Source organism: Brassica rapa, chromosome A02 (genome assembly GCF_000309985.2).
Source record: "Brassica rapa cultivar Chiifu-401-42 chromosome A02, CAAS_Brap_v3.01, whole genome shotgun sequence".
Lineage (NCBI taxonomy): Eukaryota > Viridiplantae > Streptophyta > Magnoliopsida > Brassicales > Brassicaceae > Brassica > Brassica rapa.
Window position 1 is genome coordinate 23190408 of NC_024796.2, and position 72089 is coordinate 23262496.

At 33.7% G+C, this 72089-nt stretch overlaps 4 protein-coding genes and 1 long non-coding RNA gene across 12 annotated transcripts; 2 read left to right on the forward strand and 3 right to left on the reverse strand.

Moving 5' to 3' along the window:
* Positions 1-2757: 2757 nt before the first annotated feature.
* LOC103853768 (E3 ubiquitin-protein ligase BOI) lies at positions 2758-4996 on the forward strand. 2 transcript variants are annotated; one of them, XM_033285549.1, is made up of 5 exons: positions 2791-3387; positions 3464-3531; positions 3608-3876; positions 3967-4210; positions 4568-4996. In XM_033285549.1, exons 1-5 carry the CDS (start codon positions 3338-3340, stop codon positions 4843-4845), a joined length of 909 nt encoding a protein of 302 aa, XP_033141440.1. In that variant the 5' UTR covers positions 2791-3337; the 3' UTR covers positions 4846-4996. The 2 variants fall into 2 exon arrangements, with proteins under 2 accessions (XP_033141439.1, XP_033141440.1); XM_033285548.1 differs by having other exon boundaries at positions 2758-3531; positions 3967-4201; positions 4559-4996.
* Positions 4997-12250: 7254 nt separating this feature from the next.
* On the reverse strand, positions 12251-12877 carry LOC103853769 (defensin-like protein 295). Its single transcript, XM_009130679.2, has 2 exons — positions 12721-12877; positions 12251-12603 (listed from the first exon to the last, which is right to left on the reverse strand). The coding sequence occupies exons 1-2, from the start codon at positions 12767-12769 to the stop codon at positions 12317-12319; spliced, it is 336 nt and encodes a 111-aa protein (XP_009128927.1). The 5' UTR covers positions 12770-12877; the 3' UTR covers positions 12251-12316.
* Positions 12878-15746: 2869 nt separating this feature from the next.
* Positions 15747-18872, reverse strand: LOC103853770 (putative cysteine-rich receptor-like protein kinase 39). 3 transcript variants are annotated; one of them, XM_009130680.3, is made up of 7 exons: positions 17986-18872; positions 17773-17898; positions 17429-17562; positions 16995-17205; positions 16672-16909; positions 16376-16514; positions 15758-16297 (listed from the first exon to the last, which is right to left on the reverse strand). In XM_009130680.3, the coding sequence occupies exons 1-7, from the start codon at positions 18818-18820 to the stop codon at positions 16016-16018; spliced, it is 1965 nt and encodes a 654-aa protein (XP_009128928.1). In that variant the 5' UTR covers positions 18821-18872; the 3' UTR covers positions 15758-16015. The 3 variants fall into 3 exon arrangements, with proteins under 3 accessions (XP_033141427.1, XP_009128928.1, XP_018511843.1); XM_018656327.2 differs by having other exon boundaries at positions 16058-16297; positions 16376-16431; XM_033285536.1 differs by having other exon boundaries at positions 15747-16514.
* Positions 18873-23790: 4918 nt separating this feature from the next.
* LOC117132070 lies at positions 23791-33738 on the forward strand. Its single transcript, XR_004455552.1, has 2 exons — positions 23791-24023; positions 24425-33738. It is a non-coding gene; the product is annotated as an uncharacterized LOC117132070 (long non-coding RNA).
* An 8828-nt stretch (positions 33739-42566) lies between these two features.
* LOC103853772 lies at positions 42567-55967 on the reverse strand. Of its 5 annotated transcripts, none has more exons than XR_004455532.1 (4): positions 55778-55967; positions 55637-55677; positions 55324-55496; positions 42567-42958 (listed from the first exon to the last, which is right to left on the reverse strand). XR_004455532.1 is itself a non-coding variant. In XM_033285537.1 (3 exons), the coding sequence occupies exon 3, from the start codon at positions 52432-52434 to the stop codon at positions 50410-50412; it is 2025 nt and encodes a 674-aa protein (XP_033141428.1). In that variant the 5' UTR covers positions 52435-52535; positions 52627-52761; positions 55308-55427; the 3' UTR covers positions 49521-50409. The 5 variants fall into 5 exon arrangements, 1 of the variants encoding a protein (XP_033141428.1); XR_004455530.1 differs by having other exon boundaries at positions 55308-55496; XR_004455529.1 differs by lacking the exon at positions 42567-42958 and adding an exon at positions 55058-55106 and having other exon boundaries at positions 55308-55496; positions 55778-55966.
* Between the last annotated feature and the right edge of the window lie 16122 nt (positions 55968-72089).

Genomic DNA, 72089 nt, shown 5'->3' on the forward strand with positions numbered 1-72089 from the left:
CTTCTCAATATAAAAGAAAAAAATAACTATCTCTATTTCTTAAAGAGAGATATGTTAGATTAATTTTGAATTTAATTATTGTAATAGAAACAGAAACAGCAATGAGATGTTCTAAGACTTATCCAAAAGTGAGGACAAAATGTTTGAGGAAGAGAAGAATTAAATGTTCAAGAAGTTTTGCCCAAAAATTCACAGTTTGGTGTGGTAGGCTTTTTTAAAGGGCAAAGAACAAAAGTGTGTTATGTCTCCATGACAATTATTGTATTTATAAAAAAATATTATTATTATTATTATTATTATTATTATTATTAATATTATTAATATTAATATTATTATTATTATTATTATTATTATTATTATTATTATTATTATTATTATTATTATTATTATTATTATCATCATCATCATCATCATCATCATCCATTTTTAGTTTTACAACAATCGCTATCAAGAAATAACAATACAATGGTCATCGTTCAATTAAGCTATATCAGAATGTGAGTTTATATTAATCAAATTCTTATTAGCATAAAAAAATTATATGGCATCTGTATATGTATATGTATATACATTCTTAAGATTAGTTCAAACTTGAACCAAGATTCCTCCTATCATGGTATATATGTTTCTTCATTGCCTAATGTTCAAAACTAGTTAGAAATATGAAAGTTTATTAGGTTAAACCAAGAGCAACAACCCACCAAATGTCTATACAATACTCTTTTTATAATCTATATAATACTGCATGCATGCTCATAACTTGCAGTTTATTTTTGTAAAGCATGTTGATTATCTTTGTTTAGTTAGATGTCTGTTCCATCATGAATTCATGATAATTTACTAAACCCAACAATTTATACAAATATATTGTGTGTGTTCGCGCGCATTATATATATATCATGTCTTTATCATGGACGAAGGTAGTTTACCTGTAACAACAGCAATACCATAATTTCTAAACTTCAGTCACAAGTAGCAGTAAATTTTATTTGAATCTACCTGTTTTACAGTTACCTGCAATACCATAATTTTTAAACTGCAGTCACATGTAACATAACAGTAAATAATTTGAATCTACCTGTTTTAGAATCACAAACAATACGAAGTATGAACAGTAATTTGTAGCAAGACAAAAATATGATATAATGACTAAATCAATTAATAATGCGATTGCGAACAGTGGATCATCAATCATGCATACATTTAAGAAATTTTCTAATTTCGAATGATTTCACAAGTTTTCCATTATACTGGGATTTAAACAAATTTAACATCGTAATTCGAAATAAATAATTTAAGGGAAAAGGGTCACAAGAAGCAGTGAGCAACACTACAGATAATTCAAGACTTCAAGAGAGAAAAAAAAAAGAAAACACCAAAAGGAATAAAAATTAAGAAGAGCATTTTTTACCACAGTATAATGGAAAACTTGTGAAATCATTCGAAATTATATAGCTATACGAATACTTTACTGAACAAACTTGAAAACAAGCTTAAACCTTTGAATTTAATTATATATTAGATTTCCACCCACACAACCGTGCGGGTATATATTTTCACATTTATATATAGATATTTATTTTACACAATTATTATATATTTTTAATGTTACTTCAATATTTAAATATTTTTATAATTATGCCAAATATAATAATTTTATAGTTTTCATGCTGTAAATTAAAATCATCACATATATATATATATATATATATATATATATATATATATTGCTTATTATATATTTGTCCTATTGAATTTGCGTTTGATTACTAAAATAAAGTTTTTAATGCATGAAACAACATATACGAAAACAATTTTGTATTTAATTTATTATAATCATGATTCGTAGTTCAAATCGCTAGATTTTTTTACTAATTTTTAATGTTTATTAATTTTATATAATAAATTACTGTATATTAAAAAGTTTAAGATAAATTAAATTTATATATATGTATTATATAGTTTACTAATATTAACCCGTTCTACCAACATATTATGTTTTTAGCATAAATATTTTATATTTATAAAAATAAAATATGTTAACTTATCAATTTAAAATAATTTTATCATATTTTGTTCAATATAACGTTTTTATTTTAAAATGATAGATATTATTATAAAATTGATAAAATAGGATATAATTTTTTTTTTAGTAACATTTCATTACTAATTACAAAATTAGTTGAAAATATTTATATTCAATTTATGACAATTAAGATCTTATTATAACCTTTTTCAAGAGATTTGTTTGAATTTTAATTTTTTTTAAAAAAATTAAAAGATATAAAATATATTATGATTAAAGTAGTTAAAAATATTATATATATATATATATTAGCATTAGTGATATACATTTAATAGAAAATTTAAATGATGGTCCAAATAAAAATATCACTCATCAAAAAATCATGATTTTTATTTTATTAGAATTTTTTTTGAAAAAATTAAAATAGAAATAAATATTTATTTCTAACAAAATCTTTAAAAATATTGGTAAATGTATTTTTGAAATTAATTAATTTTATTTTATTTAAATTTTCGTTTATAAACCAAAACTGTATTCAATTTTAATTTCTAATTATTTTATGATAATTTAAATTAAAACTAACAATTTTCGAAAGTAAATTTAAAAAAGATTCTAAGAAGATTTTAAAAAGATTTTGTTAGAACATTTTAAATATATTTATTTGTATTTCAAATAAAAAGATAAAGATATTAAAAAATATAATAATGAACTTATGTAAAATATGATATTTTCTAGGAATGGTTCAAACTAAAAAAATTCACATATGAAAATAAGTCATGACTTCTGTTTTAATATATAAGATATATATCTCTTTTCCAGCATATATATATATATATATTTAACATACATAATACAAAAATTTAAACTACGTGCAACTAGTTACCTTATTATCAGTAGAAACTTTTGTTTTAAAACTGCTAATATTGACGAATATATAGAAGTAATATAACAGACCTAAAAGAACGAATTATCCGTTTCTTTTGAAAAGAAAAGTAAATGTAGATGCGATTCAAGTATTCAATATTTGGTTCATAATAAATGAGAATCATGCTGACTATGTGCATATACAGAAGAGACTTTAAGGACTCCCCTTAAAAACTTCCATTCCATTACATTCCTCCTCTTCACCATTTATTTCTCCAATTCATTTTTGTAAATATCTCTTTAACAATACAAAGTCCGAATCTTCTCAACTTTCATCACCATGCCCGATACAACCGTAGACACATACATACATATCCTTTGTGTGATTTATACATATTAAAGCTTCTCAACTCTCTTTTTTTTTTTTTTTTTAATCTTTACTTGTTCATGGTGGTTCAAACTCATGACCATCTTTCCACTCTGCTCTTCCTCAACAGGTGCTGTCTCTCTACTCTCTCCCTCTCTCTATATATTTGTGTATGTATTCATATATTTGATCTTTCGATTTCTCAGAAACGGACAAGAAGGGAACGCTTTTTCGCCGGAGCTACAAAAATCTCAGTTTCCTTCCATCACCGCCGGTTTGACTTCTGTTTCCAAATCAATTGGTTACATTAAGAAAATAATCGGTTTAACTTTTGGTCGGACAAAAAACAGGGGTTGGTTCAAGAAAGCGAGCCAGAGAAGTATCCTCGGTGATTGATTTAGATATCACGGCGTCTCCGATGAATCCTACGCCGTCTACTCCGCCGCAGTTTATCGGCCGTGGTCAAACTCCTAATGTAGTATCCACCGGTCTTCGTTTGTCTCAGGGGCAGTGGCAGAATCGAGAACATAGGTTAACAACTTTTCCGATGATAACCAGATATATAGCCGGAGAAAACAAACGTGCAACTGATGAATTAGATATGTTACTACAGACCCAGGTGACCTACTTTTATTGAGAATATTTGAAGTTTAATTTGTTAGGATATTTTTTTACGAATCTGAATTTGAATTAAAAAAAAATTGTAAAGGAAGCGGAGCTGAGGCGCATGTTAGCGGAAAACAATGAGAGGCACTATCGTGAACTTCTGAGAACGACGGAAGAATCAGTTAGGCGGAGATTAAGAGAGAAAGAGGCGGAGATCGTGAAAGCCACGCGTCGTTATGCGGAGCTTGAAGCACGTGCAGCGCAGATGGAGACCGAGTCACGTGCCTGGCAGGTGAGAGCGGCAGCGAGAGAAGCCGAAGCGACGTCGTTACAAGTTCGACTGCAGCCAGGGGCGGTCCTGGAAAAAGTGGGGCTCTAAACAAATGAAAAAATGGGGGCCCTTCTAACATAACTGAAATTTTAAAATTCGTGAGCAAGAATTTTTTTTTTAAGCAAAACAGAAAAAAAAAACTAATTCTCAAACAAAAAGCTAAGAAAACTGTAAATGTGGGAAGAGAAAAGATTTATTTTATGTAAGTCCCACTAAATTCTGTTGTTCGATTTTATTATTAATACATATAAATATTTTTTTAATGTTTCAAAAAAAACAAAATATTTTTTTTTTAAAATAGGGGCCTTTTAATAATGGGGGCCCCAGGCCCATGTTTCAAATGGCTCTCCTCAGGGACGCCCCTGACTGCAGCAAGCGTTCGCCAACGGCGGGGGAGTCACGGCGACGGAACCAAAATCGGGAAGCGGTGACTGTGTGGATGAAGCTGAAGACGCCGAATCGGCTTACGTTGATCCTGACCGGTTCGAATTGATCGGCCCGAGTTGTAGGATTTGCCGACGGAGATCGGCGACAGTGCTGGCTTTGCCGTGTCGCCATTTGATACTCTGTAAAGGATGCGACGGTTCTGTTCGAGTTTGTCCGGTTTGCCTTAGCTCGAAGAATTCAAGTGTGGAGGTTTTCTTTTCGTGATGGGTTTATATAATGGGCCTACCAGGCCTTTCGTTAGCATTTCATAAAGTAAAACAAAATCTATGTATAATTAAATTCATCATATACGCTATTATTTATTTATTTTTTGCTAAAATGCAAATATCTTAGTAATGATAAAAAGGTTACATAAGTGAAAACCTATTAATCTCCTATATATTAATTGAGAATCTTTAAAAAATGTAATTTCAATTTTGTGCTAATTAAATTATAGACCTGCTGAAATAGCAATTCTTTGTCATTTTATAGCTGATGTGACATCATTAAAAAAAAGTTTAGACACATTTTTATCTATAATTATCGACTCCGAGAGAAATGCATACTGACCAAATAATGTAAGAGTAATGTTTTGCTTATAACAAAACACATACCATTGTATGTTTAGCAAAACTCACGTATTGCACAATTAAATGTGTTTTTTTGCAACAAATTACACTAGGTTAAGATCCGCGCCTTGCGCGGAATGAATATTATATATAAATTATTTTTAAGTATTATATATTTTTACATATTATGAAATAATTAATATATATTGAATAATTAAAAATTTAGTAAATATTACATATATAATTAAATTGGTACAAATACTAAAATAAGTTTTATTAATCCAGACAAACACTTTTTTCTATTTTATATGTTATAAAATTAAGTTTAAATGATATTAATATAGATATATAGTACATTTTTAATATTGACATCTGTTAAAAATATTTTATACTCATATTATTTTTGATCGTTTGTATTTCTTTATAACAAAAATTTTAAATCAATGATAACAATAAAAAATTGTGGGATGTTTAATAGTTTTAGTAATTTATAATTTTAAAAACATACAATGCAAAGTTTAAAATCTAAATATTAAGTTGTCAATAATTGATCAAAATGTTTATCCAAAATATTCAAAGCTAATTCGAAATTAAAATACTTATGTATTTTATATGGTATATAATTTATTTAAAAAATATATTAATATACATATATATAATATTTATTAAATGAGACTTCTTACTTATGTAATTTTGTAATTTATATCTTGTTACAACATAAATTTTTAACCATGGATCACAAAAGTTTCAATGTGAGATTTTTAACAACTTTAGTCATTTATATTTGTTTTTAAAAATTCAAACTTTAACATATACGAAAAAATCTAAATTTTTATTACATAGTTAATGTGGTTGTTTAATTTATTTTAATAAGTTAATTTTTTTAAAAAATGATAGAGAATAGACTAATTTTTATCAAATTTTTATTATTCAAAATCATTAATTGTCATATATACTTTAGACACATTAGGTAATTCCGTGATTTTTATTTAAGGAAACAATGAAGAATATTTATGATTAATTTATGGTTAGTTTAATAAAAAGCTTATTATATATTTATATAGAGCAACATATTTTTTTAAGGATTCTAAGAATGATTGTGGTGAGGATACATGGCTACAAAAATATTGTAATGATTCTCTTTTAATATATAAGGGAAGTGTTGTTCAATAAATGTTTTTTAGAACATGACGTTTGATAAAGGTTTACCAGTATAATCTTTACGCTAGGATACAAACATTAATATGGAGTCCAGTCAAATGGCAAAGTTAACTTTCAATTATGTTTAAACCTTTGAATATTCGTCATGACACATGTTTTGTCAGTACACGTTATTCTAATCCCTTATATACTAAAGCGCAACTCGCCTAGCAAATCAAATTCTGACATGTGGAAAATTAAAAAAAATAGAAAAAAACAAAACACGCTTTTTGTTCATCAAAATATATAGAAGTTTCAAAATTTCAAATAATCAATCTTTTCTAAATTCTTCATAAGTAATTAAACAAACCACTTTAACTTTTTTTTATCTCACTAAATCAACTATTCATGCTTTGTCTACATTATTATTTTCGATGTATATTAAAGAAACTTAAATAAATGTTTCTCCTCTACGTTCCAGGCTTTTTTAGATTCTTATCAACATTTTACTTTTTCTTTACATAAGAACTTTGTTTCTATGTCGGGTTTAGTGGCAGAAAACATGAAAACCTTCCTACTTTCCTCCTTGCATATCATGATCAATTTGGTAGCAGTCTACAAATCATCAGTCAAAGAGCATTTGAAGCGGTTGTTTACAAGAGCTATCCACACTTGTTAAATCTCAAGTTGGTTTTTCATTGGCTGCAACGGAACCTCCATCCAACAATGATCAAAGCCAGAGTAGCTTAAAAATTATTGATCGTAGTGTCTTTGAAGCGGCATGAAAAAAATTACCCAAAAATCTAAAGTTTCTGTAAGTTCTTCATGGGTACGCTCTATCTGTATCAGGGAAGGTGCTCATGGTGTTGTTTACTTAGTCATACGAAATGATTATGTGAATGGTGATGATGATTTGCCATCAAAAGTGCACATATATCATCTTCTTTCAGTCTTTGTGATGAAGAACAAATTTTGAAAGATCTTTCATCTCCTCATGTTATATCTTACTATGGTAGGACCCCTAGGGAGGGGCTACAACGTAATCCTTGAATATTGTTCTTGTTGGATTATTAAAGATTTTCTCAAGTTCAGAGGAACAAAGGATAGTGGAGTTCGATGTTCAGCTATTTGCTTTACACATTCTCAAAGGTATCAACTATGTACACTCAAAGAAAATCATCCACTCTGATATTAAACCAGCTAATATCTTGCTCAAACCAGTTAATAGCTCATATATAGTTGGTTGTTTAATGGCTAATGGTTTTGAGCCAAAGCTTGCTGATTTTGGTTGGATAGCTATGTCAACAAGAACTTGGTGAACCTAATCAAAAGTTAAGATCATGTTAGCGTAACAGAGATATAAGACAAAAGAGACATCTCTATACATGATTTATAAAATAATTAAAAAATACTAAGACTTAAATAACAAGATAATAGGATTAGAACCAGAGAAAACTTAACTAAACTCTCAGCAACAACCGGTAGAATTGAAATGTTAAAGTGAGACGAATGCAGTAAATTACTATAATTCAATACTTAACAAAACTTTGATAAGGAGCCAGAAGAATTGAAATGTGTTAAAGTGAGAAGAATGCAGTAAGTTACTGTAATTCAATAATACCACATGTACCTTCTCTTCATCTTCATCCTTCTTTTTCTCAAGTAACTACATATATCTTGCTGCACAAGGAACACAATAGTTAGATGGGTGGTACAGAACATAAGCACTAAACACATATACACCGATCAAGATAAAAGGGTAATTAGAGAATTGAAGAAAGATCACATGTTAGTATTACAATAACATACTGCAAAGATAAGCGTTTTAGTAAGTTCAAAGACTAAATAAGCAACAAATGAAAGTCACACGGCGTTTAAATAAACTTCTTTAGGAATTGCTACTGTTGTATTGTCGATACCTCCACTCCCCCATGTGCAGCCATTATCATTATCTAGGTGAGTTTTGTAAAAAATTTAAGTAACTTTAAAAAATGTTTATTTAATTTTCAAAAGTATTAAATAACTTCAAGAATATCAAGTAACATGGCTTAATGTGTCTTCTTAGATCATAAGATATACTTTTTAACTTTCAAGAAATTTGAAATTTCAATTTTCACTTTAAATTTTGAGTTCCTACTTAAATTTTAATTTTCCTTTTAAATTTGCCGCTTATATTTCAATTTCCCGCTTTAAATTTAAGTCTTCCGAGAATACTTCCCAGAAGACATCTAATAAAAGTGTTCTATCTTTGAATTTATGTAATGGTTTATCTTTTGTGAATTTGACTAAGTTTTCTTGAGAATTCTTCTCCCTTAGTTTTAATAAATTTGATTAATTTTTTTGTGTTATTGTGTTTTGATATTGAAGTTGTATTAATAACTTCAATTATGTCAGGTAATTTTGGCAAGATAATATTGTGGAATATGAACATATTTACTAATTTTTTTATTAATATCTCTTCAAATTTACAAAACAAATCACAACTAAAGGAGTACACATGCAAATCACAAAACAGACCACAAATAAAACTATTATAGATCATTTCTCTACAAAGGCAAGCTTGGCCTCCACTTGATATAGAAGAAGACTCCGCCAGAAGACTTCTTCTAGCACATTATATTTTAGAAGACTTCCTGGAAGTCTTCTAGCGCATTATATTTTAGAAGACTTCTGAGAAGACTTTCCATAAGTCTTCCAAAGTATGCTCCAGATCTGTAAAACATGTATATCACATCCAGATCTGAAAAACCTGCATATCAAAAAAACGTTTAAATGGCTTGAAAAACAGAGAAAATGAGTGGAATATTAAATAAATCTACCTTTATAGAACACACAAAAATACATATCTAAAATTAATAGATCTACCTTTAAATGAGTGGAAGATAAGAACCATGTGATGAAAAACCTGCAAAACAAGATAAACTAGTGAGAAAGAAATGAGACAAAAATAATAAATTCATATAAAGTTTGGTGTTTATAAGTTCAAAGAGATTAGAGAGAAGTTGGAGAGTTTTAGAATGAAGAACATAACATTTTTGTTGTAGCTATTTGAGAGAAGGAGAGAGATTGCGTAATTTTTTCTTTGTATATGGAAACAAAAATTCCAATAATCTCTATAATATTATTTGAGAAGTCAGTTTCCTACGTGTCGTGCTCACGTTAACTCTCACAGTATTTGATTACAATGATACCCTTAATGAATTGATTAATTATAATTATAATTGTCATTATTGATATTTTCTTTTTTTATATATAATTTTCTTAATTTCCTTGTTTTAAGTATTTTCCCTTTTTCCTTATTTGTTTTTGATTTTTCAATCTTAGTATTTTTTTATTTATTTTCAAAATGAAATATATAATAAAAACGAAATATTCAAAGAGTAAATAAAAAATATTTCACAAAAAAAGAAAGAACATAATTTAGGAAAATTTATACTATATATAATGTGATTTTATGAAAAAGGAAAGTTCAAAAAAAAAAACAATCTTGATATTATTAATGTGAAATAAACATCTCTTTTACCAATAATAAATTATTTTAATTTTATCAATAAATTTTCCTAGATTATTAAAAAAGTAATCTAAATAACATAACTAGGATATCTTTTATGAACTAAAATATTTTATAGATGCTACAATTGATATTTTTCTTCATTTTTGCATAATTGTTTTGTGTATTTTTTACTTTTCGTTTGCAATTTTTTTATACCAAAATACATTATAAATACAAATATACAAACTATAATCAAACATAATATACCACTAAAGTTTCTGTAAGGCTTAATATTTTTTTCCTTTTTATTGAAAAGTTTAATATATTTATACAACCTAATATACATTTGATAAGAATACATAAACCAATATGAACTGTCATAGTTAAGATTATTTAGAAGAATTTTTAATTTATCTTTTATACATTTAAAGTATACAGTTATTTAAAATTTACGAAAAGAAATTACTTTGTAGATATCTATCTGTTCATGAGGCTTTAAAATTTTATTAAAGTATAGTTAGATATTTATGATGAAGAACTGAAATACTGTGATAAATAAAATCCATCAAATTTTGTTAAACTTAAATCAAAAGTAGTTGTACTTAGATTTGAAGAACTATATGTAACTCAATATAACCTACAAAGTACGTAACTTAAACAATCCAAAATTTTATACCCAAAATCTTTAACCAAATTTTATCTATTTAGAACAATAAAAATAGTCAAATTACGTTATAATATAATCAAATAATAATCAAATCGATTAGATATTATAAATTAAAAGCACATATTTAATGAAAATAACCAAAATATTAATCAAAAATCATACATATAAATTACAAATTAATTAAAATAAAAAAGTTAAACATTAATTAATTTATAATATATTTATTTTTTAAATATTTTTATCTGTGCCGCGCACGGGAAAGTCACCTAGTGTTAAATATTTTTAATTCAGAAGACTTTCAAGTAAGTCTTCTAATAGAAGAATTCCTAGACGACTTACTGATAAGTCGTCCAGAAGACTTCAATATTTTTAGTGGGAAACTAAAATATTTTTAGCGGGAGTTAGAAGAATTTCAGAGAAGTCTTCTAATCGCCAGACGACTTACTTGTTAGTCGTCTAGACCCTAAACATAACTCATAAACTAAATTAACTAACTAAACACTTCATAAAATCAAATTAAACTTAAAAAGTTTTTACTATACACATAAATAAACACATATAGGTAAAATTTTAAATTTTTCAAAAAAAAAAGTTAAGTTTTCAAAATCTAACCCTAAGAATACATATATATATATATATATATATTTATGAAATTTCTTTTGACCATATGTATAATTATGAAAATAAACATCTCAAACTCAAAATAATAATATTTCAAATTTAAAAAAATATAAAAACCTATATGCTAAAATATAATTTTTGAAATGCAACACGGAAAAACAAATTATGTTGTAAAAGTCAAAGTATTTTAATAGTTATTTTAAATTAAAAATAAAAAAAAAAATCAAAAATTAATACCAAAATATAAAAATATCATATAATAATAGAATTTACTTAAATAATGTTATAGATGGTACTATGTATAAAATCTATTTAAATAATGAGGCTAAATCTATTTCCCACAAAAACGTGGTTTCCTGCCTAAATCGCAAAAACTTGTTTTTCACAAAAACCACAAAACGTGTTTTCCCGCCGAAACTGCAAAAACTCATTTTCCCGCAAAAATGCGTTTTCCGCCAAAACCACAAAAAACGTTTTCTCATTTCGATCAACTTGGTCTTAAATTAAAAATAATTCAATATAAACATGTTGAGTTGATGGGTCAACCATTAACCCATCTAACCTATTTAATTTAATGGGTCATGGATCATCCCAACCTATTTATTAAATGGGTTGGGTTGACCCATGACTCATTAACAGTAAACCCATTTGGGTTATGGGTTAGGTTGACCCATTTGACCCATTTTGACACCCCTAGTATTTACTAATAAAAATGGGTAATATTCCAAAATAATAGATGTAAAAGTATACTTTTATAAACACAACATGGAAATATTAATTATCATAAAAATATTCTTTCTATAGTATAAGTAAATAAAATTTTAAAATATATTGTAACCAAACTGTAGAAATTAAAAAAACATATTTTGAAAGAGATTCTATATTTGATTATTTATATCAAAATCATAAATATTTTAATATGTAATAACATATTTTTACTGAACTCAAAAATATATTACTATGTAATAACCTATTTTTGTACCAAACTCGAAAATATATTAGTTTGTTATAACAATTAATAAAAAAAGAATTGTATAAAGCAAATCATTACATAATAATAATATCGAATACAAAATCTAAACAATAAGATTATAAAGTAACAAAATATATAACACTAATATATAAATCGTATATTTAAAATGTTTTTGATAATATCAAAATTATATATTTATGCGGGTCAAACTCTAGTGTATATGAAAATAGGCATTAATGAGTACACGTACAGAAGCCATTGAAACACATATAAGATCCCGAAACACATGAAGGTTTCATACTAGGGTCACAATCACTCGTCACCTTGCACGTCTGAGCATAACTCGTCGTTTTAAAGCTGTCGATTTTAGCTTTACGAGTCAGCGAGCCGCTACATTGACACTGACTCTTTACGCACTGACCTGTCCCACTCGAGCAATGAAGGTATTCACAATCTTTAGCTGTTTTGCAAGGAAGAAAAACCTGAGCTTCCACTGTCGGAATGCTCACCATCGTTGCACCTAAATAAGCACATTGGTACCAAAAGAGGAATCAAAACAAACATTTCATTTTTTAAACTTCGAATCCATTAAACACGGCTAGTAGAAAGGCTTGTTAAAGAGATTAGAGAGACTTACAAGAGATAACGAGAGCAAGGAGAAAGAAGAATGTGATCTTTGATGCCATTCTTAATTATTATGGTGATATTCAATAGACCTCTAATACTTTAACAAAACCAATAGACTTCGTATTTATAGTCTCTTCAAAATTTCAGAATTTAATATAATCTCTTATTTAAGAATGTAATCTTTTTTTTAATATTGGTAAAATAGTCATTTATATCATTATATAGTTTCTAAAGAATGTAATCAAAACAAACATATTTTGTGCATATACAGAAAGATATTTTCTCTTTAATGATGATACATGTGTATCATATTGTTCCAGTAAATAATTTTAATACACATCAATATGTTTAAGCAGTATATAAAGGATCATTTTTAATATTCTATACCATAACTACAAAAATCAACATAAGCTAGTTAAAAATAATATAGTTATTAAATATGTTTTATCCACAATATATGTCATTTTATTTTAATATCTAGTTTTGAAAATATAACTATATATACATACTTTCTTACAAAATATGAAATAACATTTATCATATTATGTACCATAAAATTAAAATAAAATAAACATATTTAAAGATTTAATCTTATTTATAAAAAAAATCTATTTTTATCATAAGATTAAAGTTTTCTAAAGAAGAGATAGGTTTGATATATATATATATATATATATATATATATATATATATATATATATATATATACTTATGATAATTAAGTACATAATATATAGTTCAATAAAATATTATCGTATGTCAAAAATCATTTATTTCAAATATAATCATAAAATAGTAATATGAAGTTAATAATATACAGAGCCCAATTCTCATTTTTGACAGGCCCAAATCTAAGTTTACAGGGCATAAAATAATAGTAACTCAAGAAAAAAACAATGAAACTTTAGTGGGATACCATAGAATGGAGGGAAAATGGCAATGATGGAGGGAAGGAAATTGGTGGGAAATAGGGTATAGAGTGCAAATAGGGTAGATTTGATGTATAGGGAGTACAAATTCTCTTAACTTTATATATAAATTTATAATTCTCTTTAAAAAATATAATAACAATAATATAGATTTTTAATTGTATTAGTGCTTAAACTACAGTATAAAATATAGTAGGAGAAACTCATTTTCATTTTGAAATTGACAATCTGTATTGTAGAAACATTACAATAATAAAAAATATAATAACAATAATATAGATTTTTAATTGTATTAGTGCTTAAACTACAGTATAAAATATAGTAGGATAAACTCATTTTCATTTTGAAATTGACAATCTGTATTGTAGAAACATTACAATAATAAAAAAAATATAAGAAAAAATGCATATCAATTTAAGTATCTTTTATAATCTTTCCATTTCACAAAGATAGATTTTCTATTATTATTTTTTTGTTATCAACTATACATACTCATATTGACTCTGTATTAAGAAAACACATTAAATCACTATAGTAAATGTATTGTTTTCTACAATTTTCAATAAATTTTAACCAATAGTAACTCAATAAAATTAATTAATTTTCTTGAAATTTACAATTTTTCACGGAAAACACAAAATATCTATTTTGTGAAACAATTTGTGTTTTCTAAAACATATATCTTTTTGAAACGGAGGGAATATTCTTTTTTTTTTGACAATTATAACAAAATAAATTCTATGCTTTTAAAGCACAAGTCAAAATTTAGTTGTGTTTAATGCAGCAATTAATATCGACATTAACAAAAAAATGTTGTTCTTTAAACTGAAGTACAAATATGAATTTATTCTTAAAACAACTTTTAGTTACACTTAATGCCACAAAGAAATTATATATTCCTAACATTAAGCATTCAACATCTTTTTGTTAATTAAAGCAACCATAACACATACCTAAATTAATTTTCAAACTAAATAATTTAAAAAAATTCCAATAATTTCACAGCTTTAATAAACTTTCAAAATATTTGATATTTAGTTGTTACAAAGGAATATTCATTAAAAATATTACCCAACATCTAGAATACACAAATTAATATTTGCTAAATGGTAAAATAACAAAATAATTCCAAACTTGATACATATAAAAACCTCAACTCCATTACTCTAATCCCGAATCACAATAATGTAAACCCATAACATTATATAAAATTCTATTTCGCATTAAATAAATGTTACTTTCAGAGTTGTTCATTATTTGATTAATTTGGAGAAAAAAATGTTTCAAAGTTCTTTTATAACTTTCCATTAGCTATATGTTCCAAATTAAGCAATGGAGAGTATTGTTCAATAAAATAGTATTTATGGTATATTAATCTATTCACTATCAATACTATTAAAAGGGAAGGATTTTGAAAAAATCTACCTATGAAAGTTGTTTGGACTTATTACTTTTAAATTTTTTTGGATTTACCATGTATATTATAACAATAATTGACAATTTTTTTTACTCTATAGACCCCCCCCCCCCCCCCCCCCAATTATTACTCTAACCATGCGAATTGTATACATTATTATTTATACATAACCACTAAAACCGATTGCTAAACCACCCTACCCAAACAAAATACATTACATGAACCAAAATCAAAGCACAACCTATTATAACTGTTATCTTAACGAAATATTCATTTTCCTTACATACTACCATCGACTACAAAACACGTTACATGTAAGACACTTATAGAAGCTTTATACAAGATTTGGGTGTAAGATTATATGATTCAAACACTAAATTTCATTAGTGAAATAATCTTCAAGATTATATGATTCAAACACTAAATTTCATAATTATGAAAAGCAAAACAAAACCAAACCTGCGCTTTCAAACGCGGGTTAAAATCTAGTTATTTATTACTAATGCATAAAACTGTAGAAACCCATGTAAATAATCAGTTTGGTAAAATATATATTAAATACAATAGGCTTTTAAATATGTTATTTTTTGCATATTATTATAAAACTATTAGTCCAATGCAAATGCAATAAGAAAAATATATATAAGCAAACGACTAAATCAATTGACGGTTATGTACAACAAAATAAAATTACTGATATAAACTATCAACTTTTTTTTTGTATATAAATGTCATAGTACACAGAAATTTAATACAAGTAAATATATAAAATATATACTACCAAAACTATACAGAATATTGATATGGACATGTCAAATTCTAGTAAATCGTTATGATCCGAAGCAATTTGAATAGCCTAGAACTCCCATTTCATTTGACAGAATTTTTATGATAAAAAGCATCCCTCATAAATCTTTTCTCTTTTTTGTTAAAACAACATTTTGTTTCACCATTATAATTCAACGACAACTCAACTCCGTGGAGTCATTGCTTATTGACATTGTACCATCTTCAGATTGAGATTGACTTCCACTCATAGCAGGAGCTTTAGGTAAAGGAATGATGATAGTATCACTGCCAAACCAAACTATTACCAACCTCATAGTTGGTCTCTTTGCTGCATTCTCTTGAACACACAATAAACCAATCTGGATCAACTTCATGATCTCGTTTATCGGATCCTTCATCAGTAAAGGGTCAATTACAGCCTCAGCCTTTCCTTCAACCCATCTCTTCCATGCCTGCACGAAGAACATATACATTTTACACTCTGTACAGAGAGGTTTAAAGATAAAAGAAAATTCAGGACAAAAGCTTACAAAAGCCGCAAGTCCTTCTCCTTCAAAGCTATTGTTTCTTTCCCCACTTATCATCTCTAGAAGCATAACACCAAAGCTATATACATCAGATTTAGCTGAGATTTTCCCGTGATTAAGGTATTCAGGAGCCATATATCCACTACATATATGCAAATTAATTCATGAATTAATATTGATCCAGGATTACCTAAAAAGTTCATACTATTACGGAAATATATCATTATAGATAATGATTGTATTTCCTATTCTTATATTGATTGTGATAATGTCTTCAAGGTTGATTGATATATTCTTACCGGGTTCCAGCTATTCTTCTTGTTTCAGCTCGAGTCTCTTCAGCTTCGAACAACCTTGCGGTCCCAAAGTCTGCAACTTTAGGGTTCATCTCTGCATCTAACAGGATGTTGCTCGCCTTCAAGTCTCTGTGAATAATCTTCAGCTGAGAATCTTCATGAAGATAAAGAAGACCTCGAGCAATGCCTTCTATAATTCTGAATCTCAGCTCCCATGAAAGAAGTGAACGCCTCTCTTCATCTGCACAGTTCAAACAAAAATTGTTTGTCTAGATTTTCTAAAAAATAAAACTATTCAAAGTGGCAACTGTTTTTCGAAGGCTAACCGAAGATAAAGTGGTCAAGACTTGAATTATGGACAAGCTCGTAGACAAGAATCTCTTCATCTCCTTCACTACAGAAACCAAGAAGCTTAACGAGATTCCTATGTTGGAGTCTTGTCAAGAGTGAAACCTCATTCTTAAACTCTGTATCTCCCTGTCCTGAACCTTTTGATAATCTCTTCACCGCTATCTCTTGCCCGTTTGGTAATATCCCCTGAAACCGATTCTCAAGATTCCATTTTAATATAGAGTACTGAGTAAAGTCTTGTCTAATCTTACTGCATTTTAACTCCAGAATGTAGTTAAGAAATGAGTACTACACTAATTATTTTCATCACTCCATTATTTATCCTTTATTTGTAAATCCAAATGTATCAGAGATCCTCTAAAAATCAAGACCAATCAACCACTCATTATTACAAGACTGTTATTAATACCTTGTGGACAGTACCAAATCCACCTTGGCCAAGCTTATTTTCAGACGAGAAGTTATTGGTTGCTGTCAAGATCATACCAAGATTAAACCGTAGCATATGTTGACCATCAGACTCAGAGTGCTCTTCCCTATCAACTAAAAGAAAACAAAAATAAGTCTTACTCTGAATGTGTTTCAAAACAAAAAAAGTTCTTACTCTCTAGTCTCAGTATTATAAAAAAATTATTGGTTTCACTTTTTGTTTATAAATAAAAATTTAATCACAGATGTAAGTATATTCAGAATACTCAGTATATCATTAGAGTTTCTTAACCCATAGCAATGCCCTAGGTTGATTGAACTTACCATTGATTCCGTTGTTTGATTTTCTCCTCCGAGCAAAGAACTTTATGAGACTGATAGATACAAATACATTAATAAAAGTAAGAACCACAAATATCGCGATGGTTACCCAAGACCTTGTGCTTCTTCCTGAAAATCATTAAAATCTTTTTAGTCTGTAAACATATTAATATCATACTTACAAAGTTTGGGAGTGCTTAAACTCATTTGTAATACCTTTCTTGTCTGTTGCAGAGCTCCCCTTCTCCTGAGCCGGAGGTGAAGGAAGTCTAGTAACATTACCAAAAGCACCATGGAATGTATAAAAATCCCACCTGAAAAAGCAGCTCGGACGATTGACCTCGCCTCCTCGTCTGCCCCAGAACTGGTTTTTAAATAACGTCACACATGCTCTCAAACATCTATTGCAATCTTGAGAAGTTATGTCCGGTGTGCACTGCATCAGCATGTAGACATTTTCAAACTCGGTGAACTCGGCTTCTATGGCACCATGGTACTTAAGCACAGAGGAAGTTTCAGCACCAGTGGCGGCCTCGACAGTCCGGTTAACCATCCCATCCCACTCTTGTTCAAAAAGGGTCATGTTTTTAGATGGATCGATACCATCTGGACTTGGGTATCGAACAGCAGGTTCAAGCTCGAGGCTCCCAAAAGTTGAGTGGATTGAGGAACGTACAAGACAAGAAACATTGTCTTCAACGTCTTTGTCCCACGTGTACGAATTCATTCGGGTTGGACAATCCTTTTTTATACCCCGAGTCGCACTAAGGACACAGTTGAAACAATCTTGTTGCTCGTAGCCTCTTTGGCAGAGGACAAGAGCGTAAACTCTGTTGGGACTGTTGCCGAGTGAAGAGTTGTAGAATCCACCGTTGGCGATTACTTTATCAGGAAGAGTAGAGAATATATCGTCGCGATTCTGAACGTAAGTGCTGTTTTCGTTGTAAAAGCTTCCGGTACACCCGACGGCGTTAACGACTTCGAGGTTTTGAAGGACAAGAAGAAGAAGAAAAGATAAGAGAATGATCACCAAAGCAAAGGATTTCCCCATTTTTAAAATGATAAAAACTTTTTTTTTCCTTTTCTTACTTGTTAATTCGTTATGGTATAGTACTCGTTATATAGAGTGAGATGAGAAAACGAGTATTGGTTTACTTCCAAAGACTGAGAAAATATGTATTGGTTGATTTTCAATGATCGAAAATACCGAGAAGATTGCAGCTTCAAATTTGGAAGTATTTACAATTCAATTAAAAACATAAATGCTCTCTATAAAAAAATAATAATAGTGGAAGCTTCTTTATTCTAGTGGTTTGATTAAAGATTCATTAATGTTTTTACATTAAAAGGTTTGGGATTCAAATCCCAAAAAACCACAAATTATGTAGATTAGAGAGAAAAATGATTATATGAGGTCTTCAGCATGGTGCATGGCATACCATCGAATATGTATATCATAGGACGGTTCGGAGTAATACAGTCAGGCGTATTTTCATATGGTGGTAGAACTGTCGGCTGTAAAATCGTCTATGTAATATTTTTCAACGTTGTAATAGCATAATTAATCAAACGTTAAAAAAATAAAATAATAATTAAAAACATAAATATATTTCAAAAATCAGCAAATTCAATCGCTTTATCCGTTAGTTAAATAACCAGGGTTTTTTTTTCTGTAAACAAGATATGGTCTTCACAGAATTTTTTTTTTTTCGACCGTAAATTAAACGTTCATGTTATAGACATGGATTTGAATGCATACGATAATTAGGTGTTTGAATTTTTTTTGTAAAGAAAGTTGGGTGTCCGCGTCTAATGTCGTTGTGAGTCATAATTACGAGAAGACTTTCTGTCGAACATAATGGGTGATTGGTTCAAATTTACCTCGGTTCTTTATCCTTATTTATTTATTTTATCTTTTTTTATCGGCAATTTAAACATATTCATATAAATTTTGTAAATTAAAAAGTTAATTTCGTATTCATATAAACAACAAACGATAGTTGCTGTCCGCTTTTAAATTTTGCGTTTGTGGTATATGAATGAGATCTTAGCTATTGAATCTAGGGGTGGGCAAAAAAAGCGAACCGAACCGAGTCAAACTGAACCGAAACTGATTAAAACCGAATCCAATTCTATTTCAAACCATTCGGTTGAAGATTTTCCCAACCCGAATGGTTCGGTTTTAAATCGAACCGAACCGAGAAACCGAATGTATTTTTGTAATTATTTAAACTAAAAATACTAGTAATACCAATATACTAAAATTCTAATACCATACCACGTATTTTCCATTTTTCATTTATTAACATATATTCTTCTAACCGACTATGTAATCATTAAAATATTTGATTAACAAAATAGAAAAGTTTGTATCTTTATATTCTTATATATGTAAACATGAATGTTAAATTGATAAACTAAAACTGAACATTTCCTACTGTCAAGTTAACAATGGTAATTGTAGTATTTGAGATTCAATCTAGAGGACCAGTCTACACTTTATTCTTATAAGTTTTCAACTTAGCTAAAACTAAATTTAACCTCCTCTGATGTTCTATAGAAGTCATCGATTCATCTTCTAGGTGTATCCTACGCATGCAAAGATCAGGTGAAATGCCATGAATGTCAGTTAGAAAATAACCTAATGCCTTATGGTACTTTCTTAGTTCAAAAAAAAGTCTAGCTGTTTCCACATTGTTCAGTTATGAGTTTACAATAACATGATAAGTGGAATTTGGCCCCAATAATGCGTACCTGAGCCCCGTAGGGAGGGATTTGAGCTCGATCTTTGAAGCTTTCAGATCGTTCCACGGATCGTCGAGTTTCATATTCGGCTAAGTAGCGCTTTTCGAAGTGGCTGCTCCAGCTGCACTGCTCTGATTGCTCTCGTTTTTCTCCTCCAGACTTAGATAGGTGACAAGCTTTTCCATGCTTTTGGCAAAGTCAAGCATCTTGTTGTAGCCATCCGTGTCTACGCTCATGACGTTATGCTCGGTCTCAGAACGGAACAGGGATAATTTGAGTGGATCATCGGTCAAGATTTCCTCAATCATCCCTTCTTGAGAAATTAGTGCTTGATCTTCGTCCTCAACTGTGTAGGTCTGCGCATCCAGCATCTGTTTCTTCAGCAATTTGTTCATCTCAAACTTCATCGCAATGTCCCCTAGGTGAAGGTCAATCATTCCTTGTCGAACATCAATGATCGCACCAGCTGTGCAAAAGAAAGGACGACCCAGGATGAGTGGATCTCTAGGTTCCTCTTCAACCTCCAGAACCACAAAATCTGTCGGACATGGAGATCTTCCAGAATACCCACCGGTGACTTGACTGATCTGTCGGCGAATGTGGGAACCGAAATTCGCACTGTCGATTTCCGTTTAAATTAGGAAACTAGGCAAACCCTTATTTCCCAGAGGTCCCAGATATCTGCTAATACCACACGCCAAGCAATCAGAACACGAGATAACAACGATAAACTATAAGGAATCATAAAAAGAGAGCAAAGAGAAGTCTTATTCCAAATTTGCCTATGAGCGTTTACAACAAGGTATTTGCCTGGGCTCGAGAGCTGTCGGTGAGATTCCTAGTTCTAAAAACCTTAAGGCGGCTAAACCTAATTGAGTCGCAGCTCGAAATAACAAAAACGAAAAGTTGCTTAATTGCTCTAAGTGCTAAGTTTGTTCTAAGAAAATCCTCCCATCTGCCTCTCGCCTAGAACTCCTTATATACTCACTCCTAGGCCGGTTTACGCTTTTTCCCTTTCTGCCCTTAAGCCGTAATAGCTCAAAAATAGAGATATTCCGTCTTTTCCGATCTTCGTGATTATATTCGAAAACTTCATATTTATCCGCGTAAACTTGACATTTATCTTTTTTTCCGAACCAAGCATAAACCATCCTACGGCTCATGGACTTTTGGTTAAGAAATCGTAAGTGGACTTCGAGTCACGTCGTAGGTCTCTTTGGACCGTCTTTTGACTCGAAACGTTTATTACGGTTTCTTTGATAAAAACAAACTTTCTGCAGTGTTTATCGTAAAGTTTGATTGATGACTTCGAATAACGAGAAACATGAAATGGTTCAGCTACGGTCTTCGGGAGATAGCATTAAAGAGTAGACGAAATGCATGGATTCGCGTCGTATCGATGTTTTGGGAAAGCTCGATCGCTTCGTAACGATCGAAATGTGCATGTGCTCTGTCACTAGGTAGTGACCAAGCTTGGTTCCTAACTCGGTCGCTACGTGAGCTCGAGCGGCTCGAGCTCGGTCTCTACGTAGCGGCCGAGCCGTGTGCATGCTTGATCACTGCGTATTGATCGAGCTTGGCTTGTCCGCGGTCCGATTATCTTGCTTGAGCTCGTCCATGGCCAGTCGGATACGTGTCGGTTGTCTTGGGATAATCTGTATTTGGTTCGACCGAGATTCAAATAAGATTTTACCGCAAGGCTCTTTGTAAAGATTTCTTTACGAAAATTACTTTTCGGAAAAATGTTCATGCTGAGTTTTACGGACTTTCAGACATTCATTCCGTCATGACCGATTTTGACCCCATTAGTTAGCCCTCTAGCTCGCTAGAACCATGATCTTCTAGCGTGAGGTTCTAGCGAGTGGCTTGGCAAGTTAGGCGAGTCAGGTGAGTTAGGCGGAATTAATGGTTGAAAAGGTCCGTGGTAAGTGGTCTTCTCGCTCTTCTAAAAGTAGAACGCGATAAGATTGGGGATGCGCCTTATGACGGCTGCCTACGTACCCTTGTTGAAGGGATCAAGCCTTTCATAGTTCGTCTTGGAGTTAAGGTTCTTATGACTAGTTTTCCAGCGAGACCTTTACGGTCTAGTTTATATGTAGAGGTTATCAGGCGTGTTGCTGCCGATGGAATTTTATATAGGTGTAGAAGAAAGACTACGAGTTGTCATCTCGTAATCTAACTCTGTGTGAACTGCTATATCTGTGATCTGTTTCGAGAGTTTTCTGCAGTGTGTAAACTTGCGGGATTTCTGAATACGCTCGAATATTGGAAAAGAGACAAATTTTGGGATCTCGTAGGTGTTTGAAACTATGCCTAGAGATGTTACAGACCAGTGCGCTGGGTTTAGGGCAAGACCTAGGTTTACTCTTGGTTTTAGAGGGTGCGATGACTAATTTGACTTACATATCCCATTTCAATTTCATCATGATTCCATACCGATTTAAAGTCCGCGATAGGTTCTTGGCTTATACGACTTGTATGGTTGGGACCGAGCATCTCTCCAAGGACAATTTTTAAGCCTCATGGAAGTGTTGACCGAAAATTTTGGGTTTCTTTTATAGCGCTATTAGCCTTGTGTCGGATGTACGAGAGTTATCTCTATGAGATGGCTAAGTTTGTTTAGGACATTAAGAGTTTGTTGTGATCAGCAACAAACTTAATGGTAAAAATTACCATTTTGAGTCTTCGCGAAAGATATGTTTTGAGAAGATGTTCGTTCGTATGACTGTCTGGTCTTCCAAGAAGGTGTTTTTATTGAGGAAGGAAATTTTGTCGAAGAATGAATCTTCAGGCGTCTGCGACGACGTCTCGCGATGCTGAAGATTTGTTATTCTTTCGTTTGCCGCGTTTCGTGCTTGAAATATTCGCGGGCTTGAAGATGTTTCGTGATGTTGCAAAGGTTTAATCTTAGCCCTGTGTTTGAGAAACATTCTAGTTTGACTATGGATGTTCGCAGCCAAAATTGTTGTTCTTGTTTGGATGCTAATAATTTGATTTGCGATCGAGGAATTAGGACTGAGGTGTCGCGTAAATTTGTCCATAAGAGGAAGTGTTTTCCTTCATAGTGCTTTGTGAAGTGTTGGCGTTCCGAGATCTATTTTGTGCATTTTTGATGATGTTTCGTATAGCTCTAGAAGCTTTGTTTCGAATTTTTTCTTACATGCCCCGTATTATGGGTAAAACGTTGCAGGCTTAAAGTGAATTGTGGAGCGTATTGAACTTGGTCAATTTTCGAAAAGTTAGATTTTCCGTTAACCGTTTGGTTGTTAGGACTGAGTTTCGTTACGAAGAATTTATCATATGATTTCCGACTGTGGGTGATACGATAATTATTCTCTTAATAGTCACGCGACGTTTTTAGACAAATCGTAGATTGTCGTTTAGCCGTTAAGTGATGGAGCGATGGTTTCTCAAATAGTTTGGCTTGGCGTGAAGGATGTGTTCACTCAGATAGCCAAGGATGTTGTAGGTCAAGGATTAGACCATGGTACTTTAACGTTTAAGGTCATGTTAGTTTACGATAGTCTTTAAAGGGGATGGCAATATCTTGTTTGGATCTTTACTGGAAGGCGTAATTGACTGAGGGCCAAAGAGCGCTTGTCGAGATTGATAGGCTAAGTTTTCCAGAGTTATCTGTGCTAATATGGCCGATAGTCGTAGAAAATTATTCTCTGCTCTGGGTTTCAGTTATACGACGAATATTTCGTATAATGTGACCTATAGTCTTATGAAAATCGGGTCTTTTTGTCTTAGGAAGACAACGCCCAAGAGGTTTACTACATAACCAGTATGGTGTCAGCGGCGGGATGACTGCCTTCTCGGATGTGACCGAGGGAAAAGAAAGGCAGAAGCTGGCGAGTCGCAGGGCTAAAAAAGGAGATCTATTAGATCGTAATGCGAAAAGATAAAGTTTAGATTGATCATCGAAAATCAGATCTTACAGGTTTGCGTTTGCTATACAAAACATATTTCTTCATAAAGCTTGTTATGTTAACTTTAGAAATTTTCTTCGTAAGACTTGATATGATTGTACGAAGGATTTTTCGTGTAAATAATGGGAACCGGTTTTACGAAGGTTGTAAATAGGTGATATGTATACATATGTCTTGTGCCGGCCTTTGGTAGAAGCGGATGAAGCTCCCGCTTGCGGCCGATTATTTTACTTATTAGTTTCGGCCACATTTTATAAATATTCTCTGTAGCTCAGTGGTAAACTCGTATGTCTACATTATCTATAGAGCACGGGTTCGACGGCTAATGGCAGCTATTACTTTTTATTTTTTATCTCTATTTCTTTCTTTAAAAAGTGGCCATATTTTTCTTTTTTTTTTTCTTCTAGTCTTTTAAATTCTAGGACCGGCTCATATGTCAAAGTAGTGTTGTTTCTGCGGGTTTTACGAGAAAAAGTTTCTGCAATGATTTCAATCTTAGGTGACAATTTCTTGGAGTTACTCATGGAGTGTTACTGAAGTTTATTTCATTACGATCTAGTCGTAGAATGTTTTTCATAAGTTTTTTGAGAGGATTCTCATGACACATTAGTTTCTGAATGAATTGGTCAACCAGAGGTGGATCTAGCTAACCATCGGGAGGAAAGTGTTCCTTTTAATGTGCACGATGCTACATCTATTCCCGAGTTTTCTTCGTCGCAAATGTTTTCGATACTTTTCCGAAACACAAACCGAATCGAACCAAACTAACTATGGTTTATTTCAATTGGAAAAATACTAGAACCAAACTAACCAAACCGAACCGAAAAAATAACCGAAGTGCCTACCCCTAGTTGAAACTCATCTTCAAAATCTTTGTCTTCCAAATAACTTGAAAAACTGGTCATTCTTCTGATTCTGAAAGCATCTTCACCATCTCATAATAATTTTTATTTAATTTTTTTAATCAATAATTTTTGCTAATTATAAATAGCTCTAGTTTAAAATTTAAAGTTTATATCAAATTTCTATTTATTTTTACCAATCATAATCTAGATTTATTTTAAAGGTAAATAAAAAAAGTTAAAGAAAACTTTTTTTATATAAGTAAACAATTTACATCTTTATTATTTATGCTGTAGAATCTATAAAATTGAGAAAATTATTTATAATATCAAATAAATTAAACAATATTAGATTAAATTTATTATTGTTTAGATATTAATTTTACTATAACGATAATAATTTTTATTTACTTTTGAATACTTTAAAATAATATAACTGTTATTTATTTATTACGTAAAATGATAGTAAATTTTGATAATAGATGACTTATTTAGTAATATAAATGATTTTAATTGAAAATAATTATGTATATATATATATATATCTCGCATAAATGATTTTAAAATATGTATAATCAAAAACTTCCGAATATATCCAATTTAACTACAGCAAAAATCGCTGACAAAAAAAAACTACAACAAAAATCTTTATTTATGGCTCTGAATGGTGATTGCGGTTTGAGTGGTGCGGGACAAGCGGTTCAACTGCGGTGCGGTTTTAACAGTTATAAAAACATATAGATATATAGTATATATAGAGATTTTTGTTACTGTTAACTACGGGGCGGAGCGGGACAATGGTCACTATTCGAAGTTTAACAGCTAAATTTTATAAGCCACTATCTAATCAATATAAAGACTACGGTGCATGTTTATGACCTGACTAATCTGATTACGTTGTAATAATTGCTAAATTTTTATAGCCACTTTCTAATCAATATAAAGACTACGGTGCATGTTTATGACCTGACTAATCTGATTACGTTGTAATAATTGAACAATCTTTTATGTCTTCTACTTTTTTTTTTGTCAACCGAAGAAGAATCTTCTACTGACTCACATATAAGTGTAAATGAGGTTTGACCTTTTCCTTTCGTCCGTTCAAATGACGTGAGAGATGGTACACGTTGGCTAAGAAGCCTGGATTATGATTTTTGTTTTCAGAAAAGTAACCTGTAAGATTAAAATGATAAATTGATTGTTATTCAAATATTAATTACAAAATTATTTAAATTTATAGTTATTGAAATTGACATTTTACACTATCCATTTCATTAAAAGTATCATTTAAGGTTTTTGCACACAAATTAAAAAAAAAATGCTAAAATTTTCTGTTTTATCCTTAATTAAAACATGATTTTGTTTGGCTTTATTAATTAACGAGATAAGAATAAGAAAAAAACTGGAAAAAACATCTAATATTTGCATTAATATTATAAAACGACTCTTATAATGAAACACAATTTAAAAATTAAAACGATACTTAATATAAAACTGATGGGGTATAAAGTATTATGAAATTGAGTGTTATTGACAATATTTTAAGTTGTGAATTTCCAAAGTTTACTATTGATTTTAGAGTATTTGGATAAAGTTTGTAAGTTAAAAAAAAATCAAATCACATGATTTTAGGTGAAACTCTAAAATGATTTAACCAAAAGCATATCTCTAATTCTTATAGAACTATCTAAATTTTTTTAAAAACTCAAATTGATCCACACTTTAGATTTGAACGCATTCCATGTATAGTATTTTTTTCTGCTGCCAGCAATTTATAGGTAAATTTGCTAAATAAAACTAATGTTTTTTTTAATTATTAATACATGTATCCACTAAAATATTTTCTTTATCACTCATTATGTTTCAAAATGATGTCACATTTAGACATTTTTTTTTGTCAGCAACTTAAAAATAAACTCATATAGACTCTCTAAACCAAACTAGTAACTTCGCGTCCATATGGACAGCAAAATACGATTGATTTCTTACACTGTGTGCGAGACTGTCCGTCCTTAAATTCTGCGTCTATGGTATATGAATGAGCTTAGCTTGTGAAACTTCCTTCAATAACTTTGATAGTTTAGACATTTAGATATTTAAATTTTAATATAAATATATTATTTTTGTGATTGACCCTTTCCCACAACTTTTATCTAATCAAAGTTTAATAAATACAATTAAAATCATTCATTTCTTAGAAAATAAAATTGTTTAAAAAGATACATTTAATATATTTACTATACAATTTCTAATTTTGTTTTACGGAAAACTTATTCTCCACCATTATTATTGCTCTTTTTATTATTATATTGTTCTATAAAACTATTATTGATTAGTCTTTAACTTTACTAGAGCTTTTTTATGCGCGGAATACGAGTTTTGAATTAGTTAAATTAAAAACCAAATATTTATATATATGATTTTTGGGCAAAAAAATAGACCCTTATAAGTTTTTGTCACAAAAATAGATCTCAAAAACAAAAATGACCAAAATAGCACTTTTTATTTTGAAAATTGTTTTTAAAAAAAAAATTTGAAATCCTATCCTTAAAACCCCACTCCTCAACTATAAACCCTAAACCCTAAACATTAAACCTTAAACCCTAAACTACACCCCTTAACTCTAAAACCTAATGTCTAGATTAATTAATCCTAGGGGTATAAGTGTATATTTAATTTTTTTGATAAAACATTTAAGTCTATTTTGGTCATATTTTATTTTTAAGGTTAATATTTGTGACAAAAACTTTTTTAAGTCTTTCTATGGAATTTCTCATGAATTTTTGCGTAACATATTATTTATACCTAAATTTTGGATAGTTGTTTTTCACACCAATTTAAGCTGAAAATGTGTAATACTTTCCAAATTTTAATTTTGATTTGTTTTTTTTCAATTGTGTCTTAGAGTTTATGTTATCGTAAAATAGATTTACAACCAGAAAATAACAGAATTTTTATATACATTTGATGTAATCAATTTTTCTTTATTTAAAAAAAAATTATTTTAAGCTTATAAAGTTTTTAAAAAGAATTCAGTGTTAATTGTACATACAGTTTGAGTCATTTTAGTTAAAATGTTGAAATGTTATCATAAATAATACATGGGAACAAATTCTAGGGAAATTGCCAAAAATACCATATTCATAATACAACTTTTCATGTTTACACTAATCATTTTACCCTTACTTTTAAAGAGCAAAAAAACATTTATAAATATAGAGTTGAGGGGTGGAGAAGGGTTTTTGGAATATGAAATTTAGGATTCTAATAAATATATAAATAAATACTTAAAAATATATTAAAATTTTTTTAAAATAGTTTCAAAAATAATTTACGATTTTCAAAGAGAAATTTTGAAAAACAAAATTTCAAAATTTTTTTTATAAAAATTCGAATTTGAAAAAGTATAATTCGAAAACATATTAATATATATATTTAGTTTTTTAGTTATTTATATAATTATTTATTATATATAAAGAGAACAAGGGTATAAGAGTCTTTTGCATCTTAATGAAGAATGTATTTTTGAAAATATCTCTTTAATTGTGGTAAACAAGAATAATGATACAAAAAAAGTGGTAAACATGAAATTTTGTCCAAATTCTAATAAGGTTTTCCAGTTTGTTATACTTTTTTTTGTTCTATTTGTATTTAACCCTCTAGTAAGCTTGGGCATTCAGATCTTAGGGTCAAGTTCAGGCCGGTGCTCCTCTCAAGTCTGGATCCTTTGGGTCCTATAAATTTGGACCCAATAGGTATTTGTAAAATTTCGGTTTGGATAGTTTCTCCTCGGTTCCAGGTCGGTTTAGATCTATAATTAAAATACATATAAATAACCCGTAATTTTTGGGTCCGTAATCGGGTTCAGGTATTTACGATTTGAAAAAGACACAAACTACGCAAACCCAATCAAATTTAGTCAAAATCTATCATATATATCTAAAATTTTACAAAATAACTTCAAATCTATCTTATTAAAACAAAAACAGTGTGTTGGACCTAACGTTTATTTTGTAAGTTTTTAAATTAAAAATTCCTTTCAACTTTATAGTTAAACTTACATTAAATCACTAATATACATTTCTTCGTACTACTATCCGTATTGCCAAACAATATACTTCTTTCTTTATACTACTATCCATGTTTTCAAACAACATTATAATTAATCTTTTGTTAAAACAATATAAAATATTAGTCATCATCATTTTATAATTTCAACAAATTTTTTTCTTCAAATTATTTAGATAAATTAAATAATGAAAAGAATTCAAATTTTTTTAAAACAACGAAAAATAAATATAACTTATTTTACAGGTTTAAATACTTCAAAAATTAAATAATAAATAAATTAAATTAATGGATTATTTTATTTATATTTCCTAAACAATGGTTATATTATTGAAGTAACAGAATCATTAAATAATAGCCATAACATAAAATAAATATATATATATATATATATATAAATTTATACATTGTACAATAATATAATAAAAAAATAGTTATGTAAAATGTTCAATATTATAATATAAACCAAATTATTAACAAGATAAATTACACAAAACAACTACAGTAAAATTAATTGAGCTATATAAAAAGGAGTAATATGTTCAAGACATATTTATAGTTCTTAATTATTTGATATCTATCATTTTCTCTATCAAATTTTGTAGAAACGTCATAATTTTATAAAATTTCAAAAAAATGAACTTTAAATTTGGATTAAAAAGTGACAAATTATGAAACTATAATAATGTAAATCAAATTGGATTACATATCGGTCATCCATCGGTTCAATCAGCTAGTCTCGGGTTTTAGTGATTTTTTAAATATGGATATTTTTTAAAACACTGACTTAAATGCAAAAATATTTTTAAAAAATTTTGGTTTTTACAAATTAACAAAATATTTATTAAGTTATTAGTAAAAAATTTCATCATAGAATATTATGCGCTCGCAAAGCCGATCAAAATCTAGTGAACTATTAAAATATAATAAAACATGTTAAACTCTAAATTTTATATTTAAAGTTTCATATTACTTAGGAATGCTACACAATTAGAACAAATATGGTAACAAAAAAAATATTTCAAGTAAATCATAAAATAAAATATAGAAAATAGAGCACAAAAAATTATAATTTTGGATATTCATGTCATTACATTTAGATAACTCCTAAACATAATCTAATTCCATATCTCGGTAGGATTAGGTCTCTCTCTTGTTTTCTTTTTTCTTCAAGCTTAATCTAACATTCTCCCCCTTAAGCTTGAACTCCATCTTCGACAAGTCTCGAACTTCAATGAGTTCTCTCATTTCCTTGAACTAGATTCTTCCTAGTGCTTTCATCAAGATATCTGCCTTCTGCTCTGTCCCGGGAACATGCTCGACTTCTATCAAACCTTTCTCCACACATTCTCTAATAAAATGATATCGAGTATATATGTGCTTTGATCAGCCATAAAACACTGGGTTTCTCGTGAGCGCAATGGGGGATTGATTGTCTATGCCTATGACCGTCTTCTTGCATAGTAACTCACTAATTTCACCAAGTAAATCCTGCAACCAAATCGCCTGACGAGCTTCTTCTGTACCGGCCATGAACTCTGCTTCACAGAAAGATAGTGCCACATTATTTTGCTTCTGCGAACACAATGATATAGGACTTTTGCCTAGGTAAAATACATGACCTGTCGTGCTCCTACCATCATCCTGATCCACATTGTGACTTGAGTCACAATAGCCAACAAGACGTGTAGTTCCTGCCGTTGTATTCTCAAACGTCAGACCATAGCTCGTGGTTCCTTGTATGTATCTAAGGCATTGCTTCATTGCTGCTCCATGAGATTCTTTCGGTCATGCATATACCGGCTAGGTACTCCTACACAGTAAGACAGGTCCGCACGTGTGTGTAGCAGGTAAAGCACTCATGATCTATCCTCCAGTTTCTTCAGGTGTGGTTTCACCACTTTCGCGTAGCTAATGAGAACGTTCACATGTGACTTAGATTAGGTTTACTTCCCCGATAAGCTTCATAAGGAGTCACGTCTTTAAGTACCCTAGTAGCCACAAGATTCAATATGTACGTTGAATGCCTCACTGCCTCAACGTACAGAGCTGATAAGTGACGTTTGATCCCTGCTTGATCGCAGAACTCATTAAACTCTCGAGAAGTAAACTCTCCTCCTCTATACCCTCTGCTTTGAATCATGTTCTACCATCATCTTAAACCTCTTGAACTTCTCAAAGAAATTGCTCTTCTCCTTCAAAAATATGGTCCACATGCATAGAGTGTGGTCGTCAATGAGCACAAACACGCACTTGTTCCTACGAAGTGTGCTTGGTGTTATAGGTCCGCACAAATCACCATGGACAAGCTCAAGTGCTTTGCTAGCTCTATACGATGTTGCTTTCGGGAAGGTTTTCCTTGTTTGATTTCCGAGAAGGCTTGAACTGCATATCCTCCACGACCCCTACCTTTGTAAGACCTTCCTCCTCGTCTTCTTTTTCCTCGGTAATCATTGTAGTACTCACGAGAGGATTGGGAATCCGTGTTGGTATACATGAGTTTCCCTTGGTCTTCTTGGGCTTCTTCTTCTTTGGTAGCTCTTTCTTCATACGCCTTTAGTCGACCAACAATGTCTTCAGAACTGGTGGTTTTAAGATCAAGCACTTGTTTGAGTGATGCTATGATGTGTATGTATTTCTTTCGAGGGAGACTCTTAAGAAATTTCTTGACCAGTTTTGATTCTTCAATTTCTTCTCCTAGGGCAGCAGACTTTGACAAAATTTCAGACAGCTTTCCGGAAAAATCATCTATCTTCTCGGCATCTTTCATTGTAAGTCTGTCGAACTCTGACAATAAGGTCTGTAGTTTTGCTTCTTTAACTTGATCTTCACCAACATGTCATGCCCTGATATCATCCCATACCTTCTTTGCCGTATTAAACTCCCCGACTTGCAGCACCAAGGTCTAGGGTATCACTTGAAACAACAAACCAACTGCAATGTCGTTTTTATCTTCTTCCTCTATTGTTGTTTCTACGATGCTCCAGACTTTATGCACCTTAAGTAAGTTCTTCATTCTAATGGCCCATACGGTGTAGTTCATAGAGGTTAACGTTGGACACTTGATCGAAGGATCTCCTTCTTTTGGTTTCGATGTTGTCATTATCGATAGATCTCCCATAGAACACAAACTCTAGCTCTGATACCAAATATTGAATTCAAAGATCAATAAGAATATCTCTCTTATTATTAGCTTAAGAAAATATGCTCAAAACATAAGCTCTCAATCTCTAAACTCTTGTAAATTATGTCACACTTTGACATCTCCATATGTAGAGTTTATTATTCCTAATCCTAATAGTCATTACATTTAGATAACTCCTAAACATAATCTAATTCCATATCTTGGTAGGATTAGGTCTCTTGCTTGTTTTGTAAGTTTCTTTTTTCTTCAAGATTAATCCAACAACAAATGGTAAAGAACGTGTATAGTCTCATTCAATCAAAGGCTCAAAGCTATATAAATCAAGAGAGTCACTCGTCTGTGTATCGCATCTGTGTGAGTACTTAAAACGAATTGATATCATCTTAGAAGTCTATCACATCTGTGTGAGTACTTAGGTTGTTTTTTATGGGTGTAATGAAAGAATATGTTGTTTTTCCATACTCTGTTTTTGTAAAGAAAAACAGTGTCTGTAAGTTCCCATGTTTTTTATAATAAGTTTCATCAGAAATTTGATCTCGAAAAATACCCCGAAAAATGATACCAACAATCTACCAAGAAGATCATCCTTCAGTAACTTTCCAAGGATTTGACGACATATCTAATTCTCCGAGAGTCAAAGTCCGATGACTTGCTATTTCTAGGAACATCATCGGAAACTGTCCACTCCGACTTCAACTTTGCGAAAATTGTGTTAGGCAGGTACAAGGCAAAAAGAGAAATTCCATAGGATAGTCATTTTAACTTTAGTTTCACAAAAATAGCTTTCAAAGAGAAAAATGATCAAAATATGTTTTATTGAAAGGTAAATATACATTTATAGCTAGGGTTAACTAATCTAGAAGTAGAGGTTAAGTTAAAAGGTGGGGTTTTGATGGTGAAGTTTCAAAATTTTAAAAGTAAAAATAAATATTAAATTTTTCAAAATAAAAACAGGCTATTTAAAGTAATTTATAATCATTTTAAAAATTGAAAGCAAATTCCAGAATTAAAATATTAAGTTCTCGATTGTTTTTCATTGCAAATATCAAAATAAAAGTATGTGTTTTTATATGCTCTGTAGTTTAATTTCTATATATATATATATATATAAACACCTATTAAATAAGATTTCTTACTCATGTGGTTTATAATCATATGTATCTTATTATAACAAAAATTTTAAACCATTGATTACAAAATTTATGTGAGACTTTTAATAGTTTAGTAATTTATATTCGTTTTTATAAATTCAAAATACAACATATACAAAAAAAATCTAAATTTCTATTGTATGGTTAATATAATTGTATAATTTATTTTAATGAAAATATTTAAACAAATAATAGAGGGTATACAAATTGTTATAAAATCGTATTAATGAAAATAATTAATTGACATATATATTTTAATCACATTAGGTTAGTTCGTAACTTTTATTTAAGGAAAAAATGAAGAACAATTTTTTGAGATAAAAAAAAGATTTTATTATTAGTTTAATGAAAACTATAGATATGTCAGCTTATTTTTCTGTGGATTCTCAAGAATCATTCTCATGATAAAAAGTGATGTCATACATCTAATTTTGTAATGATACAGTAATTATTTTTTCTTGTAAAATACGTTTTGATTTTTGGAAATTTTATTATATTAATTTATAATCAATTATATGATTCAAATAAATATCTTTTATTAAGGATAATAAACACATATGAATTATCTTTGATTTTTATGTATGTTTTTATTTGTGATGTAAAAAATTTCTAGATTTTATCATATTAATTTATAATCAATAATATTATATAAAAAATATTATTAAGGATAACAAAAACATATGATTTTATTTTTGATGACAAAAAAAAACATATGATTATTCATTTATTATCAAATACTTTATGAATACTTAATCATATAATAGTAGAATATTTATATATATGAATTATTTTTAATTGGTAAAAAATAATTCTATTTTTATGAATTTGTATTATATTAATTTTTAATTAATTATATGATTTAAATGGATAAATTTTGATAAAGATAAAAAAGACAAATTAATTATTTTTTATTTTTATTTTCTTATTTTCTTAATCAGATAACAGTGTGTGTATATATATGATTCATTTTTATGTGTAATATATATTTTACAAGTAAAAATAAATCATCAATTTTTATTATATTAATTGACAATTGATTATCAGATTTAAATGAATAAATTTTAATAAGGAATCAAAGATAAATGAATTACGTTATATTTTAAAATAATTGTTTTTGTTTTTTTGGCCGAATTTTAATATATTATTTTATAGTTAATTATCTGATTTAATGAATAAAATTATTAAGGATACCACAAACCTATGAATTATCTATTTTTTTAATACGTTCTTATATTTTTGTTGATTAGATATTAATTTATAATCAATCATCAAATTTAAAAAATAAATCCAAATAATTCAAAGAGTATTAATAATTTTAATTGTTCTAGATTTTAACTTGAGAGATTAAAACTAATAAATAAATTCAAAAATAATATAATATTTGATGAAAACTAATAGGAAATAATATATAGTTTTAGTAAACATTTTGATAGTCAAATGTTTTTATTATTTAATCAAATAATCTTCACTTAAGCTAAATATATCATTACTGCATGTGGAAGCCAGTCATATAGGCTTCTCAACAAACCATTATGGGGAAATCTGTACAAAAATGTAGAAAACATTGGATGTTGCACATATGTAGAGTCAGGACTCAGCAAAACAAAAGGCACACAAAATAATTTCAAGAACACGTATATTTTTATTAGAAATCTTCCAATCAATATTTTACATACTAGGCTGATCCTGATTACATGATGTTGTCACACACCACTCGACAAAGATCAATTCTAATCTACTCACCTTGCATGAATCAACACTTGTTAGTAATTACTTATCTATCCAAACTAATTCATAAGATGAAAGCAATGTAAGGACCATCTAGAATTAGTTTTAAGATTGAAAGAACCATGCCTTATCTATATATGTGTAGTTTGCACTTGACTGAGTGATGTATATCTGTGTTTAGTTAATGATGGACTTATATAACACCAAAATATATAAAAAAAGCTTCAAATTAATAAAAATAAAAATAAAATTTTCAAAAGAAGCTATTTTAGTCATTTTTAAAGACTATTTTGGTGACAAAAACTTATAAATATATATTTGAGAGAATTTCCCTATCAAATAACTTATATGTGTGAGAAATCCTTCATATAAAATAAAACCTTATTCAATCTATATTCTTAAACATACACATAACTCTTTCAGAATACTTGTTATTAATATCAATGAGAAAATCTTTCCACGATAGTAAAATCAAGAAATATGCATATGTTTATGATATTATGCATTAAGGAGGAGTACAAGTACAGAATCCATCCACACACACATTAATAAAATCTTTACATATTGTTGCATCGCAATCGTGTGTTTTCCTGCACGGCTGACCTTTAATTTGAGGTGTCGGACCACATTTGCATTGATTGTCTAAGCATTGTTCTGTCTCCCCAATCTTGCATATTAAATATATTTTGCAATCTCTAATTGTTGTGCAATGCTGAAACTGTCCACTCACCATCGTTGCACCTAATTAAGCACATTGATACCAAAAAAAAAAATCAGAAACAAATAATTCATTCTTAAATTTCAAATCAAAATACACTTAGAGAAAGACTTGCTAGAGAGATTAGAGAGACTTACAAGCGAAAACAAGAGCAAGAAGCAAGAAGAACGTTATCTTTGATGCCATTCTTAATTTTGGTTATAACCAGTAGACTTCTGATACTTAACAAACCAATAGACCTGGTATTTATAGTCTCTTTTGAATTCAGAATTTATTTTATTTTTTATTCATTGACTCAAATATTTAATGACATTTAACATTATGTAGAAAAAATCTTACTTAATAATATAATTTCTACAGAAAGTAATCAAAATGAAGATTTATGTCCTTATTTAATTATATTTTAATTTTAATGATGATACATGTAAATCACACTATTAAAATATGTAATATTAATAATTTGATGTATATGGATATAGTCTTCATGCTGATTACATTCAAAAATAAGAGATTTCATCTATAATGCTAAAAATAATAAAGGATTTGAGTCACTGCCTTAAAAAAAAATTCTAAAATTAAGAAGAGACTATAAAGAACAGGTTTATTGGCTTGTTAAAGTATCAGAGGTCTATTGGTTATAGTCAACAGATATTCAAAATAAACATATATGTGCATAAATATAAAAATTATCTTTTTGATGGTAATCTTTATATCAGACTGTTTAGTATGTATTTTATTTATTTAAATATATATAATATGATTTGTAAAAATATAAAAACCATTTCATATTCTATAACGTAAATGAAAAAACAATCAACATAACTTAGTTAAAACAATAAATTTATTAAATATGTTTCATCCAAAATATATATCATATTAGAGTAATATCTTATTTTAGCAATATAATTAAATATAAATAGTCTTTATAAGAAACAGGAAATAAAATTTCTCATATTATATACTATAAAATTAATGAAAATAATATATTTATTGCAATCATAAATTTAGATATAAAATTTTATTATTAAGTTTATATTGAGGAGAAATCGTGGACTAATACATATTACTAGGTGTTTATCCAAATATGCATGCACAATCATTTTAGGGCTACTTACTCATATAAGAGTGTATACTAGGTTAAGATATGCGTCTTACGTGGGATAAATATTTTAAATATAAATTATATTTATGTATTATTACTTATTTTATGTTTTTCTATTTTTTTGAAATACGAAAATAATAAATATATATTGAATAATTAAAAAAAAAATCAGTAAATTTTACGTATATAATTAAATTACAGCGCACATATAAATCAAACGAACACTCTCTTATCGATCATTTTATGGTAAATAAATCAAAACAATCAATTTCATTCATTGTATATTATATATAATTAAATTTAAATGATATTAAAGTAGATATCTAATATATTTTTAATATGACTGTTTATTAAATAACTTTTCTAATCATATGGTTTTATGATTATCAACGTCTTTTTATAACCAACATTTAAACCATTGACAAACTTTTTAATGTGGGATGTTTAATAGTTATATTAATTTATAATCATTTTTGAAAATTGAATGCAAATTCCAGAATTAAAATATTAATTTCTCAATAGTTTTTCAATGCAAATATCAAAATAAAAGTATGTGTTTTTATATGGTCTGTAGTTTAATTTATATATATATATATATATATATATATATAAACACCTATTAAATAAGATTTCTTACTCATGTGGTTTATGATGCAGCTAGATATTTGGAAGTATTCCAAATATCTTGATTATTTATTAGTTTGTGATAATTACCTTTTATATGTATTTTCTCTATTTTAGAGGCTTTCCTATTTTAATTAAGATTAGGGTTTCATAGATTTAAAGATTTATTATAAATAGGTATCTAAGCATAAAGTTGTATTCAGTTTTGATTTGATTAATAAAAAGAGCTTTGGCTTTTGGTAGAATTATATTCTCTATCCCTTGTATTGATTTGATTAGATTCATCAATCAAGAAGCATGTCCCAAACGTGGTTCCATAACCCCTTGGTTGAGCTGTTTATCGTTGCTTCCGCTCCATCAGGTGGTATCAGAGCTGCATCTCTTTGGTTTTTTAATCGAAGAACGATAATGGATGTCATGTTGATTAGCAGTTGCAATCTCTATCTTTTCGTGGACGAAAGTTCTTTAGTTGAGAGAGAATACCATGAAATCTGTCGAGAGATCTATGGTGATCCAATCTACGACGTTTATGAAGATGATGAGATCCACAAAGAGATTTGTGGCGATCCAATCTATGATGTTTATGAAGAAAACGATTTTGATAATTTAGTCCGTGCAAAGATAGGACGAAATCTCGTTTATGCAGAAGACTTCAAGCATAATCAGGCTCTTGCAATATACGTGCAGAAACAATTCTATGAAGAATTTGGCTCGTGCAAAATTTGTGCAAATTCGACTTGTGAAGATTTTGTGCAGCATCCTATGTGGAAAAATCGGTTGAAGATTCGAGGACGAAATTATCCGAATATCTTTATTATTCATTAGTTTACATAGATAATTACTTCTTATTGTATTTTATATATTTTAGTAGTTTTCCTATTTTAATTAAGATTAGGGTTTTCGAAGATTTAAGGATTTATTATAAATAGACATCTAAGCCTAAAGTTCTATTAAGTTTGATTTGATTAATAAAAGAACTTTGGCTTTTGGGAGAATTGTATTTTCTATCTTTTGTATTGATTTTATTAGATTCATCAATAGAGAAGCAGATCCCGAGCGAGGATTCCCTAGAATCTCTTGGTTGAGCTGGCAGGTCCCAAGCGTGGTTTTATAACCTCTTGGTTGAGCTATTTATCATTGCTTCTCCTCCATCAGTTTATAATCATTTGTATCTTATTATAACAAAAATTTTAAACCATTGATCACAAAATTTATGTGAGACTTTTAATAGTTTAGTAATTTATATTCGTTTTTATAAATTCAAAATACAACATATACAAAAAAATATAAATTTCTATTATATGGTTAATATAATTGTATAATTTATTTTAATAAAAATATTTAAACAAAACAATAGAGGGTATACAAATTGTTATAAAATCGAATGATAATAATTAATTACCATATATATTTTAATCACGTTAGGTTAGTCTATAACTTTTATTTAAGGAAAGAATGAAGAACAATTTTTTGAGATTATTAAGGGATTTTATTATTAGTTTAATGAAAACTATAGATATGTCAACTTATTTTTCTGTGGATTCTCAAGAATCGTTCTCGTGATAACAAGTGACACGTGTCATACATCTAATTTTGTAATGCTTCTCTTTTAATATACAAGGGATACAGTAATTATTTTTTCTTGTAAAATACGTTTTGAATTTTGGAAATTTTATTATATTAATTTATTATCAATTATATGATTTAAATAAAATCTTTTATTAAGGATAATAAACACATATGAATTATCTTTGATTTTTAAGTATGTTTTTATTTGTAATATACAAATTTGCTATATTTTATCATATCAATTTATAATCAATAATATTATATAAAAAAATATTATTAAGGATAACAAAAACATATGATTTTTCATTTATTATCAAATACTTTATAAATAATTAATCATATAATAGTATTATATATATATATATATATATATATATGAATTATTTTTTTATTGGTAAAAAATAATTCTGTTTTTATGAATTTGTATTATATTCATTTTTAATTAATTATATGATTTAAAAGCATAAATTTTGATAAAGATAACAAAGACAAATGAATTATTTTTTTATTTTATTTTCTTATTTTCTTAATCAGATAATTGTGTGTATATATAAATTATTCATTTTTATGTGTAAAATATATTTTACAAATTAAAATAAATCATCAATTTTTATTATATTAATTGATAATCGATTATCAGATTAAATGAATAAATTTTAATAAGGATATCAAAGATAAATGAATTACGTTATATTTTAAAATAATTGTTTTTGTTTTTTTTGGCCGAATTTTAATATATTATTTTATAGTTACTTATCTGATTTATTGAATAAAATTATTAAGGATAACATAAACCTATGAATTATCTTTTTTTTTTAATATTTATTAGTCTTTATATTTTTGTTGAATGTTTATAGATATTAATTTATAATCAATCATCAAATTTTAAATAATAAATCCAAATAATTCAAAGAGTATTAATAATTTTAATTGTTCTAGATTTTAACGTGAGAGATTAAAACTAATCAATAAATTCAAAAATAATATAATATTTGATGAAAACTAATAGGAAATAATATATAGTTTTATTAAACATTTTGATAGTCAAATGTTTTTATTATTTAGTCAAATAATCTTCACTTAAGTTAAATATATCATTACTGCATATGGAAGCCAGTCATATAGGCTTGTCAACAAACCATTATGGGGAAATCTGTACAAAAATGTAGAAAACATTGAATGTTGCATATGTAGAGTCAAGACTCCGCAAAACAAAGGGCACACAAAAAAATTTCAAGAACACGTATATTTTTATTAGAAATATTCCAATCAATATCTTAGATGATGTTGTCACACACCACTAGACAAAGATCAATTCTAATCTACTCACCTTGCGTGAATCAACACTTGTTGATCATGTCTCAATTCACTCAAATATGAAATCCAAAATCTTTTTTTTTTTAATTATCTAATATTTTATTTTCTACTAGGACGGCTCCGCGCTACGCGCAGGATGTGTTGTTGGCGTCAAATATATTATTTTTGTGTAAGTTTTTATGTTCGGTTGGTTGTGAGTGTGATTATATTAAACGATCAGTTTTGTCTACATCAAAATTTTAAATAGTTGACAATAATATTAACTGATATTATATTTTGTTGTTTTGTTGCTAAAAAACCTTGTTTGCTTAATAAAAAAAAGATCCTAAAATAGTAGGCTCATTTTCATTTTTTAATGATTTCCTATCATTATTATAATCAGTAAATACATTAAATTACTGGGAATTATATTTGAGATTGAATGTGTAAATTATGAATTATTAATTGTTGTTATTTGCTTTGAATCCACTAATTTTTTTAGTTTATCTTATATATTTTCTTTTAAATCTATTGGTTTTAGTTAATAAGAAAAATAAATAAATTCTTCACAGTCAAAATATTTTTAAAATTGACATATATTGTATTAAAACATTTATTAAATGAACTATGCATCTAAAGGGATTATAATGTTCTTTTAACAATATTATTATTCAGTTTCAGCGTATAATTAGTGACTGTTTAAAATATTATATTGCCTTCTTTATTTTTCTTTTCGTTGGTTTTACTGAGTAATCTATTATTTTATTTTTAAATTTTAAGGTAATTTTATTACAGAACAAAAATATAAATTAGAATATAATATAGGTATGATGTTAAAAATATAAATTAGAATATAATATAGGTATCATGTTAAAAATATATCATGTGCTATAATTTTGGATCAAGTTACATTCATTTATTGAATCATTATGTGTTATATAATTGTTGTTTTATTTTGTTTTTTGTGTCTTTGTATTTTTTTAATCTTTCTTTGTTTTTTTTTGGAGGCAATAAAATCTTTGTTTGTTTGATGCTTATATTTAAATATAGAAGTGAATTGTTGTATATCTATACTATTAAAGCAGGATCCTATTGTCCTTTTTACCTTAGCCTATCATTTTCTTTACTAACATTGCATGTTTCATTAAGGGCAATCAAGTAATATTAATAACACATTTATATTGAGTTATTTTTTTTCGGATCCAGCCCACATCAGATCTCTCTTGTGCCATTTGGGCCGATTAAGAAATCAAATCCAATTCTCACATTTTTTTCCTTTGGGTCATTGAGTCCAAGTTCATATAATTTTTTTTCAACTATTCTTAATTATTATTATTTTTTTCTTAATATAATTTAAGCTTTCATAAAAAAAATTGATTTTTTCACTGAAAAGTATAAATCTTTATTAAAAGTATATAATTTTTTTTAAAAAATATATTAACCACATAATAAAATTAATTTATCAGAGTTATACCAACTTAATTCATTAAAGAAATAAAGTTTAATTTTTTAAACATAAATAGTCATTTAAAATGAAATACGATAAATAAAGATAAAAAGTTTAAGTCTTTTATAAAATAAAACACAAATATTTGAAAATATGACATTTACTAAATATTTGTCAATTGAAAAAAAAAGTAAACTCGCGCTCTAAAAGCGCGGGTCAAAATCCTCTTTATGTTTTAAAATTCGTTGATTTCTTGGTGGGTTTAATGTTTCTATGTTATAACTTTGATGCATGGGCTCATGCTGGTTGGTGGGGACGTTTGTGTTGTGGTATTCTATGTTAGAACGTTAACTTACATCGCAAGAAATTATTATATGACTACAGTTGAAGGTTTAATTTTACGATCCAAGTTTGAGTTTGTATGACCAAATTTTGTTTGATAACCAAGTTAAGATTCATGTATATTAAATAAAGGTACTGGAAACATTAAAAGTTTAACATAATATGGATAATCATAAAAGATATTCAGAAATTAAAAACCTGGCACAAAAATTAAAAACAAAACAAACAGCCCGTAGGCTGAAAAAAAAAACAGCCCGTAGGCTGAAAAAAAAAACAGCCCGTAGGCTGAAAAAAAAAACAGCTCGTATGCTTATTCTGTCTAAAATTAAAAAGTAAATAAATTTCTATGGAACAGAGATATACCACTGAGAAATTGTCTCTTGATCATGACAATCAATGACATTCAAAAAGGCAAGCACTAAACTTGATTATGCATTTGCCGTTGCTTCCTTTGTTCTCAGAAAGTTGTTTTTGACATCACTGCCACATAATATTCCATAATTAAAAACTGACACACTCAAATATATTCAAATAAACAATAACACATATTCTTAAAAAAAACAATAACACATTCAAAAAAATTGAATCTGCCAAACTCTCCCCAACTCCCAGCTGTATTTAGTTATTGTAGGAGATGGATTACATCCCTCCACAAAGCCCGTCAAATAACAGGCCCTAACCCAATGAACTTAGCTGGTTTAGTCGGCTTAGCGGCTAGAGGTGTTGACTCGGCTCCAGAGTACTTTTAGCCGATCAGTCAAGCCGATCGACGATACTCGGCTTAGAGGGAACAGTGCCAAGGCCCGCATACTCGGCCTTTGGCGACTGGGCCCAAAAGACAAGGCGATTAGGGCATCACGGACAAGGGTACTATAAGAAGGGAACAAAGGAGAACGAGAGGAGGACTTTTGGGGAGAGCTCACATACTAGGCGGCCAGATTTAGGGTTTCCTAATCACTTCTTTGATCTTGTCGCTTAAACCTCCAACTCTGTCTCTTTACCTTCGATCAGTCTTGTAACTCATTGTCTTGATTCTAATAAAACGTCTTTAGTCACCCCATTCCTAAGTTCATCATTCTAATCAACCGGATCTTGTACAAACAATTGGCGCCCACCGTGGGGCCGACTAAAGCAACGTTCTAGATCTACATGGCTCAAGACGACGCCGCCTTCGGCGCCCCAGGCGAGGAACCGACGCCTACGCCTGCGGCCGCGCCACCCATCACCTCAGATTTCATGAGCTCCGTCATGGCTCGACTCGCTCGCCAAGACGAAGTCCAAAAGACAACCAACGACCAACTCGCTGCGTTGGTCGCGGCGCTCACAGCTCCTGAGGGACAAACGAGCCGTCCCCAGCTGACACGCCGCCGCCTCTTCAACACAAATCCTACGGCAGCCGGAGTCGACCATATCTCTGACGACTCGGAGCCTAACGAAGCCTTTCTCGCAGACGCTCCCCCAGCAGGCTCAGATCTCACGACAATACGCGAGCTCGCCGAGCTCAAACTCAGCCTTCAACAAATGGGAGAGAAGATCCACCATGTAACCAGCGCAGCTCCGCAAATAGAGAGTGTACTCGCCGCAACCTCGCGCACTCCTTTTACTCGCGCGCTAACTAGCGTCCAACTCGGAAAGATAGAAAAGTTGCGCCTACCCGAGTACAAGCCCGGCGGAGACCCGGTGGAACATATGACCGCTTTTAACATCGCGATGGCGCGAGCTCGACTCCCTGACGACGAAAGGGATGCAGGTTACTGCCAGCTGTTCGTCGAGACTCTTCACGAGCAAGCCCTGACTTGGTTCTCCCAGTTGGAGGAGAACTCAATCGGATGTTTCCGCGACCTATCAGCAGCTTTTCTCAAGACATACATCATGTTCACAAAGCGCAGCGCCACCGCGTCCAGCCTATGGAACCTCAATCAGAAAAAGGACCAGAGCTTGCGCGACTACATGGAGAAATTCAAAGCCGTAGTGTCGAAGATTGAGATCCCGGACGGAATCGCTATCGACGCATTGCGCAACACCTTGTGGGTCCACTCCAAGTTCCGAGAAGACCTGTACCAGAATCCAACCAAGTCGCTCCAAGACGCTATCGCACGCTCCGATAACTTCATCCGAATGGAGGAGGACACCAACGCAATCCTCAGCAAGATGAGCGCACCCAAGGCTCCAGCGGCTAAGAACGCAAATGCGCGGCAAGAACCGCGCCAACACGCTCCAAACGACAAAAACGGTCGCAAGGACGGTTACATGTATGTCGTTAACGAGAATAACGCACCAATCTCCACTCTCGTAGTTCGCGGGGAGGGGTGGAACAAGTGGGTAAGAGAACTCGAGTCATCCGACCAAAAAGTCGATTCTGTCTGCACCACCCAACCTGCAGCGGGAGTCGGATCAGCAGCAGGACCTTCCCGGACCGTCGACCTCACCAAGCATTGCAAGTATCACGACGTCAAAGGACACGATACCTCGGAATGCAAATCTCTCTACGCGCATTACCTCTCGTCCCTTGCAAGCGGCGAGTTTAAGTTTGAGCCATTGAAAGCCAAACCAAAGAACGGTAAGAGCTGGAGCAAGAACAAAGAACGAAGGGCCCAGCGCAAAGCCACTGGCAGAGGTCGACAAAACGACGCTCCGCAACGAGACGACGAGGAAGAAACCCCAAGGGATAACGGTGGGGGAGACTCCTCAGCCGACGAAGAGCAGCCGGCTAATCGCAGACGCATTGAGGTTATACTCTCTCAGCAATCCTTGTCGTCCGACGAAGATAATGACGATTCGCCTGTACCCGGAGACCTGAGAGACAGCCTTAAACGGCGGCTCGCACCGGAAAATGGAAGCGATACCACACGCAGAGATCTCCGGACGATGCTAGATGCACGGAAGTCTCGACGCATCTCGACAAGCGATGGCAACAACAACGAAGGGCCAATTGGCGACCTCCGAGACAAACTCAATGCCGGAGTGAGCGATCTCCGCGTGAAGCTTAACAAGTCAAAACCAACAGACTTACGACGACAGTTGGAGCGAGCTAAAGGTCAACCTCAACTTCCACCTCCTGGTACCAGCGTACCAAAAGACCTCCGCGCCTTACTGAACTCCAAGCGAGTCCAAACGGGACAGTCTTTAAACGTCATCATGGGGGGTTCCCCTAGCGGCGACTCAGTCCGTTCCGTGAAAGATTATCGTCGACAAGTCGCGACGTCTCAGAAGTGGCCGAGTAAACCGACAAGTCATCCTCCAATAACCTTCTCATCAGATGACGCTGAAGGTGTTCACGCACCCCATAATGATCCCCTCCTCGTCGTCCTTGGAATTGGAGAGTACGATGTCACCAAGATCCTTATTGACACCGGGAGTTCCGTTGACCTCATCTTCCGAGGAACTCTGCAGAAGATGGGAGTCGACCTCGAAGACATAAAAGCGTCCTCCAGAACGCTAACAGGATTCAACGGGTCATCCGAAACCATCTTGGGAACGATCCGTCTCCCGGTGCGCGCATGCGGCGTTACTCGAACGGTCAAATTCGCCGTCGTTAGCACGAAAGCTCCGTATCACGCTATACTCGGTACTCCTTGGTTACACTCGATGCAGGCTGTCCCCTCCACCTACCATCAGTGCGTCAAGTTTCCCGGAGTGGACGGGAAGATAAAAACATTGCGTGGGGACCAAAAGGCCGCTAGGGATCTCCTAGTCGCCACGGTCAAACTCCAACGAGCGTCGCTACCCGTGAACTCAGTGTCCCCTCCAACCCCAAAAGTCTACTCCCAGGAAAACGAGGTTCTCGAGTTACCTGTTGATGATGCCGACCAGAGTCGCACCGTGAGAGTTGGCGCATACCTCTCCGATGAAATGCAGCAGTCAGTCCTGGATTTCCTCAGACAGAACGTATCCACATTCGCTTGGTCTATGGCAGACATGAAAGGCATTGACCCGACTATAACGACGCACGAGCTAAATGTCGACCCAACTTTCAAACCTATCCGACAGAAGAGACGTAAGCTCGGCCCCGATAGGTCGAAGGCCGTGAACGAGGAAGTCGACAGGCTACTCGGTGCAGGTTCGATTGCCGAGGTCCGCTACCCCGAATGGTTGGCAAACCCAGTAGTCGTCAAAAAGAAAAACGGCAAGTGGCGCGTCTGCGTCGACTTCACCGACCTGAATAAAGCCTGCCCAAAGGATAGCTACCCTCTTCCCAACATCGACCGCTTAGTCGAGTCTACAGCTGGAAACGAGATGCTAACCTTCATGGACGCCTTCTCCGGTTACAACCAAATAATGATGCACCCGGATGACCGCGAGAAGACGGCCTTCATCACAGATAGGGGAACCTATTGCTACAAGGTCATGCCATTCGGCCTGAAGAACGCCGGAGCAACCTACCAAAGGCTTGTGAACAAAATGTTCGCAGATAAGCTGGGTACCACCATGGAAGTGTACATAGACGACATGCTGGTTAAGTCGCTCCATGCCACCGATCACCTCCGCCATCTACAAGAATGCTTCGAAACTCTCAACAAGTACGGCATGAAGCTAAACCCAGCAAAGTGCACGTTCGGGGTCTCTTCTGGCGAGTTCCTTGGGTACATTGTCACACAGCGAGGAATCGAGGCAAACCCAAAGCAAATATCCGCGGTTCTAAACCTCCCGAGTCCGAAGAACAGCAGAGAAGTGCAGCGGCTCACGGGCAGGATAGCCGCTCTAAATCGATTCATCTCCAGATCCACCGACAAGTGCCTGCCATTCTACGATCTCCTGCGAGGAAACAAAAAGTCATTTGGGATGAGAAGTGCGAGGAAGCGTTCACTCAACTCAAACAGTACCTGACCACGCCCCCAGTACTCGCTAAGCCAGACGTCGGTGATGTTCTATCTCTCTATGTCGCAGTATCACAGGCTGCAGTCAGCAGCGTTCTGATAAAAGAAGACCACGGCGAGCAAAAGCCCATCTTCTACACGAGCCGACGCATGACAGCACCAGAAACGCGTTACCCAACGCTAGAAAAGATGGCTTTAGCAGTCGTTGAAGCAGCGCGAAAACTACGACCGTATTTCCAGTCGCACGCTGTGGAAGTACTGACTGATCAGCCTCTCCGAACGATACTCCAGAACACTAACAGATCCGGCAGACTCACAAAGTGGGCCATCGAACTCGGCGAGCTCGATATCATCTACAAGAACCGCACGGCAGCGAAATCCCAGGTTCTGACCGACTTCTTGGTCGAACTGGCCCCGGAATTAGAGCAGGATCTCACACTCCCAAACTCAAACTGGACACTGCACGTCGACGGATCGTCGACCAACAAGGGGGCAGGCGCCGGTGTCCAATTGCAGTCCCCGACCGGTGAGCTAATCAGACAATCTTTCAGCTTTGGTTTCCCCGCGTCAAACAACGAGGCAGAATATGAATCTCTGATCGCAGGACTCCGCTTAGCAAAAGCCGTCAAAGCTAAACGACTAAGCGCTTATTGCGACTCCCAGTTAGTCGCCAGTCAGTTCAGTGGCGACTACGACGCCCGCAACGATCGAATGGACGCCTATCTCAAAATAGTGCAAAGCCTGGCAGCAGAGTTCGAATTCTTCGAACTCATCAAAGTTCCGAGAGGCGAGAACGTCTGCGCCGATGCCCTCGCCGCCCTTGGCAGCAAGCTTCGTGATCAAGTGAAAAGAACCATCCCGATACATCGTATCGAGAAACCGAGCATCGACGTCCTAACCGATCAAACCCTCATCGCCCAAGTCGTTGAACCCGCCACTCCAGACGACGATGGGTTTGGCCCTGACTGGAGAACTGAATTCATCGACTACCTCTCGAAAGGGGAACTCCCAGCAGAAAAATGGGCAGCTCGCCGGCTAAAAACCCGCAGCGCTCATTACGTTGTTCTCGACAATGAACTGCACAGATGGACTGCGAGTAAGGTGCTCTTAAAATGCATCCATGGCGACGAGACAGCAAGGGTTATGGCGGAAACGCATGAAGGCGCCGGTGGAAATCATTCAGGCGGACGCGCGTTAGCAATAAAAGTAAGGAGCTTAGGCTTCTTCTGGCCAACAATGAACGCGGATTGTGAGTCTTATGCGAGAAGCTGTGACAAGTGCCAACGGCACGCACCCAGCATCCATTGTCCAACCGAACTGTTGCGAACAACCACTGCTCCCTACCCGTTCATGCGATGGGCGATGGACATCATAGGACCACTCCCCTGTTCCCGCCAAAGACGCTTCATCCTCGTCCTCACCGACTACTTCACCAAATGGATCGAAGCTGAAGCATACGCTCAAGTCACAGACAAAGAAGTCCGCGGTTTCGTCTGGAAAAACATTATTTGCCGCCACGGACTGCCCTACGAGATCGTCACCGACAACGGGTCACAGTTCATGTCAGGCAACTTTAAGGAATTTTGTAGCAAGTGGAACATTCGACTAAGCCCGTCCACTCCACGTTACCCGCAAGGTAATGGCCAAGCCGAATCCTCCAACAAACTCATCATCGATGGCATTAAAAAGCGTCTGGACCTCAAAAAAGGTCACTGGGCTGACGAACTCGACGGAGTCCTATGGAGCCATCGCACGACTCCACGAGGATCGACTAAATCGACACCCTTCTCTCTCGCTTACGGTGTTGAAGCCATGGCTCCTGCAGAAGTTAACGTTTCAAGCCTCAGACGTTCCAAAATGCCTCAATACGTCGAGCTAAACAAGGAGATGCTACTCGACGCCCTCGATGAGATAGAAGAACGGAGAGATCAAGCCCTACTGCGCATCCAGAATTACCAACATCAGATTGAGAGCTACTATAACAAAAAGGTCCGGGCCCGACCTTTAGAACTCGGTGATCTCGTCATGCGCAAAGTGTTTGAAAACACTAAAGAGCTTAACGCCGGTAAACTCGGCGCCAGGTGGGAAGGACCTTACAAAATCATCAAAGTTGTTAAACCTGGCGTATACCGGCTCCAAACCTCGCGCGAAGAAGAAGTCCCGCGATCATGGAACTCAATGCATCTACGACGTTTCTACTCGTAGAAGTATTTACGCCTAAAAAAAAAAAAAAAAAAAAAAAAAAAAAAAAAAACCGAGTAGATGCACCCCCGTGGTCACTTCTACTCGACCGAGTAAATACGCCCCTCACGGCCACTTTTACTCAGGAGAAAAACGAACTACGGATGGCTTGATCCTCAACCGAGGTACGTAGGCAGCCTTAACAGGTCCAGCTGTAACAAAAAAAAACAGAGTAGATGCACCCCCGTAGTCACTTCTACTCGACCGAGTAAATGCGCCACTCACAGTCACTTTTACTTGGGAAAAACGAACTACGAATGGCTTGATCCTCAACCGAGGTACGTAGGCAGCCTTAACAGGTCCAGCTGTAACAAAACCAAAGTCAAAACCTTACCTAGGTCTCAATTGAATAAACAATGACTTTCACATCAGGGTTCCCGTGCCTCCAGCAGAGGATACGCGGACACTCACGCTCCTTTGCTCGCAGCTATGTTCTGATCAGACACTTGGCTCCAGGACCCTAACAGTCACGGTTCACCTATGCCTAAGCATTGAACCGACTAAACAGAGTGAATCTTTGCCTTTTCTCGACTAAAATGTAACGGCTTAGCTACCCGATTGCTTAATTGTCATTGAGAAAACGGACAGAAGGACCTTTCACTCTTATACTCAATTCTTTGTTATCGACTTTTGGACAACTCCAAATCGAAACATGATGACAGCCGAGTAAAACCAATTACCGGTTCATCACTTGTCTATTTGCAAAAATTAAAGATATGAAAATCTGATGTTTCAAACACACAACAGATAAATGAAATCGCTTAAGGGTTGCAAATACTGACAAGAAACACAAAATAGAAAGAGTTTAAAGTACAACAACAAGGTCTATCAAGACCACCGATGAAAGCATCCTAAATATAACACACAACAAGATCAGACGACAACGTCTTGATCGTCCCTACTCGGGTCAAGCGCTTCGATCGTTTGTTCTTCACGAACTTGATTGCCAAGGCCTTCGACCTGAGCACGAGGGTCTGAAACTGGCAGGTTCGGAACCATCCCTTCAACAAGCGCCGATGATGACCTGTTCTCCTCCTCGCCCACTTCGTCCTCTTCCCGCTCCTCAGATGAAGAAACCAAGACCGGATCTTCAGCGGCTACATCCCCCGTGTCTGTTTGAATCGCGCCCCCGGTCTCGGGATCGCTCCCGTCGGGGCGCTCCTCGATGGTAGTTCCTTCAGGAACGACAATACGCTCCGACAAAGCAGAAGTAATGTCTACCATCGGCTCATCGACTGGATCTTCAGTCGCCTCGCGGGAAGTGATCAACTGGGAGGCTGATTCATGGCCAATCAGACCAACATTTGATCCGTACGGGTCAAGTACCCCCATGAGCTCTTCATTCACGAATCGAGAAGGGAGGTTGAGAGGAGAGAGAGCATAGTCATCCTCAGAGAACGGCTCGAGATAAAGATTGGCGACTTCAGCCTCATACATCTTCTCCTGCTCCGAGAAGATGTTGATCATACTCGGCGGAATCGCGATCCCGCTATCTTTAATCATCTCGAGGCACTTTTTGGTTCCTGAAGCCTGCCCATATAAGTTCTTGGCTTTCTCTCGCGCGATAAGGCGATCCATATAGCCCTTCATCTTACCGATGCAGCGAGTAGACTTGTCCGCCATAGCCGTTTGGACCCTGATCCTCTCGCGGGTAACCTCCTGAACCCTGGAATCCCTCAGGCGTTGCCTCTCTTTGACCAGCGTCCCGACGACGGCGTCCCTCTCTCCCTCGAGCTCAGCCTTCTCCTTCTCAAGGGAAGCGACCAATCGCTCTAAGCGGGTTTTCTCGCGGAGAGCGTCCTTCTTCGCAAGACGGTCAGACTTCAGCTTGCCTTCCAACTCCTCGAACTTAACTCGGAGGACCTCTTTCTCTTTGGCCGCTTTGTCGCTGGCCTTTTTGTTCTCAGCGCGTAACCTCTCGATCACGCCCAATCTGGTCCGTGCAAGTTTATCCGAGGTGCCCAGCTGGATCATCGTCTGCTTCAAAGTGCTGTCGTACTTCTCCACGAGATAATTCATGCTCCCGTCGCTCTGCGTAAAGCAATAAAAACTTAGAAAAATTTTTAAGAAAGAGAAAGGAAAATAAGGGGAAAGCGAGTTTACCCGTCTGCCCGCCATAGCCGCGTCAATGTACTCCTTTTTGAAGTATAGGTCGTCGACCGGCGGCAACTCTTTGGTTCCGCCACGAATCTGACGAGTCAGTTCAGCACACCGAAGTGGATTAAGAACCAACGGAGTCGCTTCGTCGTAGAGAAACTCCACACGATCGGGATATTCAATCCTCCCTGTCTTTGAAGGAGTACCCTCGAGACGAGGACCTCCGCTCATAGAGGAGCCAGGGACAGACTTCTCGCCACCAGCGGACTCGGATCCAGAGCCACTCCTTTGCACCAAGGCCTTTCTCTTCTCCTCTAAAGAAACGTTAGGAATGACCTCACCCTCCCTAGCGGCATCAGCCGAGGATGGCACAACGACCGAAGAACCAGGCTCAGTTCCAGCGGCCTTCTTCTTAACTTTCTTTTTGGGACGCTCTACGGGTGTCGCGTCATCCATAGCGGTAGCCTCGTCTCGCGAAGTCGCCTCGTCGCGGGTCCTCTTCTTCTTCTTCTTCTTCTTTGTCCCTTGACCTTCAGACGACGTAGCAAGAGAAGCGGACAAAGGCAGCGAGGTCTCATCCGACGACTTTCCCGTCGTCCTCTTATCTTTCTTCTTCTTCTTAGGACTCGGGGCTGGGGGTTCGACGCTAACACCCTCGTCGTTCGAATTAGAAGCTCCCTCCTTTGAACCCCCTTGATCTCCAGAGTCGGGGACCCCAGAAGGACCAACAGGAGCCGACTCCTTCGACAACAGCTGTAGTCGTCCCTTCAGCAAGGCACTCAGATCCGGGACTCCTTCCATCTCCCTTGCTTTGTTGAGGAGCTTCTGTTGTTTGCGAGAGAACAAAGAAAGACGCGACTTACGGGGACCGAGTACACACGGAAGTCTCGATTCCCAGTCAACTGCAAAAGACAAAAGTTTAAGTTTAGAAAACCGCAGAACCTGGCCTCGACAAGTCAGAAGATTTTCAGGAAAGAAAACAATGGAGTTTACCTCTAGCGATTCTAGCTTGTTGACGACGGATCCACTCGCGACTAAGGTCAGCCCAACGAAGATGACTGTGTGCTGCTATCGCCTGCGCACTCTCAAAGAACTTCTCCGGGTAAGCGATCGTATTTGGGTGACGGACTGCACAAAAAGAAAGCAACAAAGATAGTTAGCATCGTCAAGTAAAGAACAAACAAACTAAGAGATCTCTACCAAGTTCTTTATTCCATAAAACGCGATAGTCGTCCCCAGGCGGCTCCTCAAAAGCGTGTTCGTCAGATTTGATGTAAAAGTACGCGCGCTGCCAGTCCTGCGTCTTGTTTGGATGACCAGTTAAGACGTTGTAGCTCGCACGCATTTTCACCGAGAAAACCCCATTCGGCTCCGCTTTCGTGGAGGTTAACTCTTCAAATACCCTCACGCTCATCGAGATATCCAGCTCCGCCGCCATAACCATCAGCATCACGGCTATGCGTAGCGATCCATTTAACAACTGAGAGATAGCAATATCTCTGCGAAACGCGTACGACGTAATCAACCGAGGAATAGGAAACCAGAGCTTCGTATGGTCGTTGAAGTAAGACTCGTATACACACTGATATCCCACCGGGGGCGACCAAGGACGCTGCTCAGTAGAAGGGATAAGGTAAGTAACACCGGCACCGCCGCATCGCCTCAGCAAATCCTTCACGGTCTTGTCGGAGGAGCAAGAGCTAAACACGTTCTCCCACGACTGAACCCGCGGATCACGCAGCACTTCGGGAGAAAGACGGGGGAGCTCCTCAAAGATCCCGCCCGGATGGTAAATAACAGGACGGCAGTCGATCTGGTCGTAGGGGATATTCCGAATCACAGGGAGACGCTCCGATCGGTTAGAACCAACCACTCGACGAGCTCGCTTACTGGACCCTGCGACTGCTCCAAGTGCCTCAGAGCCATTACCAGCATCGTCTTCAAGGCTTCTTCCGCCCTCGGCGTCTTCCTCGTCTTCAATCTGCCCTCCTTCCTCCTCTCGAAATTGTCGGTGGGCGTCGGCGACTAGAAGGCGTTGAGAAAGACTCATATTCTCCGTGTCTCTGAGAGCATCCCGATGGATCAACTCAAACTCGTCTAGCGGGTTACCGTCCGTGTCTTTGGCCGGACTCGGAGAATCAGCGATATCTTTCCCTTTCTCTTCGCGAGATAATCGACTCTTCGAAGTCATGACCGTCGACTCGGGGACGACTAGATCGGCAATTAAAGCAAACTACGCTATCCTAAAGGCGTATCTAGAGAGAGAAAGTAAATCTAGAGAGAAGGGAGAGAAAGTGGAATACCTGAGCTTGCAGAGAAGAATGACGGAAGCAAAGGGGAAGAACCTATTTATAGCAAAAACGAGGGCACGACCTCCGAAGCGCAATCATTAGGTCTACAGAAGCCTAAATGGGCCTCAAGGGCCGCCTAAATACCCAAAGGCTTACTCGTGACGGTTCAGTTTCTCGCTCAAACCGACTTTCAATCAAGGCGCTCTACCAAATTCAATCCCTGATTTCGGTATGAACCGGTTTTCTAACGTAAACCGGCGAGATCGCTCTGACCGAGTAAAACGTGTCCCCACGATAAAAACCTCAACGAGTAAAACGGGTCACGAAGAAGCATCATTCTGAGCGACTGGAAACGTCAATCGAGCAGCATACGACCAAAGGCTTGCTCATGACAGTTCAGTTTCTCGCTCGAACCGGCTTTCTAACGCAAACCGGTGAGACCGCTCTAACCGAGTGAAACGTTTCCCCACGATAAAAACCTCGACGAGTAAACCGGGTCATAAGGAAGTATCACTCTGAGCGACTAGGAACGTCGATCAAACAGCGTACGACTAAACACGCTAGGACCTATTATCCGAACGAACCTAACCCACAAATTCACTGAGACCGCTATGTCGCTCACAAGTGAACTGGGGGGGGGACTTATTGTAGGAGATGGATTACATCCCTCCACAAAGCCCGTCAAATAACAGGCCCTAGCCCAATGAACTTAGCTGGTTTAGTCGGCTTAGCGGCTAGAGGTGTTGACTCGGCTCCAGAGTACTTTTAGCCGATCAGTCAAGCCGATCGACGATACTCGGCTTAGAGGGAACAGTGCCAAGGCCCGCATACTCGGCCTTTGGCGACTGGGCCCAAAAGACAAGGCGATTAGGGCATCACGGACAAGGGTACTATAAGAAGGGAACAAAGGAGAACGAGAGGAGGACTTTTGGGGAGAGCTCACATACTAGGCGGCCAGATTTAGGGTTTCCTAATCACTTCTTTGATCTTGTCGCTTAAACCTCCAACTCTGTCTCTTTACCTTCGATCAGTCTTGTAACTCATTGTCTTGATTCTAATAAAACGTCTTTAGTCACCCCATTCCTAAGTTCATCATTCTAATCAACCGGATCTTGTACAAACAGTTATGCATAGATGTTAACTCTGAATCGAAGTCCTTACTCTTGTGTAGTTTCCATTTGTCTGTAATAAGAAACCTAATTAAGTACCTAGATTTGTTAGAAGATCTCATTACAGAGGATTAACCCTCGCATAAATGTTTAATTTGTTTATCTCAGATCTTCGCAGCAGTAGCTAACTAAACGATTGTTTGCTACATGGTGATTTGAGTTAGCTGGAGAGCATGAGTCCTGGAAAAAAAAAATTAAATTGAGGGTTTTTTACCAAACCGAGAGCGTACATGACTCCTTTACGTCACCAATTGTCAGATTCACCTATCATTGTACCGGATGGTGGCTCATCTTCTGTGCATTGCTTAGTGTATTCAGCTCACGGCATGATGATGCACTCAACCCATTTGCCAACTGGAGAGTTCTTTTGCAAGGAACTTCTAAGGAGCCACAACTACGGCATCTATCAAAACATATGAGTTAGTCTAAGCAAATCAGGGATATTAAAAGACCTATGTTGTGAAAACTATTGTATGCTTACATAGAGGAGATTGATGAAACTCAGAAACGCAATAAAAAAAAAAGAGTGGTGGCGGCACTTACGGTTCCAATCCAAGAAGCATAAAAAGGTTGCAGAGATAGGACTATGGCAATTCAGAAAAGTGACACCATATCAAATTAATATACTGAAAGAGATATGAAACAAAGATGATTTCAAGGGGAGAAATATCGATATATTTATACCTGAAAGTACACGCCTTGCCGATGCAAACCAAGCATTGAAGATCCGTCGTGGTGGACTTATGAATTAATGGGATTAAACACAATAAAAACCATAACGCAATCCGTTTAAGCTGTGAAGAATCTCAGGCGTCACCGTCGAAGGCAAAAGAGAGAAGAACACAAATGTATGTGCGCAATCAGATTAGGGTTGGTTCTCACGGGCTTCTGGACAAAACAAACTTTCCAAACTAAAGCCCATTAACATTGAACAATCGCATAACAAAACGAAGCCCAACAAATTTTCGATTAAATGAAGTGCAGCGTTTTAAATGGCCGGGACAGGTGTCGCAACCATGGACTTCAACTTTCCTAGGTGGAATCTGATGTGGCACACCCAGGAGGGATTCAAACCCTTTTATATATATAAAGATATTTTAGCATCAATAAATCTTTCAAATTGTGATTTTATAATATTTTCTTTAATGCTAATCACATTAACGCATCATCAATAAAAATCTAATACGTCACACATTATTGGGGATATGAAGTGTATGTTACAAATCATCCTTCATGTATAACATAAATACACGAACCAATCCTCCATCACCTGCATAAACCTATCAAGATTCAATTTCTTGAACTTATAATCTTCTCAATTTCACAAAATTTTAGGAATGAAGATTCTAACCTTTACGCTCAACATTCATCACACATCCCATCAAGGTATTATATTGAACTCTCTTAATCAAGTATCACCAAGTTAACAATCGTCTTATGCTTGAGTGAAAACTATGTGAAAAGATTCGTAATACTCGTTATAACATCAACTCTTTCGATGTCTTCTAATCAATCTCTTACATACTGGACTGATCCTGATTACATGACGATGTCACCAGTGCCCTCATGTAGATTTTGGTAGGTTAAATCATTTCATAAAAATTTAATCCATAAAAAAAACAAATATTAATTTTAAAATAAGGTTAAGATACCATCAAATAATACAAAAAAAAATATTTATGAAAACAGCTCTTGTAGTTTTTGTTCCAACAATTTTATTCAAAGTTATTTGTAACTTAATGTATCAACCGTATCCTTTATTAAATATTATTCATATGTTGTTTAATAATTCTATGATTAAGTAACTTATAGATACATTTTTATTAATTTGAATTTTGAAAAAGAAAATCTGTAGAGACAACACAAATTAGGATTTTCAAACTATAATTATAAAGTAAAATAGAATATGAGAAATGCAAAAATTTCTAAAATTAAAAATCCTATCATTATGAAGAAAATGTAGATGTAAATCCCTGAATTAATTCTGAGCGACTTAGGGTCCGATTGGTAAGGATTTTCACTTTAGGCTTTAACTTTAGAATCATGGCTGTAGAGAATTTGGCTGTTAAGACTTTGCAAAAGAGAAGAAAAAAAATAAAATGAAAAAATGAAAAGAAGTTGCAAAAGTCACGCATTGTTGGCTTTAGAAAATGAATCAAGAAGTTGCAAAATTCACATATTGTTGGATTTAGAAAAAACAACACAAAATAGGAGAGAGAAACTTATAATGACTTTAGAAAATTTAGAATGATTAATTTTTAAAAAAGCTTGATTGGTAAAAAATAAGCTTTCGTGACTTTCTAATCCCACAAAGCCCTCAAAGTCCTAACACCAATCGGACCCTTAATTATATGTAGATAAAAGGGGTCAACACTTGTAAACGGTAGCTGACAAAAAAAACACTTGTAAACGGTATGGTGAGAAAGTTCTTTTTCTTTCATAAAAAGGGCCATTTTGTAATTTATAACCACATAAGAATGAATAAAAGAATAGACGGACCTCAGTTTTGGTATTGATATTAAACTTAGGAATAAAGTTCTCAGCAAAACTTGAGTTGTGGCCTAAATATTTCTGTACAAAATGTGGCCTAAAGCCAATGTTTTAGTTGCCTTAAGAAAGGAACGGGCCTGGATATCACACACGACTCAACAAGAATCAATTCTGATCTACTCATCTTGTGTGGATCAACACTTGTTGATCACGTCTCTCAGTTCACTTAGATATGAAATCGCAAACCTTTTGTTTTCTCAATAAGAATTACAACTTCAAAGGTCCTAACCCCAATCCTAAGTATGAGAAGATATATATATTAAGTACTTTTTTGTCTAATATTTTATTTACTATATTTTAGCATCACCAAATCTTTCAATTTGTGATCTAATAGTATTTCTCTAATGCTAATAACGTTAACCAACCATCATCAATAAGAATCTTACACGTCACACATTTTTGGCTATTCTTTTTCACTCTTATGAAGTGTATGTTACACATTATCCTTCATGTTTAACATAAATACACGAACCAAAACTCCATCACCTACATAAACCTATCAAGATTCAATTTCTTGAGCTTATAATCTTTTCCGTTTCACAAAGTTTTAAAACTCAAACTCACTAACCGTTACGCTCAACATACACCACACATCCCATCAAAGTATTATATTGAACTCTCCTAAGAGCATCTCCAACCTATATAGTGTCAAGATTACACTGTTTTAGTGTGATTTCAACACTAAAAACTTTTCATCTCCAACCCAACTCCAAAACATTATTTTAGTGTAATTTTCACACTAAAATCTCCAACCCAACACTAAAAGTTACACCATTTTAGTGTAACACTATAATTTCACACCAAATTTAGTAAACCTAATTAATTTTCTGAAATCAACAAGTTCTTCATATAAAATGTAAAAAATATATTTATGAATTTTTTTGTTTAACATAAGAAGTAAAATTTAAAAGACAAGAGAAAAGAGAAAAAATGATTTTCTGAAACAGAAGATCAATACACTTATTTGAAAACAGAAGGAATAATAATTTATTAAACCTAATTAATTTTCTGATATCAACAAGTTATTTATATAAAACGTAAAAACTATATTTATGAATTTTTTTTCTAAAATATTTATTTTAGTGAAATGGAAGGAGTAAAATTTAAAGAGTTTTTACACCTATAGACACTTTCTCATTTTCCAATTACACTATATGATACTTAGTGCTTGAGACTCACTTTCTCATGACAAAAAGACTCTTATGACCCTAAACTTTATTATTTCTCTCATTGCTTTTATGTTTTTAATATAAAAGCTGTTTTTTTCTCATCACATGAATATCTCTCCTCTTCTTATTCCACTTTATGTTTTCATTTACTTTTATCTCAGATTCTAAAATGTATTAAATAAAAATAATTGTCATAATAAATTATATAAAATTCTCTATCTTTTAAGATCCATTTTCATATATGTATGTTAACTTGTAAACAAAATTAATTTTGGATGTGGATTCCAAAGCGTGGATAGTAGAGTTATACACTAGTTGTGGACAACGATTTTTCGTGTTAAGATGTCCATGTCCACAACTAGTATATAACTCTACTATCCACGCTTTGGTATCCATGTCCACACTTAATTTTGTTTACACGTTAATATACATATATATATATATATATATATATATATATATATATATATATATATATATATATATATATATATATATATATATATATATGAAAATGGATCTTAAAAGATAGAGAATTTTATGTATAATTTATTATGACAATTATTTTTATTTAATATATTTTTAATTTTGAGATAAAAGCAAATGAAATCATGAAGTATAATAAGAAAAAAAAACTAACATTCTCTTTCCCTTATAGTTGTCCAAAAATCCGGTGGACTCCAAAAAAAAGTGTGTAATAAGTGGAAAGTGTATGAGTGTAAGAGAAACTCAAAATGTATCATAAAGAGTAATCAACTAAAAAAAACGCTCTCTCTATGGCGATGAAGGCGGCGATCTAGGGTTTCGATGATTTCTGGAAACTGGGATCCGGGTATTGGTACAAGTTTATGGTTCAATTCGGAGGCTACAGGTTACGATTCTGATGGATGGAAAGTGGAGTTTTATTCGATTCAAACGGGGTTTGATTTGGAGCTCAAAAAGGGGATCTCGGGAAGTTTAAGGAAAATCAAGATCGGGTCTGAATGGAGAATGATTTCGACTATCATCAATACGGAATCTCAGCTTTATGAAGGTTATATCTCTGAATACGCTTACTTGTTGTTCATCTCGGTTCTTCGGGGTTTTGACCGAATCAATCATAGATATGGTCTCAATAACAGATGAAGGTTATGGTATTTTTGGAACGTGGGATTGGAATGTATCAACTTACATCATTCTGGTTTTATTGGTTGCGATCTTCTGTGTAAAAAGAAGGAAATTTGGGTGAAATATAAACGAGAGAGAAGGCTGTGCTTTCGGTGCATCGTTCTTATAAGATTGTTTTCTTTCTTTTCTCTCATAACTCAAAACGTGGTCCTTATTGTGTTTACCATGACACAGAGTAAGCTTTTGGGTAACGGAGAGGAGATGAAGAATGGTGAAGGGACCCGTAAGAGACTGAAGATTGTGTCTTTCTTCAACGCGATCTCGGTGGCGTGTGGACAATGGCGAGTGATAATGGAGTGCAAACTGAATTATTAGATCAACTTTGGATTGTGTATCAGGAGTTTTATGTTACTTGGCAGGAACGGGAAAGCTTGGAGAGTACATGGATACGGCCCTTGGAAGTTCGAGACGGGAACGCGGTAAGCGTATTATGGAGCTTCATGTTTGTATTTGAAGCTCAGTACACAGGGGTTCTATGGCGATTATTAGTTCAAAATAAAAGGATCATTGTTGTACGGGAACTGATTAATGGTGTAGATTGTTTAGGTGATCAGACTTTATCAAATTATAACAAAGTCCATCTTTCTTGTCATTGGTGCATTATGGGTTTGTGGATTATAAAGGCAATTCGGTTTATGACTCTTATAATTGGCGGCCAGGAGATTTGCGTATGGATTTATTTATATATATGTCCCATTCATATGGACTTTTGGAATGGGAATGAGTTGGCATATTACGGAGCTGAGACTCTTCAATCCTACTTTTATTTAGCTCTATGGAGTATTTACCAATTAATTATATGAGAATATTAAGTTGGAATTGTCGAGGAGCTGGTAGTAAATGGACTATTAGCTATCTCAGGGAGATTTGGCACAAACATAAACCGGATTTCTTATTTTTGTCCGAAACAAAGCAAGACCAGGAGTTTATGCAGGACTTTCAAGCACATTTTGGCTATGATAACCTGGTTACGGTGGATCCCATTGGCAGAAGTGGGGGCTTAGCCCTGTACTATAATAATGAATTTGAGGTCAAAATCTCCTACACAAGTAATAGGATGATAGATGTGGAAGCAGTGGCTCTTGGAAGAAGAGTTTACATCACTTTTGTTTACGGGGATCCAGTACAGGAATTAAGGGAACATGTATGGGAAAGGTTAACCCGGTTTGGGCTTGCGCGCTCTGAACCTTGGTTTGTTATAGGGGATCTCAATGAGATCACTGGTAATCATGAAAAGGATGGAGGGGCGATGAGGAACCCTGATTCCTTCGTTCCTTTTAATACTATGATTCGGAATAGTGGACTATTAGAATTCCCAGCACGTGGGAATAAATTGTCCTGGCAAGGATGGAGGGGTAAGGGAGTGGGTGCAGTGATGGTTCGATGTCGATTGGATCGGGCCCTGGCCAATGAGGAATGGCACACTCTATTCCCATGTTCATACACGGAATACCTCCGTATGGTGGCATCGGATCATCGACCGGTGGTGGCTTATCTGGAGGACAAAGTAGTAAGGAGGAAAGGACAGTTTAAGTTTGACAAACGTTGGATCGGACAGGATGGCTTATTAGAGGCTATCACCTCCGGCTGGAAGGAACAAAATAGTTCCCAACCAGAACCTTTTGTCACAAAGATTAGCAATTGTAGACATGAAATTGCAAAATGGAGAAAGGACAATCCCCCTTTCGGAAAGGAAAAAATAAATGAGTTACAAAAAGCGCTGGAGGAGGTTCAGATGGATAATAACAGGTCACAGGAGGATATTCTGGATGTCTCTAGGAAGTTACAAGAGGCATATAAGGATGAGGAGGACTATTGGTTTCAAAAGAGTAGGAATATGTGGTATTCATCTGGGGACCGCAATACAGAATTTTATCATGCATTGACAAGGCAACGGCGGGTGAGAAATAGAATTGTTGGACTACATGATGCTGATGGTAACTGGATAACGGATGACGAGGGAGTGGAGAAGGTAGCAGTGAATTACTTTGATGAGCTGTTCACTACTACCTCTCCAACGGCTTTTGACAATTTTTTATCGGAAATACAACCATCTATCTCTACGCAGACCAATGGGTGGTTATTAAGACTGGCTACTGAGGAAGAGATCCATCAAGCTCTGTTTATGATGCACCCAGGCAAAGCCCCAGGCCCTGATGGAATGACTGCATTATTCTTTCAACATTCATGGCACATCATTAAGACAGATTTGGTGGAGTTGGTAAATAAATTTCTGCTTACGGGGGAACTGGATACACGGTTAAACATTACTAATATATGTATGATTCCAAAAACAGAAAGGCCGACAAGGATGACGGAATTAAGGCCCATAAGCCTATGTAATGTTGGGTATAAAATTATTTCTAAGGTATTATGCCAACGGCTGAAGATATGTTTACCATCGCTTATATCAGAAACTCAATCAGCCTTTGTGACAGGACGCCTAATCTCAGATAATATCCTTATAGCGCAGGAAATGTTTCATGGTTTGAGGGCAAACAAGGCATGTCAAGGTAAATTTATGGCCATCAAGACAGATATGAGTAAGGCGTATGACAGGCTTGAATGGGATTTTATCCAGGCAATCTTGCTGAAAATGGGATTTGATACTCATTGGGTAAAACTTATGATGGCCTGTATATCATCGGTTCAATATAGAGTCTTACTCAATGGTCAACCAAGGGGTCTTATTATCCCACAAAGGGGCTTAAGACAGGGAGATCCGTTATCCCCCTATTTATTTATATTATGCACAGAGGCGCTAATTGCGAATATTAAAAAAGCGGAACGGGAGAAACAGTTGACTGGGATGAAGGTGGCTCGCGCTTGTCCTTCGATATCTCACCTCCTCTTTGCAGACGATAGCCTCTTTTTCTGCAAAGCACAAGAGGCAGAGTGTCAAACCATTCTCAGGATCCTCCAGGATTATGCTGCAGTCTCTGGACAATTGATTAATTTCCAGAAATCGTCCATTCAGTTTGGACATAAGATTGAGGATTCAAGACGACAGATGATGCGAGATATCTTAGGAATACAGAATGTTGGTGGTATGGGTACTTACTTGGATCTCCCAGAAAATATGGGAGGATCAAAGATCCAAATTTTCGGATTTGTACAGGATAGAGTAAGCTCTCGGGTTAATGGATGGACTTTTCGGTATTTTACTAAGGGGGGAAAGGAGGTAGTCATTAAATCGGTAGTCACTGCGATGCCAAATCATGTGATGTCGTGTTACCGCTTGCCCAAAGCAAACACGAAGAAAATTACCAGTGTTGTGGCTAGATTTTGGTGGAGCCCTGGGGGAAGCACAAGAGGCATGCACTGGAAATCCTGGGATAAAATTTGTGCGCCTAAGGAACAGGGTGGTCTGGGTTTTAAGGACATAACAGATTTTAATACAGCAATGCTGGGTAAACAGTTATGGCGACTCATTGAAAAGCCGAACAAGTTGTTTGCCCGCGTGTTTAAGGGTCGGTACTACAGGAATGCATCACCCCTGGATCCGATTCGTTCCTACTCCCCATCCTATGGGTGGAGGAGTATTATTTTCGCTAGATCTCTGGTAAGCAAAGGACTAATCAAAAGGGTGGGATCAGGATCAACCATATCCGTATGGAATGATCCATGGCTCCCAACCACTCGCCCGAGACCAGCAAATCAAAAGCAATCTTCTCTTTACCCGGACCTTACAGTTGACTCGCTCATAGATCCAGACTCACGCTCATGGAATTTACATGCTCTTCACACCTTGGTGGACCCTGAAGACGTGAAAATCATTACAAGTATACCACTGAGTAGGTCTCAGATGGCAGATAGAGATGGATGGCACTTTTCGAAAAATGGACGGTATACGGTTAAATCAGATTATCAGGTGGAGCGGGTATACCCAGATCAGCAATCTCAGGCAGAGACCTACGGACCCACGGTAGACTCACTCAAGTCCTTCTGCTGGAAAATTCGATGCCCACCGAAAATACGACATTTTCTGTGGCAAATATTATCTGGATGTCTATCGGTTAGGAAAAATTTTCAGGCAAGAGGGATGCAAGGAGATATCTGTTGTGCTCGATGTGGGGCTCCAGAGGAATCTATAAACCATGTCTTTTTTGAATGTCCACCGGCAATTCAGACATGGGCGCTCTCTAAGATTCCATCTAATCCTGCCATCTTTCCAACGGAATCACTCTACGCAAACATAGATCATCTATTTTGGCGCGTTACTCCAAAGATGGATGATCATCAATTTGCGTGGATACTTTGGTACATATGGAAAGCAAGGAATAGTAAGGTATTCAGTGATCTGGATATTGATCCTCGTGATACTCTTGGGAAGGCCGAGACAGAATCTGTTCTGTGGGCTGATGCACAGGTGATTCCTGAGTCACATGACGCACACCAGAGAGATATGGCTCCCATACCGGTGAGACCGGGCAGATGGTGCTTCTCCGATGGCTCATGGAAGGCAAACGATATCTTCTCGGGACAAGGATGGTATAGCACCTTACCAGGATTTGATGGTTTGATGGGTGCAAGAAACACCAGAGCTAGTCTTTCACCTCTCCATGCAGAGTTTGAATCACTAATCTGGGCAATGGAATGTATGCGGAATTTGCGGCAGTTTCGGGTCACATTTGCAACAGATTGTTCTCAATTGGTGAAGATGGTTTCGGAACCAGAAGAATGGCCAGCGTTTGCAAACTACTTGACAGATATAAAGACCCTTAGTACTGGATTTCAGAGCTCGGAGATCATCTATGTACCAAGAACGCAGAACACACAGGCGGACAAACTAGCACGTAGTGCAAGAATTCAACCGTCGTTCGTCATTCACATGGATGCAGAGCTACTCTCTTGGTTAACAGAGTCTATATGAGTCTGTTTTCTTTATTGATGTCAAAAAAAAAAAAAAAAAGAGTAATCAACTCAAATTTAAAAGACAAGATACAAGAGAAAAATTGATTTTCTGAAACAGAAGATCAATACACTTTTTTGCAAATCAGAAGGAATAATAATTTATTAAACCTAATTAATTGTCTGAAATCAACTAGTTCTTTATATAAAACGTAAAAACTATATTTATGAATTTTTTTCTAAAATATTTATTTTAGTGAAATGGAAGGAGTAAAATTTAAAAAGACAAGAGAAAAAATTGATGTAAAAGACCGAAATTCGCAGCTTGGCAGTATATGTACTGTCACTAATTATAAGTTTAGATATTTCTTATGTAATAAAATCATTGGCAGGGGCAATTCAAAATATAAAAAAAAAGAACTTAACGAAATTATATACAAGCTCATAGGGAAAAAAATTGTTTATAACATTTTGGAATAAGAAACTGCATTCGAAATTTAGTTTTATAGGTTCTAATATAAAACAGAAACAAGTGGGTGGTATTGTTTCAGTCGACAAAAAAAAAAGTGGGAAGTCTACCAATACTTGTACATTTTTTACTTATATTATATTGCACGTTAAATAGTCTAGATTAACTACTTTGAAATTTATCTATCAAAAAAAAAATTATCCACCAGGAGCTTTGTCCCTCAAATATTTACTTAAGTGATACACACATATGGCATATCACTTTCTATTTTTCTTTTGACAAAACAATTGAAATAAAGTATAGTTTGGGGTGTAACAACAGTTGGGATGGTGCTGGTGACTATTGACTAAGGCTGTCAATGGTTGTTGAATTTTAAGTACGTTTGAAGTGGTTGTAACGTATCGAACATCCTTATTTCACCATGTTAAGAAAAGAGTATTTATAGTTGACAAAAAGAAAAGATGAAAAGAGTATTTATATAAAAATGCAATAATATTAAATAATAAATGACTTTTGCCTTTTCGTTTCGGATGATGACAATCTGTTTTCACCTTTAATCACTTGGATTGAAACCGCGCGCCCCGCGGCTGTTTTGTTTCATTTTATTTGTTTTAAACATTTCAGAATGTTGCTAAAAAAACATTTTAGAATGCACATATTTATATGTTTGTAACATTCTTGATTGCCCTCAAATTTTTTGTTCATGTTTCGCTAATGAACTTATTTCTTAATGGGAATTTTTTTTTTCTTCAACTGTGTGTAACCTTGCTCTTTTTATTTTGACAAATTAAACACTAATACAAACCATATTTACGTTTTAAGTATACTCTTTATTTTATTAAATCTAAAGATGTTTATTTGAATTTGAAGTTTGTATCTAAAGTTCAAATTTTATTCTTTAAGAATTTAGATATAATTTACAACAATATAATTCAATGTTATATGTTTTGATTGTTTAGATATATGTATAAATTAGTTGTAAAATTAGGTAGTTTGTATATGATTAAATGTGATAAAATTATAGTAATACTTAAATAAACTTAGGTATATCTTTGAAAATTATTTATATTAGAATGTATATTTTAAAATTCGGCCAAATAAAAGAGAAATTGTCAAACATTGTGGACCTCGTTCATTTGTAATGGCCAAACCCAATTTTTTTTTTCTGGGGAAAAAACAGAAAGTAGGTTACCATCGGTTTCGTTATAATGACTTCCATTCTTTACTTTGAATCTCTCTGTCTCTGTCTTGTCTCTTTATCTTCACCGGATCCCTTGCTCACCGATCCGATTTATGAAACGCTTTAGAAATATGGCTATGATTGTATAATTAATCAGATAGCTATTATTACATTTTGAGTTTAAACGCTTAGTTTCTTCTAATCTATATTATTTCTTCTTATTTTTTTCAAGAAGATTGTCTGAAGTTTGGAATCAAAGACATGAGATCAGATGAGCAAGTCCGATATGGTTACTAAACCCGAAACGAACATCATGCATGTCTCAGATTGGTAATGAATCAACTAAAACCCTTCAGCTTTTGGTTTCTTATGCTGACTGATTTTAATTCTTCTTAGTTTACTGTATCTATTTCCAGGAGAGGGTTTTACTTTCAGATAGATATATATTCTTCTTACACAAATAAGAATGTAAGAAGAAACCAACAACAAAAGCAAACATCAATTGTGTCAAATGGAAGGAGATCATGCTTATCTATGTATTACTTCAGTTGATTGTATCTGAACAATAAGGCGGTTAGTATACAATCCTAAACTAATTGTTTTACTTACGTTCTCAAACCAAATCTGATTTCGACCTGTGCAAAACTATTAACAGGACCTTCATATAGAGATACATTAAAGTCATTTATTTTTTAAAAATCTGGTTAAAATTGAAATCGTTTGTTAGGCTAGATCGTTTGTGTAGTTTGGCATCATATGAGGTTAAAAAGGAAATAATAATATTTTATAAACATTGTTCTAGTTAAGTTATTCAATTTGATATTTTGTTAGTTTCGTGTTGTTTGTTGGATATAATGGTCTCATATGTTTTATAGAAACAATTGACTAATAAGAAACTATTTGTTAATCTTTTTATACAATCATCGTATTATGATATTAGCCTATTTAATGTTTGGCATGATATTAGACGTTTTGAGAACCAAGTTACATGAATCCAGCTGCAAAATGAAAACAACAGCCTTGCCGGAAAAAAAAAGAAGAACATTGTTAGTAATTACTTATCTATCCAAACTAATTCATGACCATCCAGAATTAGTTTTAAGATTGAAAGAACCATGCCTTATCTATATATGTTTAGTTTGCACTTGACTGAGTGATGTATATCTGTGTTTAGTTAATGATGGACTTATATAACACCAAAATATATAAAAAAAGCTTCAAATGACCAAAGAGAATGAATATATTTGTCCAAAAAAAAAGACAAGCATCTTATTTAAATGAATTTTGATGATAAAAAAAGTTGTTTATAAAGCTAAATAAACAATTTCAGAAGCATACGAACCAGCCAGCATTCTTCCACCAACATGTGTGTATTTCAAACCTGAAAAAACCTGAAGAAAATTATAGGTGAAGAAAGTGACTATACGAATGTAATAAACGTTTGTAAACATAAGATACCAATTGGTCTGCTAAAACAATCTCGAAGGTATCTCCTCCAAGTGATGTGTGTTGCTTCCATGAATGTAAGAATTTAACTTGATAATTACTAGTTTTTAAAAGGTATGAGTTTTGTGAGAGGAGTAAGAACTGTAATCTTAAGCATGTTTAGGTTTTTCTGTGTAGAATGATTTGCTTTTTATGCAATAGAGATGATATATATATATATATATTTATATACATATACATATAGTTGGTTTTGGAAAGGGTAGGTAAAGTAAGAAATTATAACAAAATATTTGGTTAGTTATAATTTGAACGAATTCAAAAGAGAATTATCGTTTTTCAAGAATTTAATATACATTTCTTTTAACTTTAAATCATAATGATATAAAGAGTATTGGATTTTAAAGATTAGTGATTTGCAAGTTTTGTAAACATAATAAAAATATGGGAAAATTGCCGAAATAGAACAAAAAAACAACATAGTTTTCCCTATGGTATAAATCCATTTTTTACCATTTTTTCTCCCTTTTACCCTTTCCATATATTAAAATTAATGAAATAAATAGTTTTAAGAATCAAAAAATTATTAAAATATAAATAATTAATAAAACACCCATTTACACAAACACATATTTTTTGGGTTGAAAAACATAATAAATGATGTTTTCAAATTACGTTCTACTAAAAGTAGAATTCCGCTTTTACACAAAACGGGTAAGTAGAAAATGAATTCTAGAATGAACATATCCATCTACTTTGTTTAGAACGTACAAACTACTTTTTACTATAACTCTAAATATGGGGAATACGAATTCTATTACTTGTAATGATCGCTACTTTTATTTAGAACGATGTTTCTACTTTTATGGTGTATTCTAAGTTATCAGGAATGCAAAATCTAAACCATACACGAACGTCCACATAGTGTAGAAATTACATTCTGGAATTTTGTTATGTTCTACACAGTGTAGAATGTGCTTTCTACGGATAAAAAAAAACTGTTTTTTCGAAAATTAAAGAAGTTGCAGTTTTAAAAATATTCTAACTTCCTAAAACGTGTTTTCATTGATTTACTTCGTGAAAAATAAAAATAAAAACGATTTTGAATGTTCTTCTTCACCAATCTATGATTTCCCCATGATTTCTCTATAGTTTGTCTTGTGATTTTCACAAACTCTTGTTCTATGATGCATATCTATACAACATGTGGTGTTTGGGAGTTTGGAGCAACCACGGGATGGTTTTTTTTGGCTGATGAGAAAGGGGCTAGGCTACTTTTATTGGAATCAAGTTCTACCTTAGAGGTTTTTAAAAGAATGGTTTTAGAGAATTTTGATATGGAAGAAGATAGCTTACCCGATTTGGAGTTGAGTTATCTACCTACTGAGTTGATCAATACATCAACATGTCCACCTGTGATCATTGCAAATGATCGACAGCTTCAGAATTTTGTTGGTTTTGTTCAAAAGTGTGTTTCTACTCGATTGTGTGTAAGAATCTGAATGAACCAGACTTTGATCTTAACAAGTCGCCAGCTGATTCAAGTATTGCTGAAGAGGAGGGAAACTCGGTTGATAGGGGGAACGAACCAGCTCATGTGTTTGTTGAGAGGCAGTGAGAGAAAAAGAAAGAAAAGATTAGAAGAGTCGAAGTTGATGAGGATGCCTATGATGCTGATACCATGATCTCGGCCAAAGAGGACAACCATAATATGTCAAAGTTTTCTCTGCTCAATGTTTTTAAGAAGGGACAATTGTTTGAGAACAAAACTTTGCTGAAGGCCACTTTCGAGATATGTGCAATGAAGCATAAGTTTCACTACGAGGTTATCAAAACAGATAGACAGCTTTGGTATGTTAGATGTGAGGATAATGCATGCAATTGGTGTGTTCGAGCAGAGTGTTTGAAGGATTCTGCATATTTCATTATCAAAAAGTATGTCGGTGAACATACATGCGCACCTTCAAGCAAAACCAAACCGGGTAAAACTGCTTCGGCCAAAACTATAGGCACTCTGATTATTAAACCAACATTGAATCATTTTTTTTTTAAATACAATTAATTATGTTTAATGGGATTAATCAAATGTTACTTTTGGTATTATGGAAAACATTATACTATAGGGACAACTTGAGGTTGGATTTATACCATAGGGACAACTATGTTATTTTTTTGTTCTCTTTCGGCAATTTTCCCAAATATGTTGTGTTAATTGATTGATATCGTTTTTGTTATGGTTATTGCGTAGAAAATAGGAGTATTTTTTGGAATGTTATTGAGTTAAAGAAACTACGAAATCATAATTATATATAGAATATTCGTTTTAAAGATAACACATATGTGATTTGAAAGTTTTGTAAAAATATTAATAAGATTGTGTTATGTGCTTGGTATCGTTTTTATTAAATATTTTTACGTACAAATAAGAGTATTTTTGAAATGTTATTAAGTTAGTGATGTTATGGTTAGCGATAAATGTAAAACGTCTGTGTCTTAAGGCAACGGCATAGGATGGTAATTTTTTAGGAAAAGTCAGGGTTATTTTTTTTTGTACTTCTGTTTTAATAGTTTAAATTTGTTGACCTCAATTTACAAACCATGTATTTCACCATTCTGCAAATAAAATGATAAATTCAGACAATTACACAGACATTCAAATCTTTCCCACATAAACCTATTCACAATTCATTCCCATTTTAAAAGAAAAGAATACCAGCAACAAATAGTAAGAAAATAATATCATTCATAAACCAAACACTGTTCTGTAGTATTGTTGAAACTTGAAACTTAATAGTAAGATGTTGTATACTTGTATCTCTGATATATTACCATTCTTTTACATATTAATACTATATTTTACCTTTGACCAAAAAAATACCATGTTTTACCAAGATTTTGGATGTGTTATATTATTATAGACATATATGTGTTATATTATTATAGACAAAATATAACCGACCACTAACTAAAATAACCAGCAACTACTGGAGATAACCAGATGATATGAATGTTAACTGAGATAACTGGATAATAACCAACAAACATTATAGGTACCTACAACCATTATAGTCACTAAAATATATGGTGTTTTTGACATCTTGTATATATGTTTTCTAATTGGTTTTCAAGTCTTTATCGAGTCTTCCTAGTCATTTTCGAGTTATTACAGGTCTGGAGTTGCACTGGATGGGAGATGGACTAGCTGGAACAAAAGAGCCAGAAAGAACCCGAATTGGAGATTTTCACGAGCGGAACAACCTTGCAGGCTGTTCTCGAGCGTGTGGAGCAACCCGAGTGCATGTTCCAGCGACAGAGATTTTTAAGGAAAACTTCTAATATTTCGGGATTTTACCTAGGGTTCCCTCTTTTTACTCCCAGACCGCCATAGAGCTGCATATCTATCTTTTCTTATTATTCTAGACATTCTACGTTACTTTTAGGGGAGATTTTGGAGAGAGAAAATTTGTACTCTTGTTTAGGGAGAAGAATCTCTACATCCTTTGGAAAATATTTCTAAACTCTCTTTGTTTTTTTTTATTATTGATTCATACATGTTTTCCTCATCTGTTATCTCTATGTTTTCTCTGTCCATGGCAGAGTAATCTGCCTGCTTACTCTAGGGTGTTAGGGTGTTTAGATCAATGAGCTAAAACCAAATAAGGTTCATTATTGATTGTCTCCATTCATGGTTATGCTTACTGCCTGCATTAAACTAGCTATTTATTGTTTGAACCTAGGTTTAATCTAATCATCAAAAGTGCTTAGGTTGCTAGAAACAACATGAATGGGCAGCTTGTCCCTAACCAGCGAAAGTAGATGTTAGGGCAATTTGTGAACTAATCAAATTTGTGCTTATTGTTTGTCTTCATGTTTTAATCCAAACGAGAGTTTAGGTATTAAGACTGATTGATGAAAGGAGAGATACCACGAAAGTGGATCGATCTACTTGTGTAATTTGAGTTCTAGACTCGGGCTTAATAAAACCTTGAATAGATTGTTGGCTCATGATCGTTTGACACCCGATCCTTCACCCTAGGCTAGCTCTTTAATAAATTGAAAACACCAAACCAATCTGTTACTTGTTCTTACGATTTCTCAACCTTTAAAACTCCCATATTGTTTAAGCTTAATATTGATCCCATAAAGATAAAGTGTAAACTGCTCCTC

Coding starts and splice junctions, on each gene's coding strand:
- LOC103853768 (XM_033285548.1), top strand. CDS start 3,354: ATGACCATCTTTCCACTCTGCTCTTCCTCAACAGGTGCTGTCTCTCTA. Junction 3,532..3,607: donor GTTTCCTTCCATCACCGCCG/GTTTGACTTCTG, acceptor GACAAAAAACAG/GGGTTGGTTCAAGAAAGCGA. Junction 3,877..3,966: donor ATATGTTACTACAGACCCAG/GTGACCTACTTT, acceptor AAAATTGTAAAG/GAAGCGGAGCTGAGGCGCAT.
- LOC103853769 (XM_009130679.2), bottom strand. CDS start 12,769: ATGGCATCAAAGATCACATTCTTCTTTCTCCTTGCTCTCGTTATCTCT. Junction 12,604..12,720: donor CCTTGCTCTCGTTATCTCTT/GTAAGTCTCTCT, acceptor GTGCTTATTTAG/GTGCAACGATGGTGAGCATT.
- LOC103853770 (XM_033285536.1), bottom strand. CDS start 18,820: ATGGGGAAATCCTTTGCTTTGGTGATCATTCTCTTATCTTTTCTTCTT. Junction 17,899..17,985: donor CTCTGCAACAGACAAGAAAG/GTATTACAAATG, acceptor AATGATTTTCAG/GAAGAAGCACAAGGTCTTGG. Junction 17,563..17,772: donor ATCAAACAACGGAATCAATG/GTAAGTTCAATC, acceptor GTTTTCTTTTAG/TTGATAGGGAAGAGCACTCT.
- LOC103853772 (XM_033285537.1), bottom strand. CDS start 52,434: ATGGAAGGAGTCCCGGATCTGAGTGCCTTGCTGAAGGGACGACTACAG.